Source organism: Amblyraja radiata, chromosome 46, assembly GCF_010909765.2.
Source record: "Amblyraja radiata isolate CabotCenter1 chromosome 46, sAmbRad1.1.pri, whole genome shotgun sequence".
NCBI classification, from domain to species: Eukaryota; Metazoa; Chordata; class Chondrichthyes; order Rajiformes; family Rajidae; genus Amblyraja; species Amblyraja radiata.
Window position 1 is genome coordinate 591,734 of NC_046001.1, and position 72,089 is coordinate 663,822.

Genomic DNA, 72,089 nt, shown 5'->3' on the forward strand with positions numbered 1-72,089 from the left:
GTTTAAGTTTTGCCTTCCATCACAGTGAGGAGGACTCACTGTGATGGATGTTTATGTGAATTGAATTGTGTTGGTGTGTGTCTTGGTTCTTTTTTTGTATGGCTGCAGAAACCAAATTTCGTTTGAACCTCATGTGAGGTTCAAATGATAATAAAAGGTATTGTATTGTATTGTATTGTATTGTAAACTGTAATAACCATATAACAATTACAGCACGGAAACAGGCCATCTCGGCCCTACAAGTCCGTGCCGAACAACTTTTTTCCCTTAGTCCCATCATTTCATTAGGGTAGCATTCCACTGAGTGTTTCTGTCACTAATATTCAGATTATGTGTTTGCTTTAAAACAAACTGCTGCTCGGTTTCAGGTGAAGGGGAATAGATTGAATAGGAATCTGAGCGGCAACCTTTTCACACCAAGGGTGGTGGGTGTATGGAACAAGCTGCCGGAGGAGGTAGTTGAGGCTGGGACTATCCCAACGTTTAAGAAACAGTTAGACAGGTACATGGATAGGACAAGTTTGGAGGGATATGGACCGAACACAGGCAGGTGGGACTAGTGTAGATGGGGCATGTTGGCTGGTGTGGGCAAGTTGGGCCTGTTTTCACACTATGACTCTAACATCCTGAGACAGCACAAATTATTTTAGCAGAGAAATATGAAATAGGCCCGCAGGTATTTATTGAAGATTTTTAACATGGACATATTATATTTTCTGGACTATTACATTCCAGGAAAGCAGATGCATGGAGTCCTGCTGATGTGCATTCATTTTTACATTATTGTAGCAGACAACCAGCACAGTGGGAGGGATATATTATAGTTCTCGTCTTCATTTGAATGAGGAAGGGCATTCCAGGCTTATTGCATTCAACCTGTAGGAAACCTCCATTTGCAGAGCTTGTTTTAATAGTGGCAGCTTTATCTTCCGAAGGGGATTTGCTTTCTTCCTCACAAAATGGCTGCATTTCGATTCGCATCACGTTGCAGGTTGTAGCTGCCCTTTATACACGTACTCGAGGGCAGTGGCGATTGTCCTCATGTCCATCTCAATGCTTCTTGCCCAGTTCTCCACATCACCAATTTCCTGAGGAGAAAACAAAGTTTCCAGTAGGATGAATGTGTGAGCGCTGTTCACGGCAGTTTGTTAACCTACCATCCTTTATCCTTAGAGTCACAGAGTGATACAGCGTGGAAACAGGCCCTTCGGCCCAACTTGCCCACACTGGCCAACATGTCCCATCTACACTTGTCCCTCCTGCTTGCGTTTGGTCCATATCCTTCCAAACCTGTCCTATCCATGTACCTGTCTAACTGTTTCTTAAACGTTGGGATAGTCCCAGCCTCAACTACCTCCTCCAGCAGCTTGTTCCATACACCCACTACCCTTTGTGTGAAAATGTTACCCCTCAGATTCCTATTAAATCTTTTCCCCTTCACCTTGAACCTATGTCCTCTGGTCCTCGATTCCCCTACTCTGAGCAAGAGACTCTGTGCATCTACCCGATCTATTCCTTTCATGATTTTATAGACACAAGGATATATAGATCCCCCCCCCCATCTTCTCCTCCACTGTTCCCGCTCACCTATATCCCTCCAGCGTTACATTTCACTACTCTTCTCTCCTTACAGTGCCCTCCATAATGTTTGGGACAAAGACCCATCATTTATTTAGTTGCCTCTGTACTCCACAATTTGAGATTTGTAATAGAAAAAACTCACATGTGGTTAAAGTGCACATTGTCAGATTTTAATAAAGGCCATTTTATTACATTTTGGTTTCACCATGTAGAAATTACAGCAGTGTTTATACATAGTCCCCCCCATTTCAGGGCACCATAATGTTTGGGACACATGGCTTCACAGGCTGAGTTTCTCCAGCACTTTGTTTATTGCTCAAGATTCCAGCACCTGCAGTTCCTTGTGTCTACAGTCATATCTTGATGGGATTTATAATCAGCTGCCATCTACAGTGCTGCTATAAATACATTTTCATGTCGGCAGTTTTTGCCTACTGTCCAGTCTTGCCAACCTTCCAAATAGAAAGCTTTGTCAATTGCATTATGCTGTTTTTCCCCCCCCCCCCCCCCAAGGTTATGCAATTAAAAATTGATTTCTTCCAGATTGAAGCATGGTATTGACCATATCTGGGCTGTTTCACATCACTCGTTAGATTTCAAAGTGCACTTTGTGTCACGGGACAAACTTGTGACCTTCCTGCCATGCCTGCATCGGGGATGTCATTGCCTGTACATCACTCCTTTTGCAGGAGCTTGCTCTACGCTGTCTCAGGTAGCTCCCGGATGGGCAGTTGCGGGACAACATGGTCTGCTTCCTGCAGCCCCAAGCTGGGAGGCCAGCAGGGAAGTGAGGTACGGCGCCAACCCCATTAAACACAGGCCACCCACCGCCTTCAATATCCACCCACAGATCCACAACATCACTACAGCCTCTGCTCCGTCACCCACACTGTGAAGTCGCCATTCTTGCTTTCTCCCTCACTCACCTCTCAAGCACTGACCCGTCCACTACCTCCCCCATACCCGATCGCTTCCTTCTCACTCCCTGCCATCAAAGATGTAACGTGCCTATCCCACTCCAGCGGCCACTGCCTGCACTGACACGATGACCCCCTCAGTGCTTCCGCAGAGAGCCATTAAGTGTCTGATCCAAGAGTCTCTCTCCAACCAGGGCTCAAGAGACGAGGACCTGGCACCATTCTCAATGTGAGAATATACAACTCCCATATTATTGTGATTGATAAGTCAGCCGTCCAAACTAGCTTACTCTTAGATGCGGAACTCGCTGCTTCAATCATTTACCCACTTGAAAGTCAATTGCAAGTCTACAAAATGCTTTCTCCTTTTCTAGAACCCAAATAATCTTGCATCTCCAATCCCCACTGCCTCAAGTTTGTGACCACTCCAAATGAGGGGAGGGATCAGGGAGTTCTCCGGGAACCCGGCCCAATGACCGGTGGGACTGGGAACGCACACAAAGGCTCGTCGGACGGTGGAACATGGTGGGAGCTGGAGACTTTTGGGGGGGGGGACCGGGATAATGCCTCCAACGCCTTTAGGTCGTCTGCAGGAGGTGCCCCCGGGACACAAAGATGGCTGGGCAAGGAGAGAGGGATGTCGGTTCACGGGAACTACCCCAGTACATCGAGCGCGCGGACAGGCCGGACTTTGGACTTTGAATAACGGCGCCAATAATGGGGGCGCCTGCATGTGCGATATATCACACATACAACGCGAATCTCACTGCGCAGAAGCATGTGTGACAAATAAAGAACCTTTGAACCACCATTGAGTAGTTTCTAACTCCATCAACACAATAGCCCATCCTGGCTCTAGCTTCCCGACTCCGGCTTTAACTAAGGTCAGATACTGGGAGACAGGGCAGGTGCGATAGCTGGCCAAATAGTCCCCGGGGGGGCAGGCCAGTTTTTCAAAGCTTTTAAAAAAGCCTAAGTGCCTGCATTTATGCAAGGCTTCTATTTTTGCCCAGAGACGATGCAATGGTGAATCAATCGAAACCTCAACAAGACCACAGTTGAACTGAACAATAACAGCAAATAGTTGCTGGCTCCATGCAAGCAAATCGTACCATGGAGAGGTGAGCTTGACTGAGCTAGTGTCGAGTAAATCTACTGGCTAGGGTGTGCTATGTCGCAGAGCCTTGTGCGATGATAGGACAATGAAATTCTTGCTTTGCTTCAGCACACAGAACATAGTAGGCATTTACTACAAAACAGATCAGTGTGTCCATATACCGTAATATAAATATATACACGCATGAATAAATAAAATGATAAAGTGCAAATAACAGATAATTGGTTATTGATAATCAAAGTTTTGTCCGAGCCAGGTTTAATACAGGTTTTCACACAGAGAGTGGTGAATCTGTGGAACTCTCTGCCACAGAAGGTAGTTGAGGCCACAGTTCGTTGGCTATATTTAAGAGGGAGTTAGATGTGGCCCTTGTGGCTAAAGGGATCAGGGGGTATGGAGAGAAGGCAGGAACAGGATACTGAGTTGGATGATCAGCCATGATCATATTGAATGGCGGTGCAGGCTCGAAGGGCCGAATGGCCTACTCCTGCACCTAATTTCTATGTTTCTATGTGTAATAGCCTGATGGCTGTGGGGAAGTAGCTATTCCTGAACCTGGTTGTTGCAGTCTTCAGGCTCCTGTACCTTCTACCTGAAAGCAGCAGGGAGATGAGTGTGTGGCCAGGATGTTGTGGGTCTTTGATGCTGCCGCCAGCCTTTTTGAGGCAGCGACTGCGAGTCAGGTGTGGATTTGACAATGACCGCTGTCCGCAGAAGACTTCATGAACAGAAATACAGAGGCTACACTGCAAGATGCAAACCACTGGTTAGCCGCAAAAATGGGATGGCCGGGTTACAGTTTACCAAGAAGTACTTAAAACAGTGTTCCTTGGCCTTCCAGTCCCCTTGGGCTATTGTGTGCACAAATCTGTCTGCTCTGTTGACATAACTAACAAGGAGATGTTGGACAAACTTGGATTATTTTCTCTGGATGCAAGAGTTTGAGGAGAGACCTGATAGAAGTATGTAAAATGATGAGAGGCAGAGATGGGGTTGACAGTCAGAACATTTTTTTCTCCCCAGGATGGAAATATCAAAGGCTGGAGGGCATATATTTAAGGTTGGAGGGGGAATGTTCACAGGAGATGTGCAGGGCAAGCTCTTTGTTTACACAGAGTGGTGGGCGCGTGCAGCCCCTTATCAGGGGTGGTGGTGGAGGCAGATACGTTTGTGGCATGCAAGAGCTTTTAGATAGGCACATGGATATGCAGGAAATGGAGGGATATGGATCATGCACAAGCAGAGGTGATTAGTTTCTTGGCATCATGTTCGGCACCAACTTCATGAGCAAAAGGGTTTGATGTTTATCTTTCTGACACACTGCCGGACTAGAAGGGTCGAGATGGCCTGTTTCCGTGCTGTAATTGTTATATGGTTATACAGTCATAGAGTGATACAGCGCGGAAACAGGCCCTTCGGCCCAACTTGCCCACACCAGCCAACATGTCCCAGCTACACTAGTCCCACCTGCCCGTGTTTGGTCCATATACCACCAAACCTGTCCTTTCCATGTACCTGCCTAACTGTTTCTTAACCGTCTCAACGTCTCCCTATAGCTCAGACCCCCTAGTCCTGGCAACATCCTCGTAAATAATGACTCCCAATAATGAAACTTAGTAATAGATCACAGCTTGTGCAAGGACTGTAATATTGTTTCAGGAAAGGGGGGGGGGGGGGTGGGGGGAAAGGCTCTGGTTTCAGTCACCTTACTATTCACATCCCATGGGGCAGAATTGGCTTTTGGAAAAACTGTTGGATGAATAAAAATTGAGGATTTTAGAATAATTGCAGATGTGTAAAGCACAATTGTTTTGTCTTATTGTATCACTTACACATTACATCATTTTGACAAAATGACAATGGTTTCCCGGTGTCCCTGGACAAGCATTCCCCCATCAGAGCCTTGTCTTTTTTCAACCAGTCAAACAAGATGGCTACAATCTACTGATTTGTCAGGATCACAGTATTATTGATTTCCTTCCACAAGCCAGCAGATGGTGCTGAGTCCTGCATTAATTTAGCAGCGGTAATGTAAATGGTTTTAACCTTCCCCTGTCTAGTTCTCTGCCCTTCTCCAAAACAGCCACGATTGACCCATGGTACACAAAAATGCTGGAGAAACTCAGCGGGTGCTGCAGCACCTTCGATTTTCCAGCATCTGCAGTTCTTTCTTAATACGATTGACCCATGCTTGGTTACAGTTTAGGAGCGCCTGACAACTCCTTGGTCCCTACGATTTGAAGATTAACCATCAGCACTCTGCTGAGAGCAAAAATCCTGGATCATATTCAAAAGACAACTTAAAAGAAGGTTTTTTTAAAACATTTAGTTACTCAAGAGTTTTTCAACTGAGGAATAAAACTGGGAGGCACAGTGGTGCAGCGTTAGAGACCCGGGTTCCATTCTGACCTCGGGTGCTGTCTGTGTGGAGTTTGCACATTCTCCCTGTGACCGCGTGGGTTTCCTCCGGTTTCCCCCAAACATCCCAAAAGACATGAGGATTTGTAGATTATTATTATTTTTTTAAATAATCTTTTTATTAGAGGCAGGTACATATATTAAAAACATTTCATGTATATCATTCCTACATTACTAATATTATCGATTGATATTAACTCTGCTTCTAGTTTTTTTTTTACTATAGATATAAAATAAGAAAGAGAAATTAAAAAAAAAGGAAAAATCATGATAAAGAAGAATTGAATAATTTAGTAAAAATACAACATTGGAGATAAGTTCGTAAATTATAAAGTATAACTTTTCATCTAATTCTTAATTCGAGTTTCAGTCAGGTTCCCGTGCCGAACCAGTCTGCCCCTTCAAGTACTCAATGAATGGAGACCATATTCTGATAAAAAGTTCTTGTTTGTCCATTAAGACAAGTCTGATTCTTTCCAAATGTAAGGTCTCCGACATTCCTGAGGTCTCTACGGAGAGCTAACGTCTCACAGCCGCTGCTGCTGTCCTTCTATCGATGTGCCGTGGAAAGTATCCTCACCTACGGAATCCTGGTGTGGTTTGCCAGCTGTACTGTGGCTGAGAGGAGGGCGCTGCAGGGAATTATAAAAACTGCGCAGCGCATTACAAACGCTAACCTGCCCTCCTTGGATGACATATACAAGGCCCGATGCTTGCGCAGGGCCATAAATATCAAGAAGGACACATCCCACCCTGCCAACCACCTTTTTACTCTGCTACCCTCGGGGAGGCGACTCAGGACTCTGCAGGCTCGCACCGGTAGACTAAAACATAGTTTCTACCCATGTGCTGTAAAAGAGCTTAACTCCAATAGTGAACACTGGGAAGCAAGAAGTAACTTCGAGGAATACCGCTAAATTCTTTTAAACTTTTAAAAAAATGTATCTATTATTTTACTATTAACTGTACATATGTGTATTGGTTGTTGTGTTGTATTTCTTTTAACGGAGGAGAAGCAAATGGAATTTCGTTGCTCAGTTTTGTGCAATGACAATAAACATATTCTATTTCCACAATCCACATTTTAATTGTGGGGGTTATAGGACCTTTCCAAAATTTGAATATTAATTTTTTCCCAGTTATTATACTATAGGATTTGTAGATTATATGGTCTTTGTAAATTGCCCCTGGTGTATAGTGGGTGGATGCAAATGTGGGATAACATAGAACTAGTGTGAACGGATAATCGATGGCCGGGGTGGACTCAGTGGGCCTGTTTCCTTGCTCGAAACTAAACAACAAAAAAGAAATCACCAAATATCTACAAAAACACGGAACCTGTTAAATGTTGAGCATTATAAAATAAGCAAGAACTATTATCCCACTTAGAATCAGGAGGAGTTTTCCTATTTTAAGTGTAGTGTAAAAATACCTCTGAATCATGAAACAGTTAATGTGATTTATGTTCTTGTCTTTTCTCTAAAACCAGAGAGCTAATTTATCATTCTCAATATGTGCTTTCTACGTGTATTCTTTAACAGATGGTTTACAAGTGCAGAAAATGGTCAATAGTTTACAAAAAACAAAATCATTCACACTAAAAGGGACTTCCTATAGGATGTCATTACCAACATTGGGCAGCAGTAGAGTTGCTGCCTTACAGCGCTTGCAGCGCCAGAGACCCGGTTCGGTTCCGACTACGGGCGCTGTCTGGACGGAGTTTGTACTTTCTCCCCGTGACCCGCGTGGGTTTTCTCCGGGTGCTTCGGTTTCCTCCCACAATCCAAAGACGTGCAGGTTTGTTGGTTAATTGGCTTGGAAGAAGTTTAAATTGTCCCTAGGATAGTGTTATGCCGCTGTCCCACTTAGGAAACCTGAACAGAAACCTCTGGAGACTTTGCGCCCCACCCAAGGTTTCCGTGCGGTTCCTGGAGGTTTTTGTCAGTCTCCCTACCTGCTTCCACTACCTGCAACCTACAGGAACCACCTGCAACCTCCGGGAACCGCACGGAAACCTTGGGTGGGGCGCAAAGTCTCCAGAGGTTTCCGTTCAGGTTTCCTAAGTGGGACAGGGGCATTAGTGTGCGGGGATCACTGGTCGGCGCGGACTCGGTGGGCCAAAGGGCCTGTTTCCGCGCTGTATCTCTAAACTAAACTAAACATTGTGAATGCAAGTTCTGGCACATAATGGGTAAATGAAGCCACATCATCCTGCACACTCTCGCTGATTAAATCAGTACGAGTGGCAGAGTGGAATCTTATGGATCTGATCATTCAAGGAGACCAGGTTGGAAAGATGTAGATTCCAAAGTAAATATAAGTACCTCAATATATTGAGATCCATCTTTCCATTAAAAACCACCCCTTGTGAAATGTGATTATTGAGCAGGAACTGAACAGCTTCAAAACTTCGACATTAAAGATAAAGGGCTGTTTATCCAGTTGCTTTGAGCAGCAGCTGGGAAGCTGAAAATAATGAAGCATCTATAGTTAGCCTGGACTCTAGTGAGATCGATCCCTTGATACCCACAGGTGTGGGCTCTTGATCAGAGGCAAACTGCATACTTGTTTGGTCCCATTTCAGTAGACCATTTGGTGAGAGAAATTTGAATAATTTTGGAAAATGAGGAAAGTGCTCAAGTGATCTTCAAACATCGGGTTTAAATGCATCATCAGATAACTTTCATAAAGTACCAACATTAAAATAACTATTTTCCCACTCTAATCCGATGCCACATGCAAGTATGAGCAGCATTTAAAAAAATACTGAGATGACGCTTTGCAAGTCATTTCACTAAAAATCTACCTGAAGATGGGAAGGAGAATTCGAATAAGAATTCTTTTATTAACTCAAGAAATAGAGTTACCTGGCATGTGTGACTACCATCTAGTAATACCATCACAATACAACCCGGAATTAAAAGAGTAATTGTGCCACCCAGTAAAAAATGCAACCCACCACGGACAAAGCATTCAAAGTTGCTGACAAGCTATTTATGGAAATTCAAGGCACTGACAAAGGACAACAGTGTGATAGTCATTAACCTGGAGTAATTAAGTGATCATGTTGCTGCAGACTAAAAGCAGCAACAGTGTCTCTGACAGCTGTTGGAAAGATATAGCGCCTCATTACTTCAAGGTTTAACGTTTCTTTACTGACTGTAGTGTGAGTGAAGTTGGCAACATGCCAGAAATCAGATCCACCTAGTTTCCTGTTCCCACCATTAAAAGACAATTGTGTAAATTCAGCCAACTTCCACCCCCCACTGTCCCACACAACACCCCCACCAAGGAATATGACAAGAACATAAACAATTTGCACGTTCAGTTGTGGTACTCTAGGTACATAGCATGTCCACACAGAGATGTCACTAACACCTTCCAGCCAGAGCATTTGTAATCTTTAGAGAAGTGTTAGCGCTTGGACGAGTGTGGCCACTGAGCCAAGTTCGAGTGTGAAAGAATTTCAAAATAAATCCACCGACTGGATTTGGTAAAACGCTAAACACACGAGGTGTGATACAAATGCAAGCTTGTTCTGTCACAGGTCCCACCGTTAACAATTTTCCTTAAGATCCGGGATCACTGGCTAAATTTGGGCTCTTAAGAAATTACAATTATTTTCTGGTTGGGAAAAGAAATCCCCCCTAGCTATTTGAAGTTGAATTTGATCGAAAATTGTCATTTTAAATGGGGAACGGTTGATCCTATTTGCAATTCAATCCAGATAAATGTGAGGTAATGAACTTTGGAGGTGAAATTCATATAGAATAAATGGCAGAGACCATGGGAGCATTGATGTTCAGAGAACACTTGGGGTGCAAGTCCGTAGCTCGCTGAAGGTGGTGACACAGGTGGTTAGGGTCGTGAAGAAGGCATTTGATATGCTTGCTTTCATAGGCAGAAGCATTGAGGAGAAGAGTGGGACATTGCGTCACAGCTGTACAAAACGTTAGTTAGCCCGAACTTGGAGTATTGTGCACAGTTCTGATCATCACACTACAGGAAAGACGTGGGAGCAATAAAGAGGCCCCAACCACGGGTGAACAGAGGAAGAGGACTGAACTTTGTTGCCTTCCCTCACAGTGGGAAACGTTGATTCCGCTGTGGGGGGATGTTTTTATGTTTAATGTTAAATTCTATAGTGTTGTGTTTATCTTATTTGTGTGCTGCAATGGTAACTCAAATTTCACTGCACCAATTGGTGTATGTGACAATAAATGTCCTTTGTCCTTTTGAGATGTTGCCTGGAATGAAAGCAGGTAGTTAGAAGGAGAGGTTGAATAGGCTGGGATTGATTATTCTCTTTGAAATGTGTCAGGTCGAGAGGTGACCTTACAGAGATATATAAAGTTATGAGGGGCATAAATAGGATACACTAGACTAAATGGGTCCCAGCATCACACGGGAGGGCTGGTCCCCCAACGCAATATTCCACCTCTCCACCAATTCCAATATTGGTGGCTAGTGGGGGGGGGGGGGGGGGGGGGGGGGGGGCTTTGTGGAGCGCTAGTATGGGTGTTGTGGGCTGAAGGGACTGGTTTCAGGAGGGGCTAGTATGGACATTGTGGGCCGAATGGATTCTTGGTCATGGCGGCTCAGTCACTCAAGCCGGTTGTGCTGGCAGCTCACTCACTCACGGCTGGTGGGCTGGCAGTTGACTCACGGCTATTCCTTGAAATTCCATTTCAAGTAGGGTGCAAGGCCGCCAAATTCAAGTGCAGTTTCATACCATTTCAAGCAGGGTGCAAGGCCACTAAAGACAGCAAGTCGTGACCTCTCCCTCCTCCATCTTGCAGAGACTGAGCCACGCCCACACTTCTGGGTTTTATAGTCCCTCCCACCAGCAGGGGCGTGGCCTTCATGGCGTGATTGACAGGAGAGAGAATCTCAACATTTTTTAAACACTACTAACTCGATGGGAAAAATCTTCTTGTCCTGCACAGCGGAGGGGGACTCTGAGTAAGATGGCCAAAAATCACAGCCGTAAGTGGCAGCGTTTTTTTCTAAAATCAATATACAGAACACCAGGAAGTGGTCAAGATCAGACATTTAGTAATATATAGATAGTCGGTCCTTTTTCTCCAGGGTAGGGGAGTCCAGAAAAAGGTAGATGCATAGATTTACAGTGAGATGGAGAATTTTAAAGGGTACGTTTTTCCGCACAAAGGGTGGTGAATATCTGGAACAAATTGCCAGAGGTGGTGGTGGTGGCAGATGCAGTTACAATGTTTAAAGTCATTTGGACAGGTACTTAGATAGGCATGGAGTGATGGGGGCCTAACGCAGGTAAGTGGGATAGGCAGCACAGGTGGGCCGAGAAGGCCTTTGTCCGTGCAATAAGATTTAATGATTTATATTTTTGTCTCTCGTCAGCTCTAATAACTCAGATGACAAAGACAAAAAGTATTTTACAAGATGTTAGTTTTAAAGTGTGTTTAAACCAGCAATCAAAAAAATTAAAATTAACGTGTGCTACAACAGTTGAGTTTTTAGTTTATTGTCCCGTGTACCGAGGTACAGTGAAAAGCTTTTGTTGCGTGCTGATCAGTCAGTGGAAAGACAATACATGATTACAATCGATTTTTCACCAGACTTCAGGTTCTTTCACTGTTCCAACTTACCTTCAGCGCCTGGTTGAAGTTGTCCACCATACCGAGCCACTGCTGTGTCTGTTTGGCAAATTGAGCTGCCTGGATCTGCAGAGTTTTTACCTCGTTATCCAGTTTGCGTTGATTCACGTAGGCCTGGGCCACTCTGAAAGGGAGACGGCAAAACATCAGTCACAAATAACCGGTTATTCGTAGAACCAAGTTCCTGGTCCGAGTACACTAACGCAATTATCAAAAAAGCTCATCAGCGCCTCTACTTCCTGAGAAGATTACGGAGAGTCGGATTGTCAAGGAAGACTCTCTCTAACTTCTACAGGTGCACAGTCGAGAGCATGCTGACCGACCGGTTGCATCGTGGCTTGGTTCGGAAATTTGAGCGCCCTGGAGAGGAAAAGACTACAAAAAGTAGTAAACACTGCCCAGTCCATCATCGGCTCTGACCTTCCTTCCATCGAGGGGATTTATCGCAGTCGCTGCCTCAAAAAGGCTGGCAGTATCATCAAAGACCCACACCATCCTGGCCACACACTCATCTCCCTGCTACCTTCAGGTAGAAGGTACAGGAGCCTGAAGACTGCAACAACCAGGTTCAGGAATAGCTACTTCCCCTCAGCCATCAGGCTATTAAACCTGGCTCGGACAAAACTCTGATTATTAGCAACCACTTTCTGTTATTTGCACTACCAGTTTATTTATTCATGTGTGCATATATTTATATCATGGTATATGGACACATTTATCTGTTTTGTAGTAAATGCCTACTATTTTCTGTGTGCTTAAGCAAAGCAAGAATTTCATTGTCCTATACAGGGACACATGACAATAAACTCACTTGAACTTGAACCAAGTCAATGAAATAATACAATTTAAACCACAATTAGAATAAAATTGTTCATATGTACTTATCTTTCATGTTGAATCGATTAGTTAATCTAAATAAAGTACAACATATTTGCTCTGAGGTATACGCTGACTGAATCATTTGGAATCTTCACAGCAACTTCATCCAGAGCCACTTCCTATCAAGGCTTCTATATTCTCCTGAAAGTCACATGGCAGCCTGGCTTGATGTGTAATTTTGTCTTCAACATCACTGGGCCACTATCCAGCAAGTCCCTCCCTGACAATATCACAGGCGGCACTAACAGAGAGGGATTGTAGTGACTCTTCTTGTTCTTGCGTATTGCATGCACAGCCTAAAGTTGTAGGACAACTTGTTCTATTTGATCTTATTTGATTGTGCACGCCGGGTTGATTGCATTCGTCGAAACAGGGCGGACTACGTGAAGGTTGCAATCTTCCACCCCGTAGTGACTCAGGATGAAAGGTCACTGCAACCATTGTCTGAGGGCAATTATAGGCAGAAAATAAATGCAATCCCTCCCAATGTAATACAGCACTCAATAAACAGCTACAAGAAAGTAAACTGTTCCAGTTTATGGAAACACACCCCAAACTCAGATGAATCCTTACCCAAAGAGGTCACAATCCCCCATCTCCGTTCCATTCTAACATAATGGATTCATTCCAGCCATTCGTTTACATGTATTTTCAAAGGCACTACTGGCCTTAAACATACAGGGCCATAATAAATATTTAAAAGCAGAAACCCTGACTTTAAATGAGTTTGCTTGACTTTGCAACTCTACAATGGGGAGACTTAATCCCTTTTATGGATTCGGCACCACTGCCAACATCAGAGTAAAGGCTGTAAACATGAAAGGATGGCATTTCTGCTGCGTGAGAAGCAAAGAACCCTTCAAGATGTGGTACGTGCCTGCTCTCTCACAAGCACGAGCACCTCTGGCATTGGTTGCTGTTGCTGCTGGCACAATGCACTGTCTTGTCAGGTTATCAATGGCTAACCACGCTACCTCTCCATATAGGGTGAACAGGACGGTTTTCACATCACAAACAGAAAATGGAGGTTAAGACTGCGCCTGCAAGGAGGGAGAGATAGATCAGCTATGGTTGAATGGCAGAGTAGACTTGATGGGCCGAATGGCATTCTGCTCCTATCACTTATGATCACCACAATAACATCCAAACAACAAATCAGCATTTTTAACAGCCATGCACAATAAGAAACAGTTAAATGTTATTCTGATTAACAGCCTTAAACTGTGGCACAGATACAGTTATGCAGATTATACTTCTTGTCTGTGACATCTCCGCCCACAGAGTCAAATTGCTTGCCCAAACTCAGTGCCAAGGCTCCTGCATGTGGAATGATCAGTGCACAGGGAATTGTGCCACGGCATGAGTCAGTCTTTTCAGGATAGAAGGCAAGAAATCAAGGAGAAGAAGCGAGCCCTTTCCTGGCAAAGCATTTATACTGGCAGATACAATTCCCAGTCTCACACATGGTATACATTTTTCAATCTCCCCAAAAGCATTCTGTACTTGCTGACCAACATTCTGCATTTAATCTTCAAGCAAATTCTGTAAAGGAGTAAACACAGAGATAGACACAGAGTGCTGGAGTAACTCAGCGGGTCAGGCAGCATCTCTGGAGAACATGGATAGGTGACGTTTCACAGAGTGCTGGAGTAACTCAGCGGGTCAGGCATCATCTGTGGAGAACATGGATAGGTGACGTTTCACAGAGTGCTGGAGTAACTCAGCAGGTCAGGCAGCATCTCTGGAGAACATGGATAGGTGACATTTCACAGAGTGCTGGAGTAACTCAGCGGGTCAGGCAGCATCTGTGGAGAATATGGATAGGTGACGTTTCACAGAGTGCTGGAGTAACTCAGCGGGTCAGGCAGCATCTGTGGAGAACATGGATAGGTGACGTTTCACAGAGTGCTGGAGTAACTCAGCACTCTGTGAAACGTCACCTATCCATGTTCTCCAATGATGCTGCCTGACCCGCTGAGTTACTCCAGCATTTTGTGTCCTTTTGTGTAAACCAGCATCTGCAGTTCCTTTTTATTACATTCTTTACAGGAATACTTGTGTTTTCTCATTTGAAACATTTTCCCCTCCTTTTTGAGTACCACGCAGTGCCACACACCCGCCACCTCCTCTACCACCCCCCTCGCATCCTCTTCTCCCGGCCATCTCTTACATTTAAAGGCGATGTGCGGGGCAGGTTTTTTTACAGAGGATGGTGGGTGCCTGGAATACGCTGCTGGGGGTGGTGATGGAGGCAGATACGACAGTGGTGTTTAAGAGGCTTTTAGATAGGCACATGAATATGCAGGGAATGGAGGGATATGGATCAGGTACAGGCAGATGAGATTAATTCGCCTCAGAAGGCAGTGGAGGCCAATTCTCTGGATGCTTTCAAAAGAGAGTTAGATATATCTCTTAAAGATAGCAGAGTCAGGGGATATGGGGAGAAGGCAGGAACGGGTTACTGATTGTGGCTGATCAGCCATGATCACATTGAATGACAGTGCTGGCTCGAAGGGGCGAATGGCCTACTCCTGCACCTATTGTCTATTGTCTATTATATTTCAGGAAGCAGACAGAAAAAGTTCATTTTGGATTGTTTGCATTTTATTGAAATGCAAAATAATTTGAATGCAAGTGAAAATCGCCAAACTGTCAGTTATTTCCCAATGCACTGTTATCGAAGCCCTGAAGCGGTGGCATCTACCCTGGTCAGATCAGCAGGCAGTTCTACCATGGGACATGATTAGTTCAGTGCCAGAGGCAGCCATTTCTTAGTAATATCAGCTTTTGAACTCGATGGGAGTGTATTCAGACAGCCATGGAGAAGCTGGAAGGCATATGGACTGACACAAGGGTGCTTTATATTTTAATCACAATTATCAAAAAGCTTTCAGACATTCACCAGACTCAATACTTGATATGCAATCAAACAAGGTTTGGTGAACCTGCATCATTAAAATCTAATATTCAACCACATGGCCCCTGTACAAAAATTCCCAATAAATTTCCTAAAGGATAAAACAGCCGAGGAAATAGTGCACATAATCTCATCAACTCGTAATCTGCAACAACAGAAAAAGGCTGCAAAGCCCAGGGATAAAGAGCATTTGTCCAAGTGCTGACAGAGCTCAGGGAAGGACACTGACCAGCATTCTGAGGAGATCACTGCTGGAGTAACTCAGCGGGTCAGGCAGCATCTCTGGATAGAAGGAATGGGTGATGCTTCGGGTCGAGACCCTTCTTCAGACCGCAGTCTAACTTCGGTTTAAACCAACATCTGCAGTTCCTTCCTACAGATTTTGTCTGAAGTTCCAATCATCCTGGTTTATATAAAATAGTTTATCTGATCAAGAGGTTAGTAAGGCAAGATTAAGATCAATTTCCCTCCTGGAATAAATAAAGTTCTATCGAATCCTATCGTATTATTGCTTCCTGATTCCAGTCACCTTAATTTCTTTATAGCGGGGACAATTCAAGTGGAGAGTGGAAATCCTAAATTACCAACACAGATATCCAAAAGGTAAATTTGCCAAAAAAAATTACTGACCAGTTCAAAACTACAGTGCCCTCCACAATGTTTGGGACAAAGACCCATCATTTATTTATTTGCCTCTACTCCACAATTTGAGATTTGTAATAGAAAAAAATCACATATGGTTAAAGTGCACATTGTCAGATTTTAATAAAGGGTATTTTTATACATTTTGGTTTCACCGTGTAGAAATTACAGCTGTGTTTATACATAGTCCCCCTCATTTCAGGGCACCATAATGTTTGGGACACATGGCTTCACAGGCATTTGTAATTGCTCAGGTGTGTTTAATTGCCTCCTTAATGCAGGTATAAGAGAGCTCTCAGCACCTAGTCAATCACCTGATCTGAATCCCAATTGAGCATGCCTTTTATATGCTGAAGAGAAAACTGAGGCGGACTAGCCCCCAAAACAAGCATAATAATATTAAAAACAACCACTGTTGCAACAAAGTGCTGTACATGACTAATCATGGACAAAAAATTATTACAAGACAATAAAAACATTAAAAAAAGAGAGTAAAAACAATAAAAAACATTAAAAACACTAAAACAGGAGCAAAGTCTCATGCAGGGTCAAAAGCCAAGGAATAGAAAAGGGTTTTAAGACTGGTTTTGAAGATGGACAGTGAGGGGGCCTGTCTGATGTGCAACGGCAGAGTGTTCCATAATGTCGGAGCAGCAACAGAGAAGGCTCTATCCCCTCTGAGCTTCCGCTTAGACCTCAGTACCTCCAGGAGCAGCTGATCAGCTGACCTGAGGCACCGGGCAGGAGCGTACGGATGAAGCAGCTCAGAGAGGTAAGGCGGGGCGAGACCTTTGTAATAGAAAAAAATCACATGTGGTTAAAGTGCACATTGCAAGTGCACATAAGCTGAAGATGACTCCAATACAGGCCTGGCAGAGCATCACCAGAGAAGACACCCAGCAACTGGTGATGTCCATGAATCACAGACTTCAAGCAGTCGTTGCATGCAAAGGATATGCAACAAAATGCTAAACATGACTACTTTCATTTACATGACATTGCTGTGTCCCAAACATTATGGTGCCCTGAAATGGGGGGGGGGGGGGGGGGGGGGGGGCTATGTATAAACACTGCTGTAATTTCTACATGGTGAAACCGAAATGTATAAAAATGGCCTTTATTAAAACTGACAATGTGCACTTTAACCACATGTGATTTTTTTCTATTACAAGTCTGAAATTGTGGAGTACAGAGGCAAATAAATAAATGATGGGTCTTTGTCCCAAACATTATGGAGGGCACTGTACGTGTACCCAGTAAATAAGAAACTGGCCGAAGGTATAAAACATTGGGGAAAAGTGGAGAAATAAGTTGTGTAGGAAGGAACTGCAGATGCTGGTTTACAACGAAGTAGACACAAAAAGCTGGAGTAACTCAGTGGAACTGACAGCATCTCGGCACCCATTCCTTCTCTCCAGAGATGCTGCCTGATCCGCTGAGTTACTCCAGCTTTTTGTGGCTATCTTTCTGTAGAAATTAGTCTTTGGGTTGCTAGAACAGAACATATAGAAGAGCGCAGGCCACTCCATTATGCTGTCAATTTAACTTTTGACTCCAGTTACAGTGAAAACAAAGATCAGAATGATGGCCAACAGCCTAGCACTCATTTAGCAATAAAGACCAAAAGCAAATTTTGACCTGTGGCATTCGCTGGTGAGTTTATGTCAGGCTCATTGAATATTTGAACCATGACTGTGACTGTATACATATGCATCAATTACTTAATGTGTTGGAAGGTGCTGCAGATGCTGGTTTAAACCGTAGACACAAAGTGCTGGAGTAACTCAGCGGGACAGGCAGCGTCTCTGGAGAGAAGGAATAGGTGACGTTTCAGGCCAAGACCCTTTTCAAACTGAGAGTCAGGGGAAAGGGAAACGAGAGATATAGACGATGATGTGGAGAGATATAGAACAAATGAATATAAGATGATAAAGGAAACAAGCCATTGTTAGCTGTTTGCTAGATGAGAACGAGAAGCTGGTGTAACTTGGGTGGGGAGGGATGGAGAGAGGAAATGCAGGGGTTACTTGGGGTTAGAGAAATCAATATTCATACCCCTGGGTTGTAATCCCTGCATTCCCTCTCTCCCAGGCGGTGCCTTTATCTGGAAATAACATGCATGTATAAATATTGACAACAGGATTTGGCATTTATCTGACTTTCAGCTTTTCTGTTTGCACAAAAAGGAGTTATCATAAGATAATTGATTCTGAGAAATTGGAGGCCAGTTTGTGAAGGGGAGAGAGTTGAATTCCGCTCCTGATTTGAAAGCAAAGGTTGTCGCTCCATACAGAATTCAGGAACAGAAACATCTTTCTAAACTCCCTCTTATATGTTTAGGAAGGAAATGCAGATGCTGGTTGAAACTGAAGATAGACACAAAATGCTGGAGTAACTCAGCGGGACAGGCAGCATCTGTGGAGAACATGGATAGGTGACGTTTCACAGAGTGCTGGAGTAACTCAGCGGGTCAGGCAGCATCCGTGGAGAACATGGATAGGTGACGTTTCACAGAGTGCTGAAGTAACTCAGCGGGTCAGGCAGCATCCGTGGAGAACATGGATAGGTGACGTTTCACAGAGTGCTGGAGTAACTCAGCGGGTCAGGCAGCATCCGTGGAGAACATGGATAGGTGACGTTTCACAGAGTGCTGGAGTAACTCAGCGGGTCAGGCAACATCTGTGGAGAACATGGATAGGTGACGTTTCACAGAGTGCTGGAGTAACTCAGCGGGTCAGGCAGCATCTGTGGAGATCATGGATAGTTGACGTTTCACAGAGTGCTGGAGTAACTCAGCGGGTCAGGCAGCATCTGTGGAGAACATGGATAGGTGACGTTTCACAGAGTGCTGGAGTAACTCAGCGGGTCAGGCAGCATCTGTGGAGAACATGGATAGGTGACGTTTCACAGAGTGCTGGAGTAACTCAGCGGGTCAGGCAGCATCTGTGGAGAACATGGATAGGTGACGTTTCACAGAGTGCTGGAGTAACTCAGCGGGTCAGGCAGCATCTGTGGAGAACATGGATAGGTGACGTTTCACAGAGTGCTGGAGTAACTCAGCGGGTCAGGCAGCATCTGTGGAGAACATGGATAGGTGACGTTTCACAGAGTGCTGGAGTAACTCAGCGGGTCAGGCAGCATCTGTGGAGAACATGGATAGGTGACGTTTCACACAGTGCTGGAGTAACTGGAGTCTGAAGAAGGGTTTCAGCCCGAAACGTTGCCTATTTCCTTCGCTCCATAGATGCTGCTGCACCTGCTGAGTTTCTCCAGCACTTTTGTCTACCTTCGATTTTCTAGCATCTGTAGTTCCTTCTTAAACAAGTTTCAGAGCAGGCCTGAACGACCTGAGTGCCATCCTCCTGCTCCTAATTCTTTTGGCCGTCAGCCACTGGGGAGTGATCCAAGTAAATTAATCCAGTTGTCTTCCAATATCACTGCAAAGTAACAATGAAAGTAAACATAATGTTGAGCTATGTTGCTAAATCCGTACGCTGAGACAATCATAGTCGCACCACACCTTTCATGCTGCAGAGAAAAACAAAAGAAGCATCTGAGAATTGGGAACGGAGAACGGTTGCAGGGCTTGTGTTGGGAGGACTGGTGCTGCAAGTAAGAGGGGACATCATGAAGGCACACAAAGATATTCAGCAACAGGCGGTATGGTGATGCCGTGGTAGAGTCGCTTACAGCGCCAAAGACCCGGCTTCAATCCCGACAATGGGTGCTGTCTGTACGGAGTTTGGACGTTCTCCCCGTGGGTTTTTTCCGGGTGCTCCGGTTTCCATACAGGTTTTGCACATTAATTGGCTTGGTATCAATGTAAAATTGTCCCTAGTGTGTGTAGGAAAGTGTTAATGTGCGGGGATCGCTGGTCGGCACAGACTCGATGGGCCAAAGGGCCTGTTTCCGTGCTGATCTCTAAACTAAAACTAAACTAAAGAATACTTTTTGAAGCAGAAAATGGATGGGTGGTTACAGATAGAGGAAAGAGGAGCATATACGGTCCTGGTCCTAACTGGCATCTTGCTGGAAAGTGCGCTTGTGCAAGAGACTGGTGCGAAGGAGGTCAGGCATAACTGTGATGTTGTGTAGCCGAATAGCCTGGGGCCACTCACTAAACTTGCTTAGCAAAGTTCCTCAAGTGAGATAATAATAATAATAAATTTTATTTTCGGGCGCCTTTCAAATCTCAAGGTCACCTTACAAAGATTAAACAGAAGAGAAAAAAAACCATATAGTCGGAGAAAAATAAATAATAAGGACATCATCAATACACAAATTAAAGATAGAAATCGCTCCAAAGACACAAAATCAAAAAAAACACAATGTGAAGAGAGAGCAGCGGCAGCTAAAGCGCGCCAACGTCCACTCTCTCTTCCGACAACCATCTTGGACACAGACTAACAAAGTACCTTACACACAGAAAAATCATCCCCCCACAGTGGTTACCACTGTGGGGGAAGGCACAAAAGTCCAGTCCCCAACCCCAGTTCTCCCAAATGTCAGGCCTATTAAGGCCACCGCTGTTGCCTCAACATAGGCCCGATGTTCCTGGCCGTTCTAGCCGGGTGGTCTTGCCCCGGCGTCGGGAGAGTCCTCACAGCGGCTGGGCCACCTCCAGCTGGAACGGCCGCTTCCTAGCAGGGGATTGTCGGCTTCCGAAGCCGACAAGGACGCACCGAGTTGGAGCTCCCAGGCTCCCGATGTTAATGTCGGCGCCGCCCGCTCCGCTCCGCAGACCCGCAGCCCGGAGGTGTTGCTCTCGGCGGTCCAGCTCACCGGAGCTCCAGTGCGTCGATCCAGCGCGGCGACCCAGGCAAGGCATCGCCCGCTCCGCTCCGCGATGGCGCTCCAGTGCTGTGCCGCCACCGAAGCCGAGGTGCTGGGCGGTCCCCACCAGGACACGGCGCTCCAAGCCCGCTGGTAGGCCACGAGGACGGGTCGACGGGCAGCCCAGCGAAAAAGCTGCCTCACCGACCAGGTAGGGACCTAGAAGTAAGGTTACCTCCTTCCCCCCACAATAAGAAGTCCATTTCTCCAAAAAACAATGACGAACAAAACTAACTAAAAACTGAAGGAAAAAAAAATGAATTAAACGGACTGCTGGTTAGCAGCCGTTCCCCAAGATGGCTCCTCCTACTGATGCTGTCTGTACCCCAGAAACAGTCAGTACTTTCAGGAGAGGAGAAAAGTCAGGCAAAAATAAAATGAAAGCCACGGCTCAGTATTTCTTTTCATTGTAGGTTTTTGTGAAATCATATACAATAAGCACCACTGTCTGTCCTGCCTCACGGTGCCTGGGACAATCCGATGTACTCTATTCCCATGAATGCTTTCACCAAATTTGCTGTAATGTCCAAACCAGATGTTTGTTACACAAGAACCAAGATTGCTAACATCATTTCACATTGGATAATTCAGCTCAGGCAACACAGAAGCCTTGTGTTCTGGCAACAATCAAACATTTAAAAAAAAACATAGGAGTAATGCATAATTGTGAAGAATACAGTTCATTTCAATGCCAATTATTTTCCCCTTATTACAGTCATTCAACTGGATTCTAATACTCCACATTCTTTCCAAATCTGCATCATGAGAGTAACAGAACATCTGCCAAAAAGACTGTAATCGCTATTCTAGCGGAGATTAATTTGTTCTAACTTAACCCATTTGAAGTGCTAGCTAAATTGAAAGAAGTGGAATATAAATTAAGATTAAGGGATCAGCGAAGCACAATAAAAATAAATGACTTTTGAAAGAGACCCTGCGCTAAGACCCTGCCTGTCCTCTCAGGAAGGTGCATGGGATTCCATGCCACTATTTAAAGAAGAGCAGGCAAGTCGTCCCCAGAGCCTTGACCAATATTTATCCAACAAATCAACATGATTAAAACAGATTTTCTGGTCCATATCACATTATTTTAGTTTGTTGTTTTTGGGAACTTATATCGGCTGCCACAGTTCCTACATTGGGCGACACGGTGGCGCAGCGGTAGAGTTGCTGCCTCACAGCACCAGAGACAGGGGTGGGAGATTGCAACCTTCCCTGTTTCGACGAATGCAATCAACCTGGCGTGCACAATCAAATAAGATCAAATGGAACAAGTTGTCCTACAACTTTAGACTGTGCACGCCATACGCAAGAAGAAGAAGAAGCGCCAGAGACCCGGGTTTGATCCTGACTACGGGCGCTGTCTGTACGTTCTCCCTGTGACCATGTGGGTTTTCCCCGGGTGCTCTAGTTTCCTCCCGCACCGAAAGACGTACAGATGACTGGTTAGCATGCAACAAAAGCTTTTCACTGTACCTCAGTACACGTGACAATAAACTAAACTGATTAACTGAGGTTTCTAAGTTAATTTGGCTTCGGTAAATTGTAAATTGACCCTACAGGATATTGTTATGTGGGGACCGCTGGTTGGTGCAGATTTGGTGGGCCTGTTTCCGCGATGTATCTCTGAACTAAACTAAAAATTCCAATATATACACCAAAGGTACTTCACTGCAATGTATTTTAGGAAATTGTGAAATGTCCCATTTAAGAAAGATAAAAGATCTTGGATTTACATCACAGAAATGCAAAGAAAACCTGCTTTTTGTGTGTCCAAATCATGAACTGCTTTCCTCAGTTCTCTCAGTCCCATGCAAACACCGAGATCCTATTGTGTAGTTACAGCAGAGACAAAGAACAGTTAAGGGCCTGTCTCACTTGGGCGTAATTTACGCGACATCATTTACGCGTCACGATGCATGCGTTGTGCCGCGCACGTGATGCGTGCATGGTGCGCATTACACGCGCATGGTGCGTGGTGACATAGATAGTGACGCGTAACTGAGGATTTTGTACATCCCAAAATCGGAATATGAGGTGCTGTTCCTTCCAATTTCCGCACCACCGGAAATTGGAGGAACAGCACCTCATATTCCGCTTGGGGAGTCTGCATCCTGGTGGCATGAACATTGAATTCTCACAATTCTGTTAACCCTTGTTGTCTCCTTCCCTTCCTATCTCTCCCTCAGCCTCCTCCGCCTCCTTTTTCCTTTCTTCTCCCCGACCTCCCCCCATCCCCTATCAGTCTGAAGAAGGGTTTCGGCCTGAAACGCTGCCTATCTCCTTCGCTCCTTAGATGCTGCTGCACCCACTGAGTTTCTCCAGCATTTTTGGTAACCTTCGATTTTCCAGCATCTGCAGTTCCTTCTTAAACACATAATCAAATATCAGACATGAGTGACTCAACTATTAAAAAATGTTTAGATGTTAAGGACGAGCTTAAGATGAAGGGAGAAAGTGAGGCTGCTGATTTTAATTTATCGCACTGATTCTGTGTGCCTTTGCCATCATCCTTGTCAAGACTGCTCGTTATTTTGAATAGCAAGACTGCAATGATAACAACAAAAACTTCTAAAACAAGGAAAAAAACAGAATGCCTGAGAAAATAAATTCAAGTCATTCACACACTCTAATCACTGTCCTATGTGGATGAAGATGGGTCATCTGCAGAAACTTCCCAACTGCTTTATTTCTCTCTCATCCTACTTTATCTGAATATTTTGTGGACTATTTTCAAAATGGATCTCTCATTTCTTGCTGGCAACAACATTCTGCTCACTTTCTTCTTCAATGTTTTAAATGTATTATAATGATGCAGTCCCTTGGGGTCAGGGGAGACTTGCTTCAACTCTGGTTCTGCAGCTGACTGATGAGCCCAACTTCTGGCATGATTTTAAATATTTAGTGAAAAGCAAGGTTGGTGCCGCGAGTGCCATTTCTCTGTGGAGATTGTTGGAATGGCAGGTGGGGAAATGCACTGGGGTGTGAGTGGTCCTCGGTAACACTGGCGTCCCCGAGACAATCACGGTGGCGCAGCGGTAGAGTTGCTGCCTTACAGCGAATGCAGCGCCAGAGACCCGGGTTCCATCCCGACTATGGGCGCTGTCTGTACGGAGTTTGTACGTTCTCCCCGTGACCTGCGTGGGCTTTCTCCGAGATCTTCGGTTTCCTCCCACACTCCAAAGACGTGCAGGTTTGTAGGTTAATTGGCTTGGTAATTGTAAAAACAATTGTCCCTAGTGTGTGTAGGATAGTGTTAATGTGCGGGGATCGCTGGTGGCGCAGACCCAGTGGGCCGAAGGGCCTGCTTCCTTGCTGTATCTCTAAACTAAACTAAACTAAAAAGTATAGATGCGGCAGTGGGGAGTGGGGAGGCTGGCTTGGTTGATGGCTGTTTCCACCTCACTCTGCAGTTTCTTGAGGTCTTGGCCAGAGCAGATGCCATTACCATGCTGTGATGCATCCTGATAGCATGCATTCTATGTTGCATCTGTAGAAATGGTGAGGGTCATTGGGGTTATGTGTAATTCCCCGAGACTTCTGAGGAAATTGCTGGACTTTCTTGGCCATATTGTCAATGTGGTTGAAACAGGTTAAACTGTTGGTGATATTTACACATTGCAACTCAAAGCCTTCTTCCCGATTCAGGACATTGGACTCTGTCTCAGGAACAGATGCCCTACAATGCTGAGAACTATATTCTGCAATCTTTTTTTTTCCATTGCTCTGCCTAAGAATAAGGGGGAGGCCATTTAGGACTGAGATAAGGAAAAACTTCTTCACCCAGAGAGTTGTGAATCTGTGGAATTCTCTGCCACAGAAGGCAGTGGAGGCCAATTCACTGGATGTTTTCATGAGAGTTAGATTTAGCTCTAAGGGCTAAAGGAATCAAGGGATATGGGGAAAAAGCAGGAATGTGGTACTGATTTTCGATGAACAGCCATGATCATATTGAATGGCGGTGCTGGCTCGAAGGGCCGAATGGCCTACTCCTGCACCCATTTTCTATCTATTATACCCGTTTGAACTGATTGTATCTACATATGGTATATCTGATCTGTTTCGATAACATGCAAAACAAGGCTTTCCACTGTACCTCGATACAGGTGACAATCATAAACTAATGCCTCAACATCAAAGATTGTCCAAAGCTGCCAAGGGAGATTGATTCGTTCCTGCCAAGTACTGATAAACCCAGAATACAAAAACTCTCCACATGCAATGCAGATGTGGGTTGAAATCAGTACTAGCCCTGAGACTACTAAAAGTGAGATCAAATACCAAACAGTCTGCATACTTCACTCTGAAGAAGGGCTTCGACCCAAAACGTCACCCGTTCCTTCTCTCCTGTCCCGCTGAGTTACTCCAGCATTTTGTGTCTACCTTCAAACACCAAACAATTCTTTTGAAAATAAAATGCCTATATTTTCTCCACGTTAAAAAATGTATGAAACCTGTCAAAATGGACGAATTAAAGCATCAACATCCATGGGCTTTTTGATGTTCTTCAGCAGCAAATGCCAGGCATCAAGCCCTGATGCAAACTCTCTCTTGCATCTCCCCCACTGTAGCACAGATAATCAAATTAAGTGCAAGCGGAAAAATTAACTTCAATATATATTGTCAGTTTTCGATTCTCTCTCAACAAGTAGCATTACTCAGAGTTATGGGCATTGTTACCCACTAATTCTATCCAATAACATTACTCATTATGAGTCGCCTAGCAATTGCAAGATACGTCTATTTATAAACTTCCTTCCTGAACACGTTAGAACTAAGGTTTGAGTCCACATCTGGAGACGCAGATAAAGCAGTAGAGTCCAGATAAGTGGCTCACCATCCAACTGGACTTTCAATTGCCTTGAGAAGAACAGGATTCTTTTGGTTGGCAACCGCATATGTTTAAACTTCAGTGTTATGCAGGAAAAGCTTATGAGTTTGAACATACCACTGTTTGTTCCTTTAACCGGCAGCAGATTCACTACTCACCTTGCAGCAACTCTGCTGCTTATATGCATTGTAAAGCTATAAATCAGCCCTTTCCCAAGAAGGGATTGTCCGACACAGATGGATGAACATACAAGATCAATAGAAGCAAGAGTAAGCTATTTGACTCTTGTGCCCACATTGCCATTCAACAAGATCATGCCTTTATTTTGAGACTATGCCTCATAATTTCAGACACCCCAACGAGAGGAAACAGTAACAGTTAATGCCCCTGTCCCACTTTTGAAACCTGAACGGAAATCTCTGGAGACTTTGCGCCCCACCAAAGGTTTCCGTGCGGTTCCCGGAGGTTGCAGATGGTTGCAGGTAGTGGAAGCAGGTAGGGAGACTGACAAAAACCTCCGGGAGCCGCACGGAAACCTTGGGTGGGGCGCAAAGTCTCCAGAGGTTTCCGTTCAGGTTTCCTAAGTGGGACAGGGGCATAACTCTGCATCCATGTGTTTAAGACCTGCAAATGTTCTGCACATTTCCGAGATCACTTCTTATTCTTCTAAACTCCAGACAGAGCAAGCCTAGTCTGTTTTAGCCCTCCTCACATGACAAACTTGTCATGCTGAGAATCAATCTCACGAATCTTCGCTTGCCACTACCTTAGTCACAAGTGTCCTTCTTTTGGTAGGAAGGCCAGACCTACGCACAATACTCCAGATGAATTCCCACCAAAAAGTTTATATAATTAGAGCAAAATGTTTTGTGCTTACATCCTCTTGCAGTAAGTATAAAGCATACGGTTGGCCTTCCTTACTGCTTGCTCAATCTACATATTTTCATCTATCCTACACATTAGGGACAATTTTACAACGTCAAAAGCCAATTAACCTACAAACCTGCACGTCTTTGGAGTGTGGGAGGAAACAGGAGCACACGGAGAAAACCATGCGGTGATGGGGGAGAACGTGCAAACTCCGCACAGACAGCACCCTGCGTCTCTGGCTCTGTCAGGCATCAACTCTACCACTGCGCCACCCCTTTAATACAGTTGTCAACAATAGTGCTATAGAGGAACACAGGCAATGTAGCTAGCCTAAGCAGTGCCAAGAAAAAGATAATAATGCGGTCTTACTGATGTCCATGGAGATAGCAACACCATAAATGTGAAATATATCTGCTGTTGGCAACCACCATTCATATTGTGTGCTGTTGGACTGAATGTTTAGATCACCCACCCACATAGTGATTCGTTTTTCCAGGCACTAGGCTACAAGGCCTCTCCCAGTTAATGGCAACAGCTTGAAAATGAAGAAAACCCAGAACAACTCTTTTCTTTTCTTCCCTCCCCCCCCCCCCCCCACCAACAGATCCTTACCCGACCAGACAAGTGTTTCCAGAGGTACACAAAATTGCTGGGGAAACTCAGCGGGTGCAGCAGCATCTATGGAGCGAAGGAAATAGGCGACGTTTCGGGCCGAAACCCTTCTTCAGTGTTTCCAGAGTTCTCCATTTGTATTTCAGATGACAAATCTTTGACTGTTACACTAGTTCTCCAAATTCAGCCGACAAAATGTATAGAGTGATTTCCATAGCACTAGGTACAAATTAATTATTTAAACACACCTGATCTCCTGGGTGCCAAACACCTTAATTCTCCTTCCCATTCCCACACTGACCTTTCTGTCCTGGGCCTCTACCATTGTTAGAGTGAGGCCAAACGCAAATTGGAGGAACAGCATCTCATATTTCGCTTGGGCAGCTTACAGCCCAGCAATATGAATATTGACTCCTTTAACTTCAAAGAACCCTTGCATCCCCTTTCTCTCCATCCCATCCTCATCCAAGTGGTACCAGGTTCAAATTAATCTTATTGGGTCTCATTGTCCGCAACCTGTTCTCACCTAGCACAGAGCTACCAATGGCCTGTTTCCTTTATCATTATTACTTTTTTGCATATCTTTCATTCATTTGTTCTATAATCTCACTATGTCACCGCTATATCTCTCGTTTTCCCTTTCCCCTGAATCTCAGTTAGAAGAAGGGTCTCTACCCGAAACGTCACCTATTTCTTTTCTCCAGAGATGCTGTCTGACCCGCTGAGTTACTCCAGCTTTTTGTGTCTATCTTCATTATTTCTGCTTCAGGTGGTTTTGTGGCATAAAGGAGCGATGTTGGATAAAAAAAGTGAATTGAGTTGATGTTTCAAATGTTACCTGCAGCACTGAAGAACGTGCTGTAAATATTTCACCTCAACCATCATAACTATTGAAGTTATTCATCACAGAATATTCCATACACAGGATATTGCTGTGTTTTACAAATCAGTAATTAAATGATAGATTGTCCTGTATTGCAAATTACCCAGTTTTGAACTTGTAATGCATTTTAGTGGAAGTATAACATCTGAACAAACTAGATCTGTATTTATCAGAAGGCATTTAAATGATTTACAATAAGCTCATTATCATGAGCAATATCTATGTTGAGGTTGGCGTTATTGAATTTCCTCCCACATCTACATTACATATGTATATTTCAAGTAATTAGAGTACAAGTTTTAAGGCTCCAAATGAAGGATGAAAAACAGACTGAAAACAAAAAGCATCATTCTGGCTATTAATAAAAGAGGCAGAATCCATTGGTCCATAAATTAAAGCAAGAAGCTTGTTTCTTTTCTTTCAAAAACGTTCACAACATTTTATTTCAATTATGCAGGAAATGGAGGGATGTTGATCATAGTCATAGAGTGATACAGGGTGGAAACAGGCCCTTCGGCACAACTTGCCCACATGTCCCAGCTACACTAGTCTCTCCTGCCCGCGTTTGGTCCATATCCCTCCAAACCTGTCCTATCCATGTACCTGTCTAACTGTTTCTTAAACGTTGGGATAGTCCCAGCCTCAACTACCTCCTCTGGCAGCTCGTTCCATACACCCACCACCCTTTGTGTGAAAAGGTTACCCCTCAGGTTCCTATTAAATCTATTCCCCTTCACCTTAAACCTCTGTCCTCTGGTCTTTGATTCACCCACTCTGGGCAAGAGACTCTGTGCGTCTACCCGATCTATTCCTCTCATGGTTTTATTCACCTCTACAAGCTCGCCTCTCATCATGTGCAGGCAGCGGAGATTGGTTTATCTTGGCAGCATGTTCGGCATGGACACAGTGGGCCGAAGGGCCTGCTCCTGTGCTGGACTGTTCTATGTTCGAGTACAGATTAGCATTATTGAAGCAAACAAAGTCATTGAAACATTTATATTACAGAACAAGGACCAAATATCAGGCAAGTCCAGAGGAAGATGTGAACTTTCAGAGTTATTTACAGAGTACTGAATTGTGAATTTCAACTAGCATATTCCCCCAGCTGAGGGAAATACAGTAACATTGCATGGGTTCTCTGGCTATCTGGTGCTTAAAGCCGCCCCCAGACAGGGATGGGCCACTCGGGAGGGGACGGTCCAGTAGCAATTCAACAGCGCTTGCAGCGCCGGAGACCCGGGTTCGATCCTGGCTGCAGATGACAAACGCAGGTCTGTATACATGCAGGAGCACAGCTACCGAGAATGTTTATCGCGGGTGACCGATGCCCTTTGTGTGCGCAGTCGGAATACCGAACTCGCTTATTGGAGCTTGTATTTTATGTGTCAGGAAGACGCTGGCTTCACAATATTAAAAAAAGGAGAAAAAAATCAACACCAATTGGTTTTACCTTCCATTTATATCCAGGGCTGTAAGAGTTGGCGTGACGGACTGAATGCATTTTTTGTTAATTAAAGACATCATGACCAATATCCATGTTGAAATAAAGTTGGGATTATTGAATTTCCTCCTTCAAGTACAAACACTGGCTTGTCTGACATGCACAAACTTCCCTTCCTGAGCCACTCCCAATACCGTTACATAACATTGTAACTGCATGCAGGGAACATTTTACACCATTGAATATACAGTGGGAAAGCGTTCTACTTTGCATCTTGAAAACATATTTGATCTCTTGGTAATGCTAATAGATGTGGAGACAGGATAATTCTGGACCAAACCTGCATCCACAGAAGGGCCCAAAATACATAGAGATGATTCAGTAGCTTTAACTGCTTCATATACACGAAGGATTGAATGTTAAAGTGGCACACCCAGCTCTAGGGAGATCACTTATTTTACTGCATTGTGTTCTGCGCTCCTCAGTCATGCTATTTGAAGTCCACATTCCACTCCCATTACCCATCATTGATATGTGCCAATATAAATCAACATGAATGGACTGGGTGGACACAGGGTGTTGGCGAATGGCCTTCCGATTTCCAGTACACTGCTCACACTTCCCATTCAGGGAAAAATAACAGTTATAACGAGAGAAGTTTAATAGAATACTGAATTTTGATTGCTTTTGATTGAGACACAAACACGCAACATTCGAGACATGCAAGATGATAAAAATGACTTATTTTGTTTCGCAGGTTTGCGTGGAGAAGATTTGCTCGACTTAGTTTTATGGATCAACAACTTAAAACCAAAATTCGAAGCACAGGAGAGTCACAGGACCCTATGTGAAATATGCTTCCCATCTGCACCTCAGAATGAATAGTGATCTTTTACCATTTATTTTAAGAAGACATGGTCTTGGGATTAAGTTTGTTCAGCTGCTCGCTTTTAAGTTAAAACACAACATTAAAAAAAAGTGATTTATCTGCTCTTTATCAAAGGCATGGACTGTATTTTTATGCATAAGCATTTGCAAACCGAAATTCCCATCTCCAATGTTTTGCTGTTTGTTTCATTGAAGTTGATGATCCTGACACTTTTGCTGCTCTTGATGCCCAACCACATTAAAAAGGTGCTCCAAATGCAAGTTGGTGTTTTTTGGAGATACAAACTTCACAGGGATATGAGTATTAAAGTTATTTAAATAGATGGGATAGAGGGAGGAGGTACAGGGCCATTACTTACATTTGCATGAACCACGTTACTGCCTTATAAAGGGCCTGTCCCACGATGCGAGTTCACCCAAGAGCTCTCCCGAGTTTAAAAAAAAAATCAAACTCGTGGTAAGTACGTAGATTGTACGTAGCGGGTACGTCGGAGCTCGTGGATGTCTCGTAGCGGCTCGTAATGCTAACAGCAGGTACTCGGGAAACGCGGAAACTCGTGAAGTTTTTTCAACAATGTGAAAAATTTCCAAGAATAAAAAAATACTCGTGATGAGGTACGAGTTTGATGTTTTTTTTTAACTCTGGCGAGCTCTTGGGTGAACTCGCATCGTGGGACAGCGCCAGAGATCTGGGTTCAATCCTGACTACGGGTGTTGTCTGCACGGAATTTGTATGTATAGGATAGTGCTAGTGATCGCTAGTCGGCACGGACTCGGTGGGCCGAAGGGCCTGTTTCCACACTGCATCTCCAAACACAAAAGTCAATGCTCATTTGATAAGAGATCTAGATGTATTTTGTCAGACCAGAAATCTTGAGCCAACTTGAACATCAACTCCAGTGCAAGCTCACCCTTAATGTTCCATAACGACAGCTGAATGGTTTAATGCTTAATTAAGGAATGATTCCAGAGTTCAAAGCAAGTTTCCTGGGCTACGAGAGTGTTCCTTCAGTGCTTAGTGGTGTAGGGATCTGCATTAGGACACAAATACATTGTTAAATATTAACTCATTGGAATATTATATGTCATCTGTTTTTGCAAACTGGACCTCACTCAGATAATGTGCAAAAACGAGCAAAATTCAATCGAGCCAGAGGGCTGAGGGAGAGCTGAGAAGGGGAGGAGACAGCAAAGGCTACCGGAAATTGGAGAAGTCAATGTTTAGGCCACTGGGGTGCAGACTGCCCAAGCGGAATATGAGGTGCTGCTTCTCCAGTTTCTGGTGGTGCTCACTCTGGCAATGGAGGAGGCCCAGGACAGAGAGGTCGGATTCGGAATGGGAGGGGGAGTTGAAGCGCTGAGCCATTCATTCTGTAGCCAAGCTCAGCGTGGTGCTGTGCAAGGGAAATGTCAGCTTTGATTTAAATTATTTTCTGTGAAGAAGGTTTGGATTCCTTGTTGGACAGAGACATTACCTCTAAATCTTTCCTAGCCATGTATCTATCAAAATGTCTTTTAAATGTTGTTATCGTACCCACCTCAACTACCTCCTCTGGCAGCTCGTCCGGATACCCACCACTCTCTGTGCAAAAAAGGTTATCCCTCGAGTTCCTATTAAATCTTTTCCTCTCACCTTAAACGTCTGGTTCCTGATTCCCCTACTCTGGGTACATTACTCCTTTACTTCAAAGATGTCCTCAGTCCCTGGGGTTGCTGCGTTTCCCAGAGACCTCGGAAACCTGGTAAGATTGGCCTCAATAAAATACTTCAATTGCCAAGCCACCTTGTTGGACTGACTTGACTGGGTTTCCCTTGCCCCACTGCTGTTAAATTCACAGATATGCATATTGGGGTCACAATTCGGAGTGGCGGCGCGGCTCTGGCTGCAGCGGCTCACCGGCAGTCCTGTTTGTTTTGTGTTTTTTTGTGTTTATATCGTTTTGGTTAGTCTAGTTTTGGTTTTTAGTTTGTGTTTTGGGGGGGGGGGGGGGGGGGTTGAAACGGGGCTTGCTGTCTCTCCCTGCGGGGGAATGCGACTTTTTGTCGTATTCCCCTTCTCTGCCTCTGTCTGCGCTGAGGCCTAATGGCGGAGCTGGCGACCTCGAGGCTCAGGAGGCAGAGCCTGTCAGGACTCGCCCTGAGCTCGCTCCCGTGGGGGCGGCCCGGCTCGGGGCTGGAACGGTGCTTTCGTGAGGGGCTGTGACGCTCCCGGGAGGGCGGCCTGGCCCGAGGAAGGAACGGTGCTTCCGTCGGAGTGGCCGAGCTCGGGGAGGTACGGCGTTCCCAGCCCGAGGGAGGAGCGGCGCCCATGTCGGGGCGGCCCAGCCCGAGTGAGGTACGGCGCCCATGTCGGGGCGGCCCAGCCCGAGGGAGGAGCGGCGCCCATGTCGGGGCTGCCCGGCCCGGCCCGAGGGAGGAGCGGCGCCCATGTCGGGGCGGCCCAGCCCGAGTGAGGTACGGCGCCCATGTCGGGGCGGCCCAGCCCGAGGGAGGAGCGGCGCCCATGTCGGGGCGGCCTGGCGCGGGGCTGAGACGGTAACGGTACTCACGTGGGGGCGATCCGGCTCGGGGCTGGAACGGTGCTCCGGTGGCTGGGACGGCGTTCTGGCGGTGGTGGCCTGAGTCCGGGGTTTGCCGCGGGCCAGCGGCTGCGTCAGCAGGACTGGTGGGCGGCAGCTTCGACCACCCCGGGGCGCGGTGATTGAGCCGCGGGACAGTTTTTAACATCGCCCGGGGGGTATCGCCTCAGCGCAGAGGGAGAAGAGGAGGGAAGAGACTGCAGCCCTAAGACTTTTGCCTCCATCACAGTGAGGAGATGCTGGGTGGACTCACTGTGGTGGATGTTAATATGTGTTTATTGTTGTTTTTTATTGTATTGTATTGTATGTTTGACTGCTGCAATTTCGTTCAGACTTCGGTCTGAATGACAATAAAGGCTATCTAATCTAATCTAATCTAAAATCAATTCAGATTTTTTTGCAAAAACAACGGACATATTTTTAGCCGTTCAGGTTTATGTGCTTATACTAGAGCGAATCAAACAGACACCCAATAATCTGTACAAAGGTTGCACAATACTTAATGGAATTAGTAGAAGCCACAAACTATTAAAAGTGCAGTGAAGAAGCGGAAACTGCATATGCTGGCATTAACCAGGGCACCAAAGTAGCGCCATTGGTGGAGTCGCTGCCTCACAGCACCAGAGACACGGGTTCAATTTTGACCTCGGGTATTGTCTATGTTTAGTTTGCACATTCTCCCTGTGACCGCGTGGGTTTCCTCCAGGTGTTCTGGTTACCTCCCACATCCTAAATACATGCGAGTTAATTGGCCGCTGTACATTGCCCCTGGTGTGTCGGGAGTGAATGATAAAAGTGGGATAACATAGAACTAGTATGAACGGGTGATCTATGGTCGGCGTGGACTCGGTGGGGCCTGTTTCCATGCTGTAACTCTAAACAAAAAACTTTTGTCGAAACAAAGGTTTTTTCCTTTGGCTCCATCACCTTCAAGGAAATATCAGCTTATCTTTCAGATTTGGTTGATCTTGTTTAAACACTGGAAATCTTGGAAATATATACATGGATAAAGGTTAAGCTGTTTATAGTCTTGCGAATTCCCAAGAGCAAAACAAAGAGCAGCAGTTAACAGTTCCCACATTTTGCTTTCCAGCTACCAGGCGATGGGAAGAATGGATATTGCTGGAAATGGAATACATACATAGGTCAATGGATAGCTGGCAGTGAAAAACCTGACAATAATTAAATTAAGGGCTCAAATGGCGTTATAAATCAGAAAGGGTAAAGCCCAAAGCTTACAATAAGGACGTCAATGTTATCTTATGTTGGGGAGGAAATCTAAAATGTGCACATTTTCAGGATTTATAACAGTTGATGTGTCCTGAAATATCATGGGTATTGGTAAATGACAATTATTATTCTAAAATAAATCAGTTTGACTGCAATGTCTGACATGAAATAAAATCAATACAAACAACACACGCCTCTGCTACACTGTGCTCCTCGGAATATCTTGTGAAATGGGAACATTTTCCGTTCAATTAAAAACACAAAGACAGCCCCCCAACCCCCCATAAAAACACATGGATAGGATTTGAATGTAGATAGGACATGGAAAACACAGGGAAATTATTAAGTCATTCACTAATACACTCCCTATGCTCCAATTATTATTCCCTTTGAATTGGCCACAAATGGTCACTGGACAACAACACATTCTCGTGGTTAGTTGTAGATCTTTTGTATTATTTATATTTAAGCAGTTCCTGATTGAATATTGATTCCTGATTGTGAGCATGCACTCCAATTAAGAGTAATACACTTGGTGTAAACTACAAAGCTAAAATACTGAACCAACATGGAAACAAGAGCACTGGTGCTTTCTTACCAACCCAACAAAGGACGTTCAAGACCTTCGCAGCCGACTTGCCTGAACGTATAGATGGGCACAGTTGATTCAGAAGGTAGACAAAAATGCTGGAGAAACTCAGCGGGTGCAGCAGCATCTATGGAGCGAAGGAAATAGGCAACGTTTCGTCCCGAAACGTTGCCTATTTCCTTCACTCCATAGATGCTGCTGCACCCGCTGAGTTTCTCCAGCATTTTTGTGTGCCTTCGATTTTCCAGCATCTGCAGTTCCTTCTCAAACACTGTTGATTCAGTGACCTTTATGTTGCAGCATCTTTTAATATGCGAGAGCTGATGATGAACATTTCGCAACTATTTCATGGAGGGGCCAGCAGAAACTAATGATGGCCCCACATGATTTCAACATTTGTACATGTTCTGGCAGCACAGAGAACCAGGTCCTCCATTTTTAGGTGGATCCACAACTTCACAGTCCAGGATATCAAGGCCCACTACACTAAGTTAACCAAACTCAGCCACACTGGTGATTGTAACATAGTTGTATGGTAGTTTACTTAGTATATTTGTTTGTCTTGTATTATGGTGGTGGGTTCTGTTTTGTTGTATTGTATTGTAAATATTATTTTTAATAATTGATTTTGTTAAATATTTTTTTTAAAAGCAGGTTACCATGCCCAAGCCGGTATGTCAAAGAGGATTCTCTTGAACTTCTACAGATGTACAATAGAGAGCATGCTGACCGGTTGCATCATGGCCTGGTTCAGCAACTTGAACATCCAGGAACGGAAAAGACTGCAAAAAGTTGTGAACACTGCCCAGTCCATCACCGGCTCTGACCTCCCCACCATCAAAGGGATTTATCGGCTTCTCTGCCTCAAAAAGGCAGCCAGCATCATCAGAGACCCACACCACCCTGGCCACGCTCTCATCTCAACCCTGCCATCGGGAAGATGGTACAGGAGCCTGAGAACTGTAACGTCCAGGTTCAGGAACAGCTTCTTCCCTACAGCCATCAGGCTATTAAACACCATAAGCTCTGAATTTCAATAGGCTATTATTATTATTATTGCACTGGTATTGTGTTATTTGAGTATGTATGTGTATATATATGTGTGTGTGTGTGTGTGTGTGTGTGTGTGTGTGTGTGTGTGTGTGTGTGTGTGTGTGTGTGTACGTGTGTGTGTGTGTGTGTGTGTGTGTGTGTGTGTGTGTGTGTGTGTGTGTGTGTGAGTGTGTGTGTGTGAGTGTGTGTGTGTGTACTTGTGAATGTGTGTGTGTGTGTGTGTACGTGTGTACGTGTGTGTACGTGTGTGTGTGTGTCTGTGTGTGTCTGTGTGTGTGTGTGTGTGTGTGTGTGTGTGTGTGTGTGTGTGTGTGTGTGTGTGTGTGTGTGTGTGTGTGTGTGTGTGTGTGTGTGTGTCTGTGTGTGTGTGTGTGTGTGTGTGTATATATATATATATAAACACACACTGAACTTTTTTTCCTCTTTCTCGTTTATCATATTGTTTACAGTGTACTGTTTCCATATTGTGTTGTGCTGCTGCAAGTAAGAATGTCATTGTTCTATCTGGGACATGTGACAATAAAACACTCTTGACACTCTTGTTGATGAGGGGTCCCATTTTCGAGAGGGATGGGGGAAATTCAGAGCAGGTTTAAAAGTTTAAAGTTCACGGTGTAGGATAGGGTTAAAAACTACTTGCACGTTGCTGGAGAATTCTCGACTGCCAAATAGCAGAGTCCCAGCCTCCCACAGCTGCCTGCCACTGTAGGCAGCTCAAGAGATTGTAAACTTCATTCTGGTAAAGCACAATTTCAAGATTTCTATTAATGAGGAACTGGAAAAAGTGACGAGTGCTGGTCTGAATCAGTTTAGGGGTGGGACCAGAAATTTAAAAAAAAGACTGAACTGGATTACCAAAAACAAATAGCAGCCGTGTTCAAAAGGGAAAACCAAGCCAGACATGGGAACTTAAAATGGCAAGTGTCTATTTGCAGCACCTAAAGTTTTCCAAAAACATGTGCATCATGCATGTCAAAGAACAGATGGGAAAAGTAATTTTCTGTACAAGACAACATTAGGAGTCAAATATTTCCCACCAAGATAATCTTTCAATATCCAAGAGAGTGAAAAAAAGGGCTAATTTAAAAAAAGTTGTGTGCCCTAGTGATACGAGTTCAACTCTACTACGGGCCATAGGGTGCAACACCAAATTGACAGAAGCCAATTAACCTCCAAACCCGCACATCTTTGGGATGTGGGAGGAAACCGGAGCACCCGGAGGAAACCCAACAGTGAAATCCACAGTGGGAAACCCACAGTGAGAACGTGCAAACTCCGTACAGACAGCACCCGAGAACGTGCAAGCTCCGTACAGTCAGGATCAAAACCAGAACTCTGGCGCTGAGAGACAGCGACTGAAATGGAGGGGAGCGGGGACTTTAAAGACTTACAGTTGGAGCCCAAGACACACTCCTATCCTGCCAAGAATCACGAGAATTGTTTAATAGAACAGACTAACCCAAATGTTGAAGAAAGAACTGCAGATGCTGGAAAAATCGAAGGTAGACAAAAAATGCTGGAGAAACTCAGCGAGTGTCGCAGCATCTATGGAGAGAAGGAATTGGCGACGTTTCGGGTCGAGACCCTTCTTCAGACCGAAATGATATTTTCACCCTCTTCGTCAATTGTCCAGTGTTGCTGGTGAAGTGGAAACACCATATGTGACCTCGCTACGAAAATGTCATCTGGGCATGAATGACATCCATAACCTTAGAATATCAATGAAACGTGGAAGCTTCACAATCAGAGGATCGCGAGTCAGTTCCATGCAGTGTAATGGCCACAGAGAGAGAGAGAGAGAGTTGATGACTGAATACACAACACATCTATCAATCTATCAAGGTCAAATAATGACTGGCAGTAATGGCTGTTTAAAAATACATTTGGCATGAATACTGAAGGTTAAAAATACTGCAGATTTTGCAATGGCTTCAAAATAAGAAAAAAAGGGGGGGAAAAACATTCTCATGGTGATACAATTTTTAACTTCAGAACATCCATTTTTATACTCCGTTACTCTCCAGGGAGAGAAGATATGCATGATAAGTCCAAGAGCATCAACAAGGGGAAAAGAAACTACTGTTGTCAATAAAATATTCCAAAGAGGAATGACTTTGTTGGCCTTCTCGGCTGAAGGAGCAACACTTGTGCAGATCTACAGGTCCATTGGCAGCAGCAGCCATCTGATGTGCTGCCAATGAGTAAGCTGCTTGGCCGCTAAAAGGTGCGAGTGATCTGGGGCAAAGAGTAGTGAGAAAGCAAGGCCACACTCAGTCCTACCTTCACCTAACATTAATGAGCATGCAGACAAAAGTGCTGGTGAAACTCAACGGGTGCGGCAGCATGTATGGAGCGAAGGAAATAGGCAACGTTTCGGGCCGAAACCCGGGGGGGGGGGGGGAAGAAGAAAGGAAGAGGAGCCAGAGGGCTGAGGGAGAGTGAGAGGGGGAGCAGACAGCAAGGGCTACCGGAAATTGGAGAATTCAATGTTTATGCCGCTAGGGTGCAGACTGCCCAAGCAGAATATGAGGTGCTGCTCCTCCAATTTCCAGTGGTGTTCACTCTGGCCATGGAGGAGGCCCAGGACAGAAAGGTCGGATTCGGAATGGGAGTGGGATTTGAAGTGCTGAGCCACAGGGAGATCAGCTTGGTGAATGCGGACCGAGCGGAGGTGTTCGGCAAAACGATCGCCAAGCCTACGCTTGGTCTCACCGATGTAGATCAGCTGACATCTAGAGCAGCGGATGCAATAGATGAGGTTGGAGGAGATGCAGGTGAACCTCTGTCGCACCTGGAACGACTGCTTGGGTCCTTGAATGGAGTCAAGGTGGGAGGTAAAACGACAAGTGTTGCATCTCCTGCGGTTGCAAGGGAAAGTGCCCGGGGAGGGGGTGGCGCGGGAGGGAAAGGAAGAATTGTTAGGCAGCATCTGTGGGGAACATGGATAGGTTCTTAGTTTCTTGGTCCACCAAAATATTCCAAATGGAATTTAAACTGGAGGTGGTGAAGGGAGGGCTTAAGCCAGAAATGGTTATTGGGAAGAAAGAGCTACTTTAAATTTAGTTGCATCTGGTTGGGTAACTATAGTTGGGTGGAGATTATTCCATGCTTTAAGTGTGCGGGGGAAGAACGAATTGCTGTACACATCTGTCTTTGTAGCTGGGATCACAAATTGGATCGAATGCCCTCGTCTGCTCCTAATTGGTTTGGGTTTGGTGTAGGTCTTGTAGTCTATGTCGATCTGACCATTTAACATTTTGTAAAAACAGGTCAAACGGTGAGCTTCACGTCTGTCTTGGAGAGGGTTTTCACAGAGCGCTGGAGTAACTCAGCTGGTCAGGCAGCATCTCTGGAGAACATGGATAGGTGACGTTTCACAGAGCGCTGGAGTAACTCAGCGGGTCAGGCAGCATCTCTGGAGAACATGGATAGGTGACGCTTCACAACCTTTTTTACTCGTGGACATTTTTCATCATGCTAGAAAAAACGCCCCGACCTACCGCCTGCTAAGACCATGCTGCGAGTATGAGTCAAGGGCAAACTCAGCAGAGGTTGTGAATTAGGTTGTGAAAGTGGGACAGGCCCTTTACATGTCTGAGCTAGAGAACCAGGAAATACACCAGTGCTTCAGAATAAAACAAATATAGGAAGGAAGCTCCCTGCAAAGCTAAGACTGAATTATATACACCTCAAAAGATATAATGTAGCAAAATATAATTTGTAACTTTAGAGAGAGATGATGCTCACTAAAGTGCATCATAAGTAAATACAAAATCACAGAATACTATATCTTTTCATTCAAAGATCTAAACTGTTTCATCTTTTCAGCTGTAAACACGTATTTTAAGCATTGTTCTTAGTTGTTTATTGTACTATGATAGAGATCTATACGACTGACTTCAGCCAAATTCATCTACAAAATACTCCAGTTTATAGCTTCTCAGTTGCAATAACAGATTAATTGTTATGGAATTTAAGCCTAAAAATGCAAAATTCAGGGTTTAAACAAGGATGCTGACATTTGTCAAGTTGTTGCACTGAAACCTGATGCTACATGAAAAGTGACAACTTAGGGGCAATATTTAAACTACTTGTTTTAATGTATATTATTACTTCTACATCCTGACAGACCTTGAACACACTGTGCTAGATAAAACCCAGATACCAGCAAATGTCTTCATCTGTAGACGTGAACAGCATTTCTAATGAGTAAAAGTCTCAAAATATATTAGCCTAGCAACTGGATTTCACCCATTTTTGGGTGCAAGCAGGTTCATATTCCTGGCAACAGTGGCAAAATAATTCCTTTTCTTTTGGAGAATCCTTCAGTCAATTGGGCTCTGTGCCATTTCTTCAAAGGGATACAAACTGTCCAATATGATGATAAAATGGTACTTTTATTGCTGCCTTGATCTTTTCCCTTTTTAAACAAAGACTTGCATCTCAAGACTTCACTTTCAAAAGCGAAAGGCCGAATGATCTGATCATCTCCAGACTTGATGAAGCTGTATTACTGTACTTCTACAGCAATTAGGAGGAATCATAGATCCTTGCTACTGAATAAAGTGGCTCTTTGCACTTTCCCAAATAAGCTATTTGCCCACAGGTTAAAACCCATAAATTAAAAAAAAAAGAATTCTGAAGCAACCCATTTATCCACCATAGCACAATTTCAGTGGATATTCTTAAGGGAGAGATTGATAGATTCTTGATTAATACGGATGTCAGAGGGTATGGGGAGTAGGCACGCGAATGGGGTTAGGAGGGAGGGATAGATCAGCCATGATTGAATGGCGGAGTGGACGATGGGCCGAATGGCCTAATTCTACTCCTATCACTTTTGACCTTATGAGGACCCGCCAATAAGAAAAGAGAATAGACATAAACGTAATAGACATAAATTTTTGCTAATGGTCTAATCCGTCACCGTCAATGCAAAGATACAGGTGGAAGATAAATAATATCCTTACCACAGGCATTGTAAATGATATCTAAACAAAAGGACAATAGGCCACTTTGTAGTCCACTTGGGGGGGAAAACGACTTTGCACAATTACACATGTTTACCTCAAACCTACATCCAGACAGTTAGTTATTTGCCCACACGTCTTACAAAATCTATTTCCACCCTACACAGGGCTTACCCATGACAAACTTTCTATTTTCTGCGGAAATATCAACCTCGCCTTTAAGCGATGATTTTAAAGGAGGAACACATTTTTTCCAAACATTTCAATTAAACTTCAGCTGGCCAACATATTTTGAGAAGCTCGGAGAATTTACTTCCTCCCACTCCTTAATTGGTCCACTTTCATCCAAAGCACACAGCCTATATCCAAAATTGCACAGTGCCAACTGACAGGGAGGCAGCTTGTGGGATAGGCTGACGCTCCATTTTTCTTCCCCCTGCTGACACGGCCCCCCTGCCCCTTGCCGAATGAGCATTCCTTACCTCATAGTCCAGCAAAGAAATGCAGAAATCTCACCACATGGGTGTTTGTGAATTCATTGAGGATGGTTGGAAGAGCAAATTCTGGATGGCACATTCATTGTAAAAAATGAAATCAGAATTTCATCACCATGCTATGATCAAGCAGAAACAGAGGCAGATGGCTCCTTGTATTGATTAGCCCTGATGCAGACGATTCTTGTACCCGCTACGGTCAAGAGAATACGTCATATTCTATTACTGGAAATAACATTTTTATGGACAGTGGACCATGTTATTTTTTTTTAAATCTTCAATTTCCAAACATAAGAGTTGTGATAAATATAACGGATGAATGAAGGCATCAATGGGTAGCTAACTTTCAATCAGCTACCGAGCTGCATAGCAGTGTAAAGATGAACAGAATCCACCTGCTATGCCCCGCAATCACAATCTGGAACATGCCTCTGTGTTTCAGAAGTATATATTTTTCATGGTGACTTGAGCCCATCCCCTTGCCCTTCATTTTCTTTTTCAAACGTTTAATGGCAACATAGCAGGCATACAGTATAGAACAAAATGGTAATTTTTTTCATATGTATCCCATAAAAGTTTGATCCAAAGATTTAAATTTATTGGCTCTACTTGTGTATTTATTTGGATTCAACTATATTACAACAGTTTTTGCAAAATAGCTTGTTATCGAAAGGAGATTTTTAAAGTTTTCCGTAAAAACGAAGAGGCCAAACTTTTAGCTCTCTGTGACATAATTTTGATTGAGGTGTGCATTTTGAAATTTAAATATAACAGGTTTCCTTTTTTTTTAAATTCTGCAAAACAACAGGGCTTTTTCTTACCCATTTCAGGATTTTCCTCCCAGTTCTGAAGGAATTGTGTGCTGGATAGGATCAGGTACACATCACAAGTTACCAACGTTACTTCAGCTGTCGGACCTCATGTTGACACCACCACAAGAAACTGAGAATAGGCACTGTTCAATGCTGTTGGAAATGAAGGTGGCGATTTCTGCAGATCCATATGCAGGTCGGAGCTATGTGCCAACGTTGGAAATGTATTTTGTTCTAACAGCTCATTTTCTCCACTTTGCCAAAAGCATGGAGGTTTCCAAAATGACAACGTTTAGTCTAGTTTAGTTTAGAGATACAACTTGGCCCACCGAGATCGCACAGACCAGCTATCCCCCGCACACTTACACTGTCCTACACACACAATTTTACCAAGCCAATTAACCTACACACCCGTATGTCTTTGGAGTGTGGGAGGAAACCGGAGATCCCGGAGAAGTAGGTCACCACTGCTCTCTTCTTCAGGCAACAGGTTAATAGTGCAGTCACTCGTTGATGAAAGCATCACAGTCCACTAGATTCAGATGGGTGGGGAGCAGTTAAAAGTTTTGTTACCTTATTGGGATTAATAATTTTAACCATTGTTGGGTGCCTGCTATTTATAACGCTTCAGTAGTTCACAGAGCGTGGATTGTGAATGACACCTCCCCAGAGTAAGGTGGAAAACCCCACGTGTAGAGATGAGGTGAGGCGAGTCAAAAGTCAACTCTAATCACAGAAAATTGAGTACAAAAAAGAACAAAGGCCACCTTTAATATTGAGAAGCTAGCTAATGAAGATAGCAAGGACCTGCAAAATGTGAAAGGATCAAACGTAGCCAGAATGTGCAGCATGAAATACGAGGGGACTATAGTTGATAGAGTAGAGAGATGAAGAAACTTGGATCCAGGTCAATTCTTCTTATTTTCCACTAACTAATCCTTATTATTAACTTGCCACTGACTGGTTGGCAGATGGAATGTTCCAGTCCAGGCATGACTCCTATTTCACTTGGCGACTGCCTCGTATTGGACATATTTTGAGGCAGATGTTAAACTTGCTGCCTTCTACATAATCAGGTGATTGTCGAGGATAGGATTCTTCCTTCTCCTCTGGGGATTACTTTTCTACACAATTTCCGCCTCGCTATTCTTTGGGGGTGCTAATGAGTTAGATCTTGACTCCTATTCTTGTTTTGATTAAATGTAGCTGTACTTGAGTATTAACGCAAATGCCTGCATGATCATGCATCCCACCACTTCAAAGGTATGGTCCCTGGCCCCTTCATTTGGTAATTTAGTTTAGTTTAGAGATACAGCACGGAAACAGGCCCTTCGACCCACCCAGTCCGCGTCAATCCCCGCACACTAATACTATCCTATGCAAAAGGACAATTTACAATTTTACCAAGCTAATTAACCGATAAACCTGTACATCTTTAGAGATTGGGAGGAACCCGGAGCAGCCGGGAAAAAAATCCACGCAGGCCATGGGGCGAACATAGAAACTCCATACAGCAGCACCCATAGTCAGAATCGAACCTGGGTCTCTGGCACTGGGAGGTAATAACTCTACTACCATGGTGGTGCAGTGCCTGTAATCAAACAGTTAAATCTTATTGTTCCTTTCCATTCTTCAACTATTTTGCCTTGAAGAATCCTTAACATTATAGAACATAGGAAAATGTTAGCTTTGCATTAAAATTCCAATTATTTTCTGTCACAAACCTGTTCACACTTTATTCAAAATTACTAATGCCTTGTCATAGCCGATTGAGCAGAACATTTTAAAAGAAAATCAGACAAATGAGGCAAAACTTGGCTACTTAAGTTTCAAGCATAAATAGCTCTTTCGGGGTTTGAAGCCACTGAATTGCTCATGTATCAAGGCCAAAACCAATTTGGGATCATGAACAAACCTTAGTACGGCACCACAGACTATAAATTTAAGAGATTAAAACAAGCTACCACTCAAGAAAAATACCAATGCTAACTAAACTTTAGAAAGACAACTCACCCAGTTTTTAAATGCACGGCAGACATTTCTCACTCTAGGTCTTAAAATATAAATATTGCTCTGGAGTGCAAACTTCAGACAACAGTCCAGGCCATGGAAAATAAAGACACAGTAAACTAGAGCAAAAAGACCTTGAGCAATAGACCACCTTATTAGGCATGACCCTTATCATTCCAAGACGGGCTGGAGATCAAAGTGAGACGTGATTTGAAGAAATTACTTTTGACAGTGAATGCATTGCACTTGATGCCGTATAACCTAATGCAATATCCTTTTCAGACACAGGTCACCTAGAATCCTATAAATGAAACAGGTACATGGAACTGCAACAGCAAGAAAAATAACTGAACAAAAATACTCATAGCCAACGACATAGACTACGACGGCGGATGGATTTCTCTCAGTCGTTGTAAAATGTTTAACTAATCGTATGGTTTGAATGATAAAAACTCTCCTCTCAAGTGCCATCTCAAACTCAATCTCACTGTGTTCTTGCACTGTTATCTGTTACCTTCAACTGAAATATCTCCAATTAAAATTCCAGACAGTTGGAGAAAATATAGATTTATAAAAAAGAGTCAAGGCAGCATGCATGAAAGCAACCATCCTCTAGAAACATAACAGATTTTGGAGATCCACATTCCTGTGAGACTTACATGGTGCATGAAGCGTATCATGCCATGAACAGGCTGTCCAACAACAAAGCAAGTGGCTTAGATCATATTTCTGCTGAACATCTTAAGTATGCCAGTATGAGGGTAACTCCTCTCCTGACTATTTGTTTTACTGGCTTTATGATTCATGGCTTGTTACAAGACTCAATGTTGTCTGTTCTGTTAGTGCCGGTCATTAAGGACAAAGCTGGTAAAGTAGGCAGCCTAAATAATTACAGGCCCATAGCTTTAGCCAGCATCCTGTCAAAAGTCCTAGAAAGAATTCTGTTGGCTAGATTAAATGAGTTTGTTAACTCCACAGATAACCAGTTTGGTTTTAAAGCTAAACATGGCACTGCCTTGTGTATATACGTCCTAAAGGAGATTGTAAACAAATATAGGAGTAAAAACTCATACATTCTTATGTGCTTTATTGATGCTTCCAAAGCCTTTGATCGTGTTAATCATAGAAAGCTATTTGTTAAATTGAGTCAAAGAGGGGTGCCTCAATACATTGTGAGAATTCTGGCTTCCTGGTATGCCCACCAGACTATGCAAATAAAATGGGGCAAAAGAGTCTCAGCCCCATTTGGGGTTAGACATTGTGTCAGACAAGGGGGGATTTTGTCCCCAGTCCTTTTTAATCTTTATACTGATGATTTGTCCAAGCAATTGAAAGCCTGTAATACTGGCTGCATGATTGGTAATACTTTAGTGAACCATATTATGTATGCAGATGATCTTGTGGTCTTTAGTCCATCTAGCGCTGGTCTCCAGCTGCTCCTTACTATATGTTCTGTGTATGGTGTGGAACATGATATGAAATATTGATGAAGCTGAATTTTAGTTAAAATATAAGAAGATATTAAATTGGCTTCTGGGCTAGCTTACAGCTTATATTTAGTCTCAAATTAGGCTTGCCTCAGGTTGCGGGTGTGTGGGATAATAAATCCTATAACATTGTCTCCCAAGTGAGGAAGTGACAGAGAAAGAAACAGCTAGTCACATCTTTGAAGTAAGATGCCATAAACCAAATGGCCTATGTTTATGAAGGACCAAATGACAGAGAGGAAGCAGCGAGAGCTAGGGTGATCTCTGTGAAGATAAAATGTCGTAAACCAAATGGCCAATGTTATCTTGTACTATGTAAACAAAAGGCCTTTGATGTGATGCATTCTGTGGAAACCTTTTCCTGTACCTCTGACCATGACTAATGTCTGTGAAATGTGCTAAGGGGACAAAAAAAAACCCTATTTAAGGCAATGTAATTCTGTTGTTCAGAGAGGTGAACGGAGGATGGTCAAGTGTCTGTAATGGTCACTTGACTGGAGTTCTCCCTCCCTTCCATCGGCCGATAATAAGTAAAGTTTTGAACTGGTCTACCAAACAGTTTGTGTGGTGTCTGTTTATTAAGAAGCGAACCTGGTTTAGTAGTTAAGAAAGTAGCTTTTTCAATATAATGTTGGTAAGAGTGCTGTTATGATCTGTAGGATGAAAGAGGATAAATGTCTAAGATTTCCTGATTTTAAATTGTCTGACAATAATCTTAAGTGTCTGTAATAAGGTAAAATATCTTGGACATTTTAATACAGAACTAATGACAGATGATGAGGATATTTATAGGCAACGCGTATTATGGATGCACAAGCGAACATTCTCTTACGCAAGTTTGGTGCGTGTACAGATGTAGTGAAGATGTCTCTGTTCAAGTATATTGTACACTGTGGTCAAACTACAGAAAAACAAGTTTACAGAGACTTAAAGTAGCGTATAATGATGCCACGAGAATACTACTAAAGAAACCTGGATAGTCATTTATTATGAGATGGATGGAAAGATATTGCACTTTATCAACTTTAGTTTTGGCTTGTTCCAAATGAACTGAACAACGCTAGCTACTTAGTAAAGAAATCATAGGGCTTTGTTTAAGACAAGGACGCTGGCAGAGACAGAGCTAAATTCTATTCAAATTCAATTATTCTTACATACTGCTTCCAAGTCCACATTTTTTCTGTTGTTGATTTCATGATGCAGTCAATATCCAGCACAAACAATGCTGGCTAATTGTACTCACTCAAATGTACTCTGGCAATGAACTGGAAAAGCTCAGGAAGCTTTCTATCAATATGGACCCTGTTACTTGTGTGGACATAAATGCCCTTATTAATGATACTGGACACTGTAACAAGAGGGTGTCAAAAGTTATTTCAATCAATAGAGGCAACATGTACGATAAATTCAATGTCCTTGTGTTGGTTAACTCCTACCAGCATTGTGAAAACCTAAACACGAGGAACTGCAGATACTGGTTTACACAAAAAAACTCACAATGGGCTGGAGTAACAAAAAGTCAAGCAGCATCTCCAGGGAACATGGATAGGTGACGTTACTGGTCGGGACCATTCTTCTGATTGAATCAGATCGATATCTATTATTGCTAGCCTGCTTTTGATCGCTTGGTTTTACAAAAATACACAAGGATATATCTTTGTGTCTATGTGGCAATTCAGCAGACAAGAAGAATCAGGTTTTGGATAAGAGTTTCTATGCATGGGATTGGCTAGCTCGGAATATGCTTGTCGAGAACATGAACGTTTCCGTCTGCTCTGGCTCGTGAAAATAAACAATAGGTTATTTGAATGGTAGTAAAATGAGGAATGTATATTTTTGATTTGCAAGATGAATTTCAGGAAACATTAGTTAAATAAATCTTGATTCTCAAAACCCCACAACACTGCAGCTCGATATAGAGGCCGTATCTTACAGGTTTCCTGCACGTAATCCTTAAATAAACAATGACGGTAGATTTAAGGAATGCGCCTACTGTTCAAGTACAAAGTGAAATTTAGACAACGATTTCCAAACAGTGTACCATATGGACAAAAAGCTTAAAAAATAAATGGTCATCTCAACAAGATGTTGGCATTCCATTGTAATGTTTCAAACTCAATTAAAATAATTTTCCTTTGTCTCAGCTATGGTTCCATTAGAAGTTCTTTGAATCTGACTCTCCAATAAACAAACACCGCCTCAAGAAAATTTGGCAAATTGCACGCCAACATTTATGGTGAATTTTCACTCTATTGTAACGTTGCCCAACTGTAATTATTTTGGCTCCTCGGAAGCGCTGCATGCAATATCTATCACCACATATGGAGCAAGTGACTGAAGTCATCTTTGTGTTAGCCTGCCAAAAGGACCAAGGCCAGAGAAGAGCAAGAAGCTGAAATCAATATTAACAAAATGGTGACTGTATTTGAACATCTTGCCAGTTATGATGCCAAGATAAACAAATCTCCTCTGATATCCATATCCCTCCATCTGCTGTATATCCACGTGCCTATCTAATTGTCTCTACATTGCTGCTATCTGCTTCCACCACCACCTTTGGCAGCGTGATCCAGGCCCCCACCACCCTCTTTGTAAAAAAAAGATGCCCCGTATATTTCCATTTCAGGGAAAATCCTTGAAGAAACAGATTTTTTCTAAATTTGCATCCCAGATGCAAGCTTCACCAATGTAATTTTTGAATAGTGGTGGTTTTGTTTCAACAGTTGAATAAAGAGCTAACACAATCACATAGATCAGTGTACACTATATTAGGGGTGGACATCAGCCTCCCTTCATGGAAAAATTGCAATGGAAACTTGTATTCTAGCACAGCAGGTTTTACAAACTCATCTGTCATCCTAATTTTTTACTTTCTGTTCACCACCAAGCCAGCCTCCTTGATCAGCACCCCCTCACTCTTCCTTGCAATGTGACGAGAGCAGGATCGAGCTATAAAATCATTCTGGCCACAGTGTTGCTTCTTGTCCAAGCCTTTGAAGATACAGGTAATATCGTAGTGATTGCACTTGATATTTCTGGAAAGTGTGTAAGAATCAAAGGGCTCCTTGCCAGTCAGCCACATTTAAACAAGCTACAAGAAGGATAAGGGTAAAATTCATGACAAAAATTACTGCGAGCCGTGTGGAATTATGTAATCAGCACAGTGCACTTTCAAGGCATAATAATGGCGAGTGCACAAAATGTCGTGTAGTGAAACATAGAAAGTAGGTGCGAGAGTAGACCACCAGGTCCGTCGAGCCCGCACCGCCATTCGCTCATGGCTGAACACTAAACAGACACACTTACCCACAAACAGTAGACACAAGACACAGAACACAAGACACTACCCTCCCCTTTATACCGCTATCACCCCTCTCCACCCCAAAAACCTCGTGATCTCCTGGGGGAGGCAAAAAACCGGATAAAAACCCAGGTCCAATTCGGGAAAAAAATCCGGGAAATTCCTCTCCGACCCCAATCTAGGCGATCGACACTTGTCCAGGAGATCACTCAGGTCTTACTATACTAACCATACCTAGGTCCATATCCCTGCCCTCTCCCCGTAGCCCCTTATCCCCTTGGCAGCTAAAAAACCATCTATTTTAGTCTTAAATATATTTAAAGTTTCTGCTTCCACTGCTCCCTGGGGCAGTGAATTCCATAAATTAACCACCCTCTGGGTGAAGAAGTTCTTCCTCATCTCAGTTTTAAAAGAGCCCCCCCTTATTCTGCAACTATGTCCCCTAGTTCTAGTTTCCCCGATCATTGGGAACATCCTCGGTGCATCCACCCGATCAAGGCCCCTCACGATCTTATATGTTTCAATGAGATCGCCTCTCATTCTTCTAAACTCCAAAGAGTAGAGTTCCAGCCTACTTAACCTTTCCTCATATGTCAATCCCCTCATTGCAGGAATTAATCTTGTAAACCTTCGCTGCACTGCCTCCAGGGCTAGTACATCCTTTCTTAAGTATGGACCCCAGAACTGTACACAGTATTCCAAATGTGGTCTCACTAATACTGTGTACAGCTGCAGCAAGACCTCCGTGTTTTTATACTCAATCCCCCTAGCAATAAAGGCCAAAACTCCATTGGCCTTCCTGATTGCTTGCTGCACCTGCATACTAACTTTTAGTGATTCATGTACTAATACCCCTAGATCCCTTTGCGTTGCATTACAACGCAGCTCCTCCTCATTTAGAAAATAACTTGCCCTATCATTTTTTTTCCCAAAGTGAATGACTTCACATTTATTAGTATTAAACTTCATCTGCCAAGTTGTTGCCCACTCACCTAGCTTATCTATATCCTTTTGCAGACTCTTCCTATCCTCCTCATCCCCTACTTTTCCTCCCATTTTTGTATCGTCCGCAAATTTTGATATATTACACTTGGTTCCCTCCTCCAAATCATTTATATAAATTGTGAACAACTGGGGTCCCAGCACCGACCCTTGCGGAACCCCGCTAGTTACCGGTTGCCATCCCGAGTATGAACCATTTATCCCCACTCTCTGCTTCCTATTTGTTAGCCAATCCTCTACCCATGCTAATATATTACCCCCAATTCCATAATTTTTTATTTTTAGCAATAGTCTCTTATGTGGCACCTTGTCAAAAGCCTTTTGGAAGTCCAAGTATACCACATCCACCGGTTCCCCTTTATCCACCCGGGTTGTTACTTCCTCAAAGAATTCGAGCAAATTCGTTAAACAGGACTTCCCCTTCACAAAACCATGCTGGTTCTGTCCGATGATGTCATGTTTATCCAAGTGCCCCGTTAGTGTTTCTTTAATAATTGTCTCTAACATTTTACCCACCACCGATGTTAGACTAACCGGTCTATAGTTACCCGCTTTCTGTTTACTTCCTTTTTTAAATATAGGTGTTACATTGGCCATTTTCCAATCCACTGGGACCGTTCCTGCCTCCAGGGAGTTTTGGAAAATTATCACCAATGCATCCACAATCCCCACCGCTATCTCCCTCAAGACCCTTGGATGTAATCCATCAGGCCCAGGGGATTTATCCTCCTTCAGTCTCATTAATTTCCCTAATACCACCTCCTTGGTGATCTTAATAGTATTTAGCTCCTCCATTCCTACCGCCCCCTGTTTATCCAACGTTGGAATATTTTTTGTGTCTTCTATGGTGAAGACTGATACAAAATACTCGTTTAATGCCTTTGCCATTTCCATGTTCCCCACCAACAACTCTCCAGTCTCACCCTCCAATGGACCAACGTTCACCTTAGCCACCCTTTTTCTTTTTATATAGCTATAAAAACTCTTACTATTAGTTTTTATGTTGTTTGCTAAATTCCTTTCATAGTCTATTTTCCCCGTCTTAATTAATCTCTTAGTTATTTTTTGCTGACCTTTAAATGCTTCCCAATCCTCTACCCTCCCACTATCTCTGGCTACCTTATATGCCCTTGCCTTCAGCCGAATACTATCCTTTATAGTTTTACTGAGCCATGGCTGACTGTTCTTACCCTTACCCCTTTTTTTCTTCATAGGAATAAATTTTTCTTGAAGGTTATACAGTAGACCCTTAAACGTACACCACTGCTCATGTACCGTCTTATTCTTGAGTCTGCTATCCCAGTCAACTTTGATCAGCTCAGTCCTCATACCTTCATAATCCCCCTTATTTAGACTAAGCACCCTAGCCTGAGTTTCAACCTGCTCCCCTTCTATTTGAATATGGAATTCGACCATATTGTGGTCACTTGTTCCCAACGAGTCCCTAACTATGATATTTTTAATTAATCCTGCTTCATTACACAGGACCAGATCCAAGATTGCCTCCCCCCTTGTCGGTTCTGTGACATACTGTTCTAGGAACCCGTCTCTAATACATTCTATAAATTCTTCCTCTAGTCTACCCTGCCCAGTTTGGTTTGCCCAATTAATATGAAAATTGAAGTCCCCCATGATTACAGCAGTTCCCTTTTTACATGCGTCAACTATTTGCAGATTTATGTTCTGACTAACAGCGTCACAGCTATTTGGAGGTCTATAAATTACACCCACTAGTGTTTTTTTCCCCTTGTTATTCTCTATCTGTACCCAAGCTGTTTCACTATCCTGATCCTTCAACGCAATATCCTTCCTCTCTATTGCCGTTATTCCCTCCCTTATTAAAAGGGCCACCCCTCCTCCCTTTCTTTCCTGTCTATCTTTCCTAATTGTCGAGTACCCCTCTATATTTAACTCCCAGTCCTGATCCCCTTGCAGCCATGTCTCCGTAATGGCCACGATATCATAACTATATATACTTAATTGCACCGTTAATTCATTTATCTTATTACGAATACTCCGTGCATTTAGATAAAGCACTTTCAGATGATTTTTACTACCCTTCCTTTCCGTTTTTGCCCCTTTTACATCTAGAGCTTTATCTTCACCCATTCTGTCTCCTGTCACATTTTGACTTTCCGCTTCCCCACTGATACCCTGCTCTATTTCCTCTACCCCTGCCGTTATTACCCCCCTTGATACCTCCCCCCCGCTACTTAGTTTAAAGACCTCTCTACTGCCCTAGTTATATGATTTGCCAGGACCCCAGTCCCAGCACCGTTCAGGTGAAGTCCGTCCTTACAGAACAGATCCCCCCTGTCCCAGTACTGGTGCCAGTGGCCCAAGAAACCAAACCCATTATTCCCACACCAGTCTTTGAGCCACGCATTCAGCTTTTTAATTTTACGTACCCTCGCCGATTTGGCCCGTGGCTCAGGTAGCAATCCGGAGATCAGTACCCTCGAGGTTCTGCTTTTTAATTTATTCCCTAACTGCTCAAACTCCTTCAGCAGATCCTCCTTCCTCGTCCTTCCTATGTCATTGGTCCCCACATGGACCACGACCACTGGATCCTCCCCCTCCCACTGCAAATTTCTCTCCAGCATCGCAGAGATATCCTTAACCCTAGCACCGGGTAGGCAACACAGCCTTCGGGACATGTTCTGCTGGCCGCAGAGAACCTTATCTACCCCCCGAATAATACTATCCCCTATCACTACGGCATTTCTTCTAACTCCCCCCTCTTGAATGGCCCCCTGATCCACGGTGCTGCAGCCAGGTTGCTCATCCCTCCCACAGCCCCTGATCCCGTCCTTACATTGAGTAAGAGCCTCGGTCATGCTCGTCAGGGACAAGGGCTGTGGCTCCTGCCGCATCTCCTCCTGGTTCCCCCTACCTGCCTCGCTTATGGCCACACCTTCCTTTCCTTGCTCACTGCCTACTGAATTAGTTAAACTGGTCGGTGTGACCATCCCCTGGCACAAAACATCCAGGTAATACTCCCCCTCCCTGATGTACCGCAGCGTATGAAGTTGGGTCTCCAGCTCATCAATGCGGAGCTGGAGTTCCTCTAGCCTCAAACACTTACTGCAGCTGTAGGGATCTTCTACATCAATGGTGTCGACAAATTCCCACATCTCGCAGTATTGGCACATCTCCTGACCGCCCATCTTATATAAATAATTAACTGGTCCTATTTAAGAATCCCCTACTGTATTGATACACCCCTTATTTATATAATCCTACCTCCTATAAATGGGAAAGTACTCACCCCAGCCGTAAATTACCTACTGGTTTGGCTGTCTAGTGGTAATTCCGTCCGCTCTTCCTGTCTGGTCCACTGCTCCCTTGCAGTGCGTGGCAAACCTCTTTGCCTCTGTTTTATATCTACAGTGCGTGGCAAACCTCTTTGCCAACCTCTTTGCCTCTGTTTTATATCTACAGTGCGTGGCAAACCTCTTTGCCAACCTCTTTGCCTCTGTTTTATATCTACAGTGCGTGGCAAACCTCTTTGCCTCTGTTAGTCTCTGTTAGTCTCTCGAGTCTCTCGAGCCGCGGCTCCGTCCGTCCTCCCTCGGCGACAGCACCTCTACTTGTTTTCCTGCAGACAGGCCAGGAGAAGCCAAAGATCAGCAGCACAAACAGCACCTGCCCGAAACCACAGATCTCTGGCTGAGCTGGGTCCACAATCAAAGGAGCTAAATTTAGTGTAGGAACTAAATTCTTTTGTTGGTGCTATCTTGATGCATCCTCAAGCTATGGAGGATCATTTTTAGAATGAGTCTGACAGCAATCAGGCTCTTATAACCACCCAATCAACTTTCGGCTCCCACATGCAAAATTAATACTTGACCTTTGGTGTAAATGTAAGACAGCCTGAATCAATGCCAGAATTGTGGACTCACCATGACAGCTCTGAAATGTATAAAATGGTGGAACTGCTTCAATCTTGGGATACCAAGAGGCCCAAATCCTGATCATATTGTGTTGCATTTACAGGATACCCCAATCAGAAGATGAAAGACTGAATTGCGGCTCAATAACTTGAACATGCAAAAGACTGCAACGCTGAGTGTTCGCTCCAATAGACAATAGACAATAGGTGCAGGAGTAGGCCATTCGGCCCTTCGAGCCAGAACCGCCATTCATTGTGATCATGGCTGATCATCCCCAATCAGTACCCCGTTCCTGCCTTCTCCCCATATCCCCTGACTCCGCTATCTTTAAGAGCCCTATCTAGCTCTCTCTTGAAAGCATCCAGAGAACCGGCCTCCACCACCCTCTGAGGCAGAGAATTCCACAGACTCACCACTCTCTGTGAGAAAAAGTGTTTCCTCGTCTCCGTTCTAAATGGCTTACCCCTTGTTCCCGGCCATGGTGCCTTGCCTCTCTGCCCTGGCTGCATCAGCCTACACGAGGCACACAGCAATTATGCAATCATTGCACATGCCTCACACATGCTGAGCTTTGCTTTATGCGTTTCTCAATGCATGTGCGCCATGTGGCCTCAGGCTCTACCTTGTAATCCATTTCTTGGTCTTCAATTGACAGACGATCTTTATCACTGTCATGATTGACCAAATTTGGTATTCAACCACAGAGGGGTGGGTATGGCAATGGTGGTTGATGCAATGTGAAGGTGGAGAGATGACAGAACAAAGAGCGGTAGCAGGACACCATTAATCATCAGCACAGCTGCGGCACCAAGAAAGAGGAGGCGCTCAGGGTCCATGCTTGCCGTATCAAATGAGCGCCTGAAGCATCTGAGCAAACTTCCCCCTCCCCAAAGCCACACCACCATCCCACACCTGCTTCACACAGCTGTTATCGTGGTGGTAAGTGATAGGTTACGCATAGGTTAAGCAGATGCCACTGCAGTAGATTTTAGTGGGAAGAAAACAACAAGCTCACCCAGCAAGGCGCAATCTTTAAAACTGCAGCTACTCACTTACAACTACAGCAATGTCACTTGACAGTGTTGAAATATGAAATACTGAGAGCAGAGTTGTGGTGCACCCCCTCCTGCACACAGATTAATTTTACAAACAGCAATTATAATGTTTAACACTTGACTACTTTCTGTTTATTCCATTTGCACAGCTGGTACTTTTGAAAGGCATGCCATATTATTATTATTATTATTATTATTATTATTATTAAAGCTTTATTTCAGACACAGGTCCATATAACACATCAAAAAGAATTACAAAGATACATTAAAAAATTGCATATTAGCCTAAAATATATATAAGCTATTGCACCAATGCCGTCTTAGCCTAGAAGTGAATCTATAGCAGCTTTTCAGAGGGCTGACTAGGGCTTCAATTATGTGGTTCTCTGACTTGTCCAGGCGACACATAAAACTAAACATCAGCTGTCTTAAGAGCGCCTCACAGGTTGGCACTCTAGTAGACACAAACAATTGACTGGCACTATGCCATCGAGGGACACGAAGTAGCAACCTCATTGCATCATTGCACCATACAAATCTTCTCTGCACACATCACACTCGTCCGGGCAATGAGCATTTTATGCCTAGAATTATGTTCGAATACCAAATTTGGTCAATTATGCTATAAGTGAATTTTTATTTTTGCCGTCTAAACACAATCCGTCATTCTGCATATTTTAAAGCATAAACTATATATAATATAAAGATACACTAGGCAACATAAACACTTCAGACTTGTGAATGGCATACTACTTAATCCTCTCTTGCATTTCACAGCTGTTGAAATCACACAGGTTTACAGAAATGCGACTGAAACCTGGTAGGGTTTTAATGGAGGGTCAGATTATCACATTTAGGGGCTTCTGCTATGGTCCGATTGCCATTGAGAATCTGGTGTCAATCTGCCATGGGAAGAGATTACGAGGCGGACAGGAGAAAGGATTCAAAGATGTGCTAAAGGCTTCCTTGATGAAGTGCAACATTCCCACTGCCTCGTGGGAATCTCTGGTCCTTGACTTCTCAAAGTGGAGGAGGAGCATTTGGGACAATGTCGAGAGCCTCACGGGAAGCACACAGAAACAGTGGAGGGACAGCAGACCCCAGACTACCCACCCACCCATCCCATCTGTGGAAGAGTGCATGGGTCCCACGTTGACAGCATCAGTCACCTCAGAACCCATCGAACTCGAGGGGAAGCAAATCATCCTCGATCTCGAGAGATCGCCTCGGGGAAGAAGGACCTTTATTGGTGACTGAAGAATTCAGAAATATGTGGTTTCATTTGAATGGAACTTTTCACTGTATCTCGACACGTGACAATAATCAACCCAAACCTAAACCAAAAAAAGGTCCAGTTTGCCTGGTCAATGGTCAGTGTGCATCCATCATCCTTGGCTCCAGCGGCTTGTATTTAAAAACAAGGTCAATGAGGCTAATGAGGTCCTAATGCTAGGAAAGGATCTCGACTCGAATCACTTTGTAAAGTGATTCCCACCTGCTTCTGCCAGGAGCAACCGGCACCATTTAAAATGAAAAATGGAAATTTGCACCAGGCATGCTTTGAACACCCAAGAAACAATCACAGTTTCTCAGCCATTTTGATCAGTATGACCATCTTGACCAATATGATCACCATGATCATATTGAATGGCAGTGCTGGCTCGAAGGGCCGAATGGCCTACTCCTGCACTTATTTTTCTATGTTTTTTCTATTTTACTGCTGGAGGCTTCATAAGCGAGATGGGCAGCATGGGAAAATGACCCAACACAAATCCGGTAGGCACTAGGAGAAAGTAACCGGACTTCACCTTGGCAGGCAGCAAGGAACAATCACACTGCCAGTTGGTTAGTAAGCATGGTTCCCAAGTCAGTGGATGTTATTGGGGGATGTTTTTACAAATTGCCTTTGGCATTTTACAAGTGATAAGGATTACTGTACAAGTGGGAATGCTCAAATTCAATATTTACAATTCAGAGAGCCCAGACTAATAGACTCATTCAAACAGTACCTACAGCAGGATGTAATCCTGTCTTGGGACAAACAGAACATTATCCCCTCGAAATTACCACGGGTGATTTGATCATTCATAGCAAATAACAAAGCTGTCAGAAAAATAATTAGTCAATCCTGCAACAGAGTCATATTGATGGAGGAAAAATATTGTGTACAAAGGTGGCAAAATACAATTGTTACGAGCCATTTTGACAAACCCTTTCTCCTGCATTATTTCTTCAATTGTGCATATTTTCCATGCGATTGGTATGTTTTACTGGGTCTTACTGGGTGACTGATAAAGACTCACCCAACGTTCAGATGATCCACAAGGGCTTCAGTGAGACGTGTAGCAGCCACAACAGCTTCCCTCCGCCGCTTTTCTGAAAGGAAATGAAGGAACATTATTGGTGATGAACTGTGCAGGAAGGAACTGCAGATGTTGGTTTACACCAAAGATAGACACAAAATGCTGGAGTTACTCAGTGGGTCAGACTGAAGTAGGGTCTCGACCCGAAACGTCACCCATTCCTTCTATCCAGAGATGCTGCCTATCCATCCCGCTGAGTTACTCCAGCATTTCATGTCTATCTTTGGTGATGAACTGTATGCAATTCTAAATAACTGCTGCTTTGATCAAAATGCACTCTTGGAACATTGCACGAGAAGCGACCAGCTCAAGCCCATTTATCTGTGTAGGAATGGAAATGAAGACCAAAATTGTATCAAATTGCCCCAATTTATTTATAGTGGCTATTTATCTCCAATATTCTCTACGAGACTTTTTTTGATGGGTTGCCCAAGATATAGTTTTGGCTTCAAAATACTTTTGAATATCCCAAGTAAATAAAAGGAGTAATGCAGATAGAATTTAGATATTATTTTATTTCTCTGTACCTACACCAAGAATGAAAAGTTAATTTGGTATTCTGGCCAATACATCACCCTTACCACCAGAAACAGACTGTAGATGGTTTATGCATGCAACCTATAATGTAGCTACCTCAATACCACTAACCACGCCCAGTCATCTCAGTATAACTGTGATATCTTCCCCTTGCTCCTCCCTTGGTTCCAGTACGCCTGAAGACTAGATGCAGTCAGTACTGGGACGTGTTTGACATGTGCCTTTATTAAAGACTCAGTAGTTACAGAGTGTCAGACTTATAACCTTTACATGGTGTCAGAAGTGGGATACCAACCACTGAATCACTCATTTGTTATGTGCAATCTCATTAGGTCTTATATTTGCAAGGGCAGCACAGTGGCGCAGCAAGTGGAGCTGCTTCCTCACAGCACTGGAGACCCGGATTGGATCCTGACCTCAGGTGCTGTCTGTGTGTAGTTAGCATGTTCTCCTGTGATCGTGTGGGTTTCCTCAAAGTACTCTGGATCTGAAAAATGTTTGTAGATTAATTGGTTGCTGTAAAAACTACCCTTAATGTGTAGGGATTGAAGTGGGATAACAAAGAAAGTCTAGAGATCCGTGTAGACTTAGTACGCTGAAGGGCCTGTTTCCATGTAGTATCCTTAAACTAAATCAAAGCAATTACTTAATGGACTGCAAGACTCTTTAGCCCACCCTGAAATAAAGAAAACAACATATAAGTGTAGAAGAAAAAAGTGTTGGAGTAACCTCTGGCGAACCCACGTGCAAACTATTTTCTTTGAGACAAACATGGGGGTACCAATTTTGCTGTTTCCATAGATCAAGCACGATAAAAAAATTAAATTGGACACTCATTTGATGTTATTCGTGATTAGCTGGTAGGAAGGAACTGCAGATGCTGGTTTAAACAGAAGATGGACACAACATGCTGGAGTAACTCAGCGGGTCAGGCAGCATCTCTGGAGAAATTTCTAATTTTCATTGACCCGCAGAGTTACTCCAGCTTTTTATGTCTGTCTTTAGGTTAAGGTTGTTGACAAATGTCAGCAACTGAAATGTGACAAATGCAAGTTCGCCAAGGTGCAGTGTGATAGAGTTTGACTCGATGCAACAAAATAAAGTCACATCTCCTTTTCGGTGAGTAACTGTCCCCTCTCTAAAGCAGCAACACGTCCTGTATGGTGTTGAAGAAGGAACTGCAGATGCTGGAAAATCGAAGGTAGACAAAAATGCTGGAGAAACTCATATTTTTAACAGAATAAATATAAACTGGGGCACTATAGCGGACAGAGGAATGCACCAATCAGGAAGGGTTACACTCCCTATGTGGGCCAGCCCTCTAGTTATTTGGACCAATCAGCGAGCGCACACGCCCGTCTCCATGGAGATATGGGCCTGCGCCGCAGGCAGGTTCGGGGCAGGCAATGGCGTTTGGACGCCTCCCCGTTTTGAGGGCGAAACAAAAAGGTTTGCACCCACCTTGCAGTTCTTTGCGTTCATTTTGCTTGGCTTGATGGTCTTTGAGCAAACGGGATAACATGGTGCAGGGCCGCTGCGTGGAGAGGGCCGCCGCTCCGCCTCGCACTGCAGCCCGCCTTCCGTGTGGCGACGGAGAGACGGCGGTCACGTGAGCAGCGCCCAGTGCAGGCAGCCTCTCGCCAATACAGATTGTGCATGACAAAACAAATAACAGAATATTGCAACAAGTTAACAGGCCAGGCACCATTTAAGGAGAGGGGAAACAGTTAGTCTTTCAGGAAACGTTGATCTCTGTAACTTCAAATAACCCTTGTGTAGGAAGCAAAGATTATAGAGGAGCTCCTCTAGTATCTTTGGTAGGAAGCAATTGCAGATGCTGGTTTACACCGAAGATAGACAAAAGCTGGAGTCACTGGGTCAGGCAACATCTCTGGAGAGAAGGAATGGGTGAAGATGGGTCTCGACCTGACCTGAGTTACTCCAGTTTTTTGTGTCTCCAAGTAACCCTTGCCTTCCCTCGAAGATGAACATAAAGTTCTGGAGTAACTCAGCGGGTCAGGCAGCATCAAAGATCATAGAGCGCTCCGCTCTATGATCTTTGGGCAGCATCTCTGGAGAACATGGATTGGTGATGTTTTGGGTCAAGACCCTTCTTCAGACATTGCTTTCCCTCTCTCCATCCCTCCCCCACCCTAGTTCTCTGACTAGTTTCACTGTCCTGATTAATTTTACTGATTATATGCCTTCTTGTCACCATCCCCTCAGCCAACAATGAAACATTTTAGATTTGCCTTGATCAGCGCCTACTTTGATCTGTCGTTTTCACACCTTACCCTTCCATATCTCTATGTCTCCCTCTCCCCTGAACGTCACCCATTCCTTCTCTCCAGAGATGCTGCCTGACCTGCTGAGTTACTCCAGCATTTTGTGTCTAACCTTTCAGGTCCCTGGCTTTTCTTCACACTTGTCTACAATTCATTGAATTACCAAAAGGTACTTAAATCTGTAAAATATTTAAGGACATAACAATTTTGCAATATTTAACTTTTCAAATAAATTGGATAGGTATATGGACTGGAAAGGAATGGAGAGTTATGGTCTGAGTGCAGGTAGATGGGACTAGGTGAGAGTAAGTGTTCGGCATGGACTAGAAGGGCCGAGATGGCCTGTTTCCGTGCTGTAATTGTTATATGGTTATATGTAAGTACCCAAGATTATTTTGCTTGCAGCTCTCTGCCTTTTTTTAAAATATAGGTGTTACCTCTGAGAGGATATTGGTTGCCTTTTACATCAAATGATCAAAAGTCATAAGACATAGTAACAGAATTAGGCCACTCTCAGCACATCGAGTCTGCTCCTCCATTCGATCATGGCTGATCTATTTTTCGCTATCACACCTGTTCTCCTGCCTTCTCCCTGTAACCTTTGGTGCCCTTACTAATCAAGAAACTAGCAATCTCTGCTTTAAAAATACTCATTGGAAATGATCATTGGAAATGTTTGTCTATAGTTAATACCATTTTTGGGGGTTTTAAAGTTACACCCAATTCTTCTCTACTGAGCACTCTGTAGGGAGTAATCTTACTTTCAAGTTTCATAATTTTCTTCGAGATCAGTGCCTTGGAGTCCATATACTGCAACCAGTGCTGTAGCTAAGACTACCGATGGTTGCTGGGGGTGAAAAATATTGGGCTGCCAGTATTTATTCTTGTGAGAAGGGCACAGTTCCATGGCCACTTCCCTTCACATTGGCACTTTCCAATTCAACTACAGCTGATGCAACACCTATCCTTTTACTGGGACTGTCTACCTATCCTTTTACCCTGCCCCTTCTTACCATCCAGATCACCCAACCATTCTTCCAGGTGCAACAACAATTTAGTTGCAGTCCTTTCAACTTGGTGTATTGTATTTGCTGCTCACATTTCTTCTACATTGGAGAAGCCAAATGCATATTGAGTGACTGCTTTGTAGAATGCCTCTGTTCCATCCACATTGGCAATGTGGAGCTTCTGTTGCTTAAATTTTCCATCTCCATGCCATTCCCATTCTAATCCCCCTGTCTTTGGCCCCTTGTCTCTCGCACTGCTCCAATGAAGCCCAACATAAGCTCAAGGAACAGTATTTCATCTTCTACGTGTGTACATTGTAGCCATTGGCATTTGATCTGGAACTCAATTATTGCAGATAACCAACCTTTCCTATTTGTATCAGAACTAATGAAAGGTTATCAGCCTGAAATGTCAATGCTCTTACCACACGTGCTGCTTGACCTGCTGCATATTTACAGCAGTACTGCTCTTATTTCAGATTTCCAGCAGCAACGGTTTTTTTTTTTTTGCTTCTCAGCCACATCCCTGGATTTGATCTGAGAATGGTAGTGCACCAAGTGTATTGGAAAAAAACCAATAGTTACTAAAGTAAAATGTAACTTTCCACATCTGTTATTTAATTAAATGATTTAAATGTTTTGTAATAGTACATACATGTTTAAGTATTTAAGCTGTTTCCCCAAACTGTCCCTCCCAGAAATAAATATGCTTATTGACTTTTGTGAATTACCACAATTAATAAAAATAAACATTATCGTTACACAATTTTGTCAGCCTTGCCTGCAAATATGATACAGATGTTTCTGAAGGATAGAGGATACAAATAACTGCAGATGCTGGTTTACAATAAATGGCACAAAGTGCTGAAGTAATTCAGCAGATCAGGCAGCATCTCAGGAGAACATGGAGAGGTGACGTTTGGGGTCAGGCCCCTTCTTCAAACTGATTGGGGTGGGGGGGGGGGGCAATTTAATGCAAATGGAACGTTTGAGACTGAAAAATTAATGACTTGCTGTCACATTGTAAATGTAATGATATGCATGAAAAGTAAATAAAGACAATGCAATGTGCCATATTATATAACTGTATATTTTAAGAATAAGTACAATTTGGGGGAAACGATACTAAGTACATGAGGGAAAGTCAAGTTAGCAGTGCTTTCGCAGATGCCTCCCAGGAGGCTGCAAGTGGCAGACGCCTCCCTGGACACATTCCTTGTATGTGTACATACTTGGGCAATAAATTGATTCTGATTCTGAAGTCTTCACTGAAAATGTAGTGGGTAATCAGATGAATCTCCAGAAACATCATCAGTAACTGAAGAGGAGGTGGCCTGAAAATAGTCTGGTAAGAATAGTGACAGTTTGGAAAGCTGATCTTTTGGGATTGGAGTACACTGACAGAAATCCAGATTCCATGTTGTGTCCTTGTAGATCACTCAATATAGACAGAGCTATAATCAGTTGAGTGCATCATAATCATTCAAAGTACTTGTGCATTTAAATATCTTTTCACTTGCGTTTGATGTAAAGTTAGTTCTGATTTCGCAAAGTTATTTTTGTTTCTGATTTAAGCAAATAGAACTAGTTAAACAATGTTGGAATTGGAGCTAAAGGATAAATTCTGAGATAAATTGAAGCTAATAATGTAGGGCATTAACTGTCAGAACTCTTACGTAGACAGGGAAGTCAGTGCGCCTTCCTGAGCACAGAGCAAAGGCTAACCCCACAGGCAATCAGTAATCCAATAAGGGGCAGATAATGCCCGGAGCTAAGATTAGTGGAATGAAGAAGATACATCTGGATACCCTGGAGATAGGATTGAATCTTTGGCTTCACAGAGCTCTCAATTTTATTTACTCCTGAAGTCAGTGCACTACCCTTGGTGACTTTGTTCAAGCCAGCAAAACCCTATAATAGCTTCGGAACTGCTCAAGAAATCGGCACCAATCTGCAATCTAAATGAAAGACCAATTCAAATATAGGGTATCATACAGGCAATAGTTTACGACGACTTTACTTCTAACATTCTTCAGGATTGTAAATAATTCAGGTAAATAACTGCTGAGCTGTTAACAACATCATTGCCAGCAAATCTCTTTTTATTTTACAGGAAAATCTGAGATTGAATGCATAGCCCCTCCAGCATGTCAGCATGGTGGAGCAGTGTGAAGGACCATTAGCAAGATAATAAGATAGCCCTGCTGTGAGCTTGAGAAATAGGCCAGGTGATAAAAAGGCAAGGATGAAACAACCGGAAAGAAATTTAATAAAAAGGCACCCAGTCAGATCAGAATGAGATCCCAGGGTCTAAAGTCCCAATGTAAATTTGATAGGTTGTTATTTGAACGTGGAACATCTAGCAAGTATCACAGCGAGGAACAGCTTTCAACTCAGAATTTCATATCTATATACTGTTCATCTCCAATGAAAATGATGAAAGAATGGACAACGATTATATGTAGAGAAAAAGGGTCCAGGAAATTTAACGTTAGCAAACTTGGGTTAGCTTTTGGAAACACAAGGAACTGCAGATGCTGGTTTACAAAATAAAGTGTAAAAGTGCTGGAATAACTCAAGCAGCGTCTCTGGAGAACATGGATAGGTGAAGTTTCGGGTCGAGACACTTATTCAGACTAACCCGAAACATCACCTATCCATGCCCTCCAGAGATGCTGCCCGACTGCTGAGTTACTCCAGCACTTTGAGTCTTTTTTTAAGTTAGCATTTGCCAGGAAGTAAGAGACCTCACAGGGTCTGATTGAGCCAACCTAACAAAAGGAATATTGGTAAGCAGCAGAGTCTTATCCTAACTCTTGACTCTTAGCAAAAGTGAACAGTTCCACTGTCACGGATTTTCAAGAAAATATGCATCTTGATTTAATTTCTAATGGATTGACATTGAGGATAGTTTGATTGATAGACCAACTCCTCCATTCTGTATTATAAACCAAGTCAACACTGCTGTGGAATAACACAGTGCTGTCAAAACATGGGGGAAATAGCCCTGGAAGTCAGTATAGCTCCCTTAGTAAGCTTTTAAAAATAAATGGAATTCAATTTAAATGCCAAGGCTAGATTCCTGATTTTGTCCCAAAACATCAGGCTCTATTCATTTGGCACAAATAACTTAAAAATATCCTGAATTATCCAAGACATAATAATTGCATTGGTCCCAATGTAAATTAATATAACTTCCACATACCTCATGAGCTGTAGTTAAAAAATGAATCTGCTGTTGGACTCGCTAACAGTTTAGTGCGGCTGTAGATAATGTTGACTTAATCCACCTGTTGGTGCAATGCACTCAAATTAGCTTTGTCAAGCCAATAGATATGGCCATGATAATTATGGTAGTCAAGCATATGGAAGCAGAGGTTAGCTTAGTCTCACATATATAATGGGGCAGAGTGAAAGATGCCTCAATGACACTGTATAGTAACTCTGTAAGTATGGTAAGCAGCTCAGAGCTGGAGGCCGCACCTGACAGGAGCGTGACAGCCCCGATCACCAATGACCTGGTCAGATCCCTAAAACATGCCTGCATAATGATGGATATACTATCTCATCTGGAGAATCAGGGTTGTATGGGCTATCCCAACAAACAAAGCCAGTAGAAAAGATCAGGATCTCGATTAAAAAAAAAAAAAATGATTATAGGATAAATCTATTTGAGAAAGGAAACCTTAGCAGTCTACAAATGTGAAGTTGCTGAAGTCGGCAATTGGCAAAAACATGGATACTGCAGTTAGTAAGTAAAGTGCTTTTCTTACGTTTAAGTAAATTAACCATTTTGTGATAAGTTTGTGGAGTGGCATGCCCTTTCAGAAGAGAGAAAAATCATAACGCTAATTAGGTAGACAAAAATGCTGGAGAAACTCAGCGGATGAGGCAGTATCTATGGAGCAAAGGAAATAGGCGACGTTTGGGGTTGAGACTCTTCTTCGGACTGATGTGAGGGGAGGGGGGTGGGAAGAAGAAAGGAAGAGGCGGATATAGTGGGCTGAGGGAGAGCTGGGGAGGGGAAAGGAGAAAGCAGGGACTACCTGAAATTGGAGAAGTCAATGTTCATACTGCTGGGGTGTAAACTACCCAAGCGAAATATGAGGTGCTGCTCCTCCAATTTACGGTGGGCCTCACTCTGGCCATGGAGGAGGCCCAGGACTGAAAAGTCAGATTCGGAATGGGAGGGGGAGTTGAAGTGCTGAGCCACCAGGACGAATTGACCAGGGAGTTACGGAGGGAGCAGTCTCTGTGGAAAGCCGAAAGAGGAGGAGATGGGAAGATGTGGCCAGTGGTGGGATCCCGTTGGAACTTGTTACTTTACCTTGCCCTCGACTCCATTCAAGGACCCAAGCAGTCTTCCCAGGAACGCCAGAGGTTCACCTGCACCTCCCCCAACCTCTACATCGAATAGCTTCTTCCTCACTGTTGCCATACTTTTGGACGGATCTCTCATAATTGTAAAGATATATTCCTGATCTTCCAAACTACCTCGTGTGGTCCTTGTACTTTTTTATATGCACCTTCTCTGTAGCTGTAACACTGTATTCTGCATTCTGGTTCTTTTAGCACTACGTATTGTACTCATAATAAATAATTAACTAATACTAATATTAGCCCTTGTGTTATTTAAGGCTCTGATACAGGGGTGCCTTTGTCGCAAATCTGTACAGCAATGGATGTATGAAGAAGCTCATCCAAAAGTTTTCATTCTTTTATAAAACAAGGAAGCTTTTCATGAAATTTTTTTTTTAAACTTCACATGCTGAAAATCTGAAATAAAATCGGAAAATGCTGGAAATGCTCAGCAGGTCAGGCAGCATCTATGGAAAGATAAATCGTTGCAGGTTTGGGCCCTTTGTCAAAATGCTCTACATCACTGAATCTCACTAATCTATACTTGGGGGTATTGAGGGATGTAATTATTGAAATGAATGAATATTAAATATTTGTTCAGTTTCTGGAAAAATGAACTGGTGTAATAATTGGAGTGCCAGAGTTCATGGGAAACTCAATTTGCAATGTCATGCTCTGAGTTCATGAATTTCTTTCAGCATGTATGTGGATAATGCAGAGTATGGGAAAATCAAGGTGACTATCAAAAGTATGACCTATCTTTGTCATCATAAAACAAACTCTTCATTTACAGTACAAGTCTAAATTACAGTAATGCTTCAGCTACTCTTTCAGTAACCAAACACTAATTCTATGATTCATTTCTAATTGATGCAATAATGGATGGAGACAAGATTTTAGCACACTGTGCTAATGAGATCATGATGTAACTTTGCCAATTTTCTTTACGTAATTTTCTGTCTTGTTTTAGCACCTCTCTTCTAACAAAACAGAAACTTGACTCTGGCCGCACATTGCAGCTCTTGATGGCAAGAGGCCATTCTTCACGACTATCTGTGGACAGAGGTTCAAATGTGAAAATCAGTGCAGCTGAGTCCAATCATATCCTGTGGTACTAACTTGCCAGCATGATTGACTTGATATCAGTCAAGACAGTGAACCATCTCTGCTTTTTTTCTTCTCTTTAAAAAAAGGACCAGAAGTTATTTATTTAAATTCTGTACCCGTGAGTGGTATTTAATCAGTCCTTCCTCGAGACTTAAAACATCACAGCAAATATTAGGAACAAGTGTTAAAAGAAGCATTTTGGGAATAAATGTCCCTTTCTTCCTCCCTGTTTCGCCTAGTGCTCTTTATAGAATCGTCTTTAGTTCCCAAATTTTCTGTCTGCTGCCCCACAATTGGTTAACAACGCTTTCAGTTTTAATAAAATGCTTACAGTGTATTTGGTCATCTGCACCCACACAAGTTTTCTTTCCTTTGAACATTTGCCTCCTACTTCCTAGGTCATAACTTCTATCCCCTCCTTGTCAATCCTTCTTCTCCCTTTTCCCTATATATATATTTTTTTTTTTTAAGTTTGCTCCCACTGGGCTCTCATGAATGTCAAAAAAATTGTCATTTGGCCCATGAACTTTCTTGTAAAAGCAAGTCTTATTGAATGTACTGTACAATATAGTGTCTCTTTTTACTGGCAGCATCAAAACCCATGCATTTGTGGGGCTCAAGCCTTCAATTGCAAACATTGCTGATTACATTCAAATATGCGCACAGTGATTTTACACATTTGGAACTTAATCGTGCTACTGGGAAATAACTGGTAGAAAGTTTATTTTAAACCAGACTGTAAATTAGTTTGGGGTTTAGGGTGGGGAGAGACTGATGGAAAACCATGGATTGAAGATCTTTTTCAGAATCTGTTCTTAACTAAGTTAATTAGGTTCCCCTTCTTGCTTTTCAGAAATCTTCATATCCAGTTTATAATTATTTTCAGTCACAGCAGCTGTAAGGAATTTAAATAACAACCAATCGTCTAAAACAAAGTTGCATATAATAAATATTACATTTGTAAAAATTTGATTGGAAGAAATTGCATGCAATAAAATGTGACTGAAGAAGGATCAGATTATGGTTCAAAATGTTCCCAATGCAGGATGACAGAACAATTTTCCTTGCGATATCAATTGTAGCCTTTCGCCTGAATCCAAAGGTGAATCAGAAGGTTGTGGGTTAAATTAAAAAGAGCAGGGAGGTTTGCTGGTGCCCAGGCAAACATTTTCTGCCTCAAATCAATACCACCAAAAAACAATAATTGACTATTCATCACTTTGCTCTTTGTTATTCATCACTACGACTTTTAGATTTCTTAGCAGTGATTCCCAGGGGATCCATCAACAGGCCCCAGTAGCTGTCTTGTCTTCATGCAGAAGTCTAGGCGCCATATTGCCACAGTAAACATTTAAATTATTTGAAACACACACTTCAGCACTTTGGCCCTCAAATAGATTCTTGTCTTACTCACCTACCTTGGCACCAAGATTACTTCATCATTGCTGTATCAACTTTATCAGCCCTCTGAACTGAAACCTTCCCTGTAATCCCCATACATTTCAAGGATAACCGGCTTGGATCTAGCATGGAGCTGCACTGACATAGCTTCAGTTTCCCTATGTCCAATCATTCTGTCACTCTGCTTTTCCCTTTTCCCACTTTTCCCTTTACCTCTGTAGTCTATGGAGCGAAGGAATAGGTGACGTTTCGGGTCGAGACCCTTCTCCAGACTGACGTGGGGGAGGGGGGTGGGGGAGGGGGGCGGGAAGAAGAAAGGGAGAGGTGGAGACAGTAGGTTGTGGGAGAGCTGGGAAGGGGAGGGGAAGGAGGGAGAAAGCAAGCACTACCTGAAATTGGAGAAGTTAATGTTCACACCGCTGGGGTGTAAACTACTACAATATCTGTAGTACTTCGGATTGCCCGCTGTAGGTATTCCAGACAGGTATAGAAGGGCAGGGATCACTGCAGCTTGCTATACCATCCGTTTTGTGCCAGGTCTGAGATCTTGTCTTTCAAATATATCATTTTCCCCAGTAGACCAAAAGCTGTGGTGTCACATTGATGGTGATGTCGAATTTCATCAATGATGTCTGCCTTGGCAAAATGATTGCACCCAATAGATATGGGAAGAGGCCGACACTTTCCAGGGGTCTCGCTGCGAACCTTGATTATTGGAGTGCAGTAAGTGGCAGCAAGAGCATGTTTTTTAGAGGACCCTTGTCTTATGGATGTTGAGTGTAAAGCCCATACTCACTTATGTTTCAGTGAATAAGTCGACCATTCTTTGGAGCTTGGCCACAGAGTGTGCAAACGCTAGTGCCGTCTGCACAGTGTTAGTCAAAATCTGGGTTTGGACAACCTTGATTCCAGAGTGAACCACTTTTGGATGATTTGTGATGTTAAGGGTGATAATCACATCAATACAATTTGTTGTAGAATTTTTTTATAATGCTCTCGTAAATATTCAAGATCATGAAATTAACCTCTATATTTTAACAGTTTATTACAAGCAAATACATGTGTATAAAATCACGAGAGGAAAAGATACAGGTTGAGGTTGAGCAGGCTGGGTGGAGCGCAGGAGGATGAGGGGTGATCTTATAGAGGTGTGCAAAATCATGAGAGGAATAGATCGGGTAGATGCACAGAGTCTCTCACCCAGAGTAGGGGAATCGAAGACCAGAGGACATAGGTTCAAGATGAAGGGGAAAAGATTTAATAGGAATCTGAGGGGTAACTTTTTCACACAAAGGGTGGTGGGTGTATGGAACAAGCTGCCAGAGGAGGTAGTTGAGGCTGAGACTATCCCAACGTTTAAGAAACAGTTAGACAGGTACATGGATAGGACAGGTTTGGAGGGATATGGACAAAACGCGGGCAGGTGGGACTAGTGTAGCTGGGACATGTTAGCCGGTGTGGGCAAGTTGGGCTGAAGGGCCTATTTCCATACTGTATCATTCTATGACTATGAATCTATAAGATATACAATGGACTGAATGATTTTGGCAAGCCTAAAGAAAAATAAATTACAATTTGCAGAAAACAACATCTATTAACTCAGTGCCATTGTCTGTGGTCATGCATTTCTATCAACTGTTCCCACAACTGTCTCAGACCAAAACCATTAGCAGATGTGGTATATAATACTGATGTTTTGAGGGATTACTGACAGGGATATGATGCCCTCTGTTTTGCAGCAACTGAGGAATTCTGTAAACATGCCAGCTTGTTATTTTTCATTGTCATGAACTGCTTTAAAGACGTAGCAGAAACTTGTCAAAATATGAATATCCATGGTTGATTGAGTCTACACCAGCTGCGTGCATATACCTGAACCACAAATAACTTTGGCATACATACTTCTTTCTTTGTAGACTTGTTCGAATCTTGTCCTTGAAAGGTCAGAGGTTGGCAGAATGAATCTGAAACAACTGCGAGGGATGACGGAATGTAAATACTGGACAAAGTATTTAACAGGCAAAACTGTGTGTGGTAGAGAGAAATCTATGGTATAGTGAATTAAATACTGTAATTTAAACATCTCTATAGATACCAGGAAACCAAACCTATGGACCAGACATTGGGTGGAAACAACCTACCTACCCACTGCCCCTGTCAAGCACCTCATGCCCCATCAGTCACCACCTTAGTACCAGTGGAGTCAAATCATCCTTGACCCCAAGGAAGAGAAGAAGAAAGAGTACTTTGGAAATGATGACTTCAGTGCATTCGGTTTTTTTGGAATAACATTCCTGATTTGATGTTGGCATGCAATTCTGTTTCCAGGAACCTCCAATATTCACAACTGCTTAACCATCTAACCTTGGAAGTCTGGGTGAGATTCCAATTCCCTAGATTTGGGCTACAGAGCCAATTGTGGTAGTCTAATTGTGATCAGTTAACTTGCTGCAGATATTGGAGGGTGGGTCCCCTTCCCATTTGCCCTTTCTGGTGAAAGTACCTCAGAGAGCCAGTGTCACAACTCATGATGTTCGTGTGAGTTCACTGTGCAAATTGGTCCACGTGTTTTATACATTACAGCAGTGTATACACCTCCAAAAATATCTTGTTGAAAACAAGGAACAGCAGATGCTGGTTTACTAAAGAAGACACAAAGTGCTGGAATAGCAGAGGGAGACAGACAGCATCTCAGGAAAGGACTTTAGAAACATAGACAATAGGTGCAGGAGTAGAGGCCATTCGGCCCTTCACCGTCATTCAATATGATCATGGCTGATCATCCAACTCAGTATCCTGTACCTGCCTTCTCTCCATACCCCCTGATCCCTTTAGCCACAAGGGCCACATCTAACTCCCTCTTAAATATAGCCAATGAACTGGCCTCAACTACCTTCTGTGGCAGAGAATTCCACAGATTCACCACTCTCTGTGTGAAAAATGTTTTGCTCTTTAAGAGATTTAAGAGACTTTAAGAGATTTTGCATCTGAAGAAGGGTCTCGACCCGAATAGTCACCTCTCCAAAATGGTGCCATGCATCTAGACTGACTGGGCTGTTCTATACATTCTGTACTAACTGGGGGATTGTGTATGGTGATAGTCTTGCTGAGCTGTATGCAAAAAAAGTATTTCATTGTACCTTGGTACACGTGATAATGTGTATAATAAAGAGACCATTGAACCATCCATGGTACACAAAAAAGCTGGAGAAACTCAACGGGTGCAACAGCATCTATGGAGCGAAAGAAATAGGCAAAGTTTCGGGCCGAAACCCTTCTTCAGACTCCGAAACGTTGCCTATTTCCTTCGCTCCATAGATGCTGCTGCACCCGTTGAGTTTCTCCAGCTTTTTTGTGTACCTTCGATTTTCCAGCATCTGCAGTTCCTTCTTAAACACATTGAACCATCCATGTTCTCCTGAGATGCTGCCAGTCCCACCGAGCTACTCCAGCAGTCTGCTTCCTTTCTCAAAAGATACATTATTGGCTTTGGATTATCCTGAGGTTGTGCGTGGCAAATAGCTTTTTTAATAAATTGATTGGCTGGCCATTCTTCCATTCTAATTCTACTGTTTACCACTACCCAACTGAACCTCTGTTATTTAATAATTTACTCCCCAACTTCTTCCCTGAATGTTCTTTGGCCAAAGCCCCACAGGTGTAACCCTCCACTGTTTTACCAAACTGGTCATTTGTCATTTTCACCATTGATTCTGAGGGCAGCAGCACAGCTGAGCCTGACCACGTCCACACAAATGCACTTTGCAGCAGAGGTCAATGGTTTGTGTTCAGAGCCAGAAAGCCGAGCTGTTTTTAACCCCTATAAACCCAGGAAGATTGAGTGCAATTCTTTTTTTTGAGCTACTGCTAACTTAAGTGTGTAAGCGACTTCACTGTGCTGCCACAGTGTGGTTTAATTGATGGCTTTGATAAAACCACAATTGTGCACTTTCCTTAAAAAGGAAGCACATAACGTCTGCAGAGGTCAGGAGTCATAGGCCTCGGGATTGAAACCAATCGCATGACATTGGCTGAACGACTATTTTTTCAAACAGGAAAACTAATCACTTTGTTGTTGATTCAGCATTAAAGA

At 43.4% G+C, this 72,089-nt stretch overlaps 1 protein-coding gene across 1 annotated transcript; it reads right to left on the reverse strand.

Moving 5' to 3' along the window:
• Nucleotides 1–658: 658 nt before the first annotated feature.
• On the reverse strand, nucleotides 659–59,454 carry bloc1s1 (biogenesis of lysosomal organelles complex 1 subunit 1). Its single transcript, XM_033015546.1, has 4 exons — nucleotides 59,299–59,454; nucleotides 57,241–57,313; nucleotides 11,658–11,790; nucleotides 659–1,088 (listed from the first exon to the last, which is right to left on the reverse strand). Exons 1-4 carry the CDS (start codon nucleotides 59,357–59,359, stop codon nucleotides 981–983), a joined length of 375 nt encoding a protein of 124 aa, XP_032871437.1. The 5' UTR covers nucleotides 59,360–59,454; the 3' UTR covers nucleotides 659–980.
• Nucleotides 59,455–72,089: the final 12,635 nt, after the last annotated feature.

Bases quoted from the DNA above. Each gene is read 5' to 3' on its own strand.
- bloc1s1 (XM_033015546.1), bottom strand. From the start codon at position 59,359: ATGTTATCCCGTTTGCTCAAAGACCATCAAGCCAAGCAAAATGAACGC. The intron at 11,791-57,240 runs GTGAGTCTTTAT...TCTCCCTTTCAG, and splicing joins GTGGATCATCTGAACGTTGG to AGTGGCCCAGGCCTACGTGA. The intron at 1,089-11,657 runs GTAAGTTGGAAC...TTTTCTCCTCAG, and splicing joins ACTTCAACCAGGCGCTGAAG to GAAATTGGTGATGTGGAGAA.